The sequence below is a fragment of the Cervus canadensis genome, chromosome 28 (assembly GCF_019320065.1).
Source record: "Cervus canadensis isolate Bull #8, Minnesota chromosome 28, ASM1932006v1, whole genome shotgun sequence".
NCBI classification, from domain to species: domain Eukaryota; kingdom Metazoa; phylum Chordata; class Mammalia; order Artiodactyla; family Cervidae; genus Cervus; species Cervus canadensis.
Genome location: NC_057413.1, coordinates 46,410,155 through 46,470,052, shown reverse-complemented (window position 1 = coordinate 46,470,052; position 59,898 = coordinate 46,410,155). Strand labels below are relative to the sequence as shown.

The window sequence follows — 59,898 nt, the reverse complement described above, 5'->3', positions numbered from 1 at the left end:
TCCAACAATCCCACTCCTAGGCATATATGTGGACACAGCTATAATTCAAAAAGATACACGCACCCCTATGTTCATGAGCATCCTTATTCACAATAGCCAAGACATGGAAACAACCTAAATGTCAATTAAAAGATAAACGGATAAGGAAGATGAGGTACATATATAAATAGAATACTACGCAATTTACAAAGAATGAAATAATGCCATTTGCAGGAACATGAAAGGAACTAGATATTATTATGCTAAGTGAAGTAAATCAGAAGGAGAAAGATGAATACCATGCGATATCATTCGTATGTGGAATCTACAATATGACAGAAATTAACTTATCAACAAAATAGAAACAGACCCACAGACATAGAGAATAGACTTGTGATTGCCAAGGGAGAGGGGCTGGGAGAGGGAAGTGATTTGGAGTTTGGGATTAGCTGATGCAAACTGTTGGCTTCCCAGGTGGCGCAGTGATAAAGAATCCACCTGCCAATGCAGGAGACGCAGAGGACACGGATTTGCTCTCTGAGTTGGGAAGATCCCTTAGAGTAGGAAATGGCAACCCACTCCAGTATTCTTGCCTGGAAAATTCCATGGACAGAGGAGCCTAGTGGGCTACTGTCCATGGGGTCGCAGAGAGTTGGACACAATGGAGCATGATGCAAACTAATATGTACTGAGTGGATGAACAACAAGGCCTTAGTGTATAGCGCAGGAAACTATATTCCGTATCCTGTGATAAACCATAATGGAAAAGAATATAAAAAAGAATGTATATATGTATAATCGAATCACTTCACTGTATAGCAGAAATTAACACAACATTGTTAAGTCAATATACGTCAATAAAAAAACATGCTAGATACTGAACCATTCCATTTTTATAACATTCCAGAAAGGGCAGAACTATAGAGGGAAAAACACCAGATCAGTTTGTTAGGAACTGAGGGTGGGGTGAGAGGAAGACTACAAAAAGACACTAGGAACCTTTTGCGGGTAACGAAACACTTCTATATCTTGATTATGGTGGTGGTTACAAGTCCCCATGGGTTTATCAGACTCCCAGAACTTTCTACTGAAAAGGGTGAATTTTTATCTATATAAATTAGACCTTAATTTTTTAATCCAAAATAGAAAGACACAAAAATATCCTGTTGTGTTAAATTATTTTGTATATAAAAGTCTAAGTAATGTGTACAAATTTTTAGATATTTTAATAAATCTTTCCAAATTTTCCTCAGAAACATTGAATCCAATTTACGCTTCCTCTGTTGAGTGGAATGAGAGCATGTGGGTTTTTATTTTCTTGTCAACGCAGCTATCACAGTGAATGCATTTTTCACACGGCCTCACTCAGTGCTAGGGACACAGTAGGGGGTTAATAGAAGCATAGAGTCTAAGCACATGTGGTCCCCACAAGAGATAAATGAGATGCCCTGAGTCCTGAAGCCATTTACTGTTTGGATGGAGGAAAGAAAGGAAGATACCCTTTGTGTTGGGAGGAGAGACAGTCTCTGACTGGAGAGACTGTCCCCAGACAGTCTCTGGGGAGCAGTGCTAAACTGGGGGAGAAAATAAAAAAGGGTGATTGAGAAAAACATATTGAGAGGTCTAAAGTGACAACCATATCTCTTCCTACCCCAAGTGCCTAGTGCCACATGTAGCACATAAGACTGAAAGAAGCAATAAATGAATGAATGGATGTTGAGACTAAAATTTGGGATCAGCAAAAATACAACTTCCTTGCTTTGGGATTTGGGGCTTCAAGCTCATTTTAAGGCTGTGGCCATGCAGACTTGAGGATGTTTTACTCTGAGTCCCATCTAAGGAGAAAGTTGGCATAGGTGAGGAGGGGGAGGACGCATAGTCAGGGGGGTCCACCTGGGTCCCCACACGCCCAGGAGCCTATGATGCAGGTCCTGGGTGTCAGAAGTCCCTTCTCATTCTCAGCCCTGAGGACTAAGTGAAGGGTGGAGTCTTGGGCCAGATGCTGGGTCATTTTAGCTGGAGCCAGACAGCTGTATAGCAGAGATAATGTGGGCTGAGAGGAAGCTGAGGGAGCATGCCTGGGTGCTGGCCGGGGGCCAGAGCAGGGGACTGGGGGTGTGGTTTCTGGAGTGGAGGTGGGGGTGGCGGAAGGGAAACACGGGCTGCTTTAGGAAGGCTGCAGCGGGGAGCAGGAGCCCGGATGGAGCTGGTGGGTGATTAGAGATGATGGTAGGAGAGGCAGAGAGAGGGATAAAGATAAGGAGACATGTGAGTATGGAAAAGCAGAGGCAGCTTCTGTGCGTGTGTCTATGTGAGTGTGTATGTGAGTGTGAGAGTGTTAATGTGTGTGCACGTAGTGTAAGAGTGAGTGTATATGTGAGTATGACAGTGTGTGTGTATGTATGAGAGTGTGCTAGTGTATGTGTGTGTGTGAGTGTATGTGAATGTGTGTATAAGTGTATGTGAATGTATGAGTGTTTGAGTGTGTGTATAGGTATGTATGAGAGTATGTTAGCATATGTGAGCTTTCCCCTTCCCCAAAGGGATACTGCAGTTATATCACATACCCAATAGGCACCATGATGTGTGTAAGTGTGAGTGACTGTGTATGTATGAGAGTATGTTAGTGTGAGTCTGTGAGTGTGTTTGAGTGTGTGTATGAGAATGTGTTAGTGTATGTGAATGTGTGTGTATGAGTGTGTTATATATGTGTGTGTATGTATGAGAGTGTGCTTGTGTATGTGAGTCTGTGAGTGTATATGAGTGTGTGTATATATGAGAGTGTGTTAGTGTATGTGAGTCTGTGAGTGTGTATATATGAGAGTGTGTTAGTGTATGTGAGTCTGTGAGTGTGTATATATGAGAGTGTGTTAGTGTATGTGAGTCTGTGAGTGTGTGTATATGAGAGTGTGTTAGTGTATGTGAGTCTGTGAGTATGTATATATGAGAGTGTGCTTGTGTATGTGAGTCTGTGAGTGTGTTTGAGTGTGTGTATGTATGAGAATGTGTTAGTGTATGTGAATGTGTATGTATGAGAGTGTGTTCGTATATGTGTGTATGTATGAGAGTGTGCTTGTGTATGTGAGTCTGTGAATGTGTTTGAGTGTGTGTGTATGAGAATGTGTTAGTGTGTGTATGAGAGTGTGTGTGTGTGTTGAGTGTGTGAGTGTGTGTATGAGTATGTGAGTGTGTGTGTATGAGTGTGCTCGTGTATGTGAGTCTGTGAGTGTGTTTGAGTGTGTGTGTATATGAGAATGGGTTAGTGTGAGTGTGTGTGTATGAGTGTGTGTGTGTATGAGTGTGTGTATGAGAGTGTAAGTGTGAATGTGTGTGTATGAGAGTGTGAGTGTGTGTATGAGTGTGTGTGTGTGTATGAGAGTGAGTGTGAATGTGTGTATGAGTGTGTGAATGTGTGTGTATGAGAGTGTGTGGGTGTGAGTGTATGAGTGTGTGAGTGTGTGTATGAGTGTGTGAGTGTGTGTGTATGAGTGTGTGAATGTGTGTGTGTATGAGTGTGTGAGTGTGTGTATGAGAGTGTGTGAGTGCGTGTGTATGAGTGTGTGTGTGTATGAGAGTGTGTGAGTGCGTGTGTATGTGTGAGTGTGTGAGTGTGTATGAGTGTGTGTATGTGTGCCCACATGTGAGAGCACAGGTGCTCCTCCCTGAACCCAAACTTTATTCTCCAAGTCTTACAATTTGCTGCTTCTTTTTTCACACACTCTGTGCTGTGTGCTTAGTCACTCAGTCATGTCCGACTCTTTGCAACCCCACGGACTGTAGCCCGCCAGGCCTCTCTGTCCATGGAGAGTCTCCAAGCAAGAATACTGGAGTGGGTTGCCACACTCTAATAGTGACAAAAAATAAGGTTGTATCTGGGCATGTAAAGGGTTATCTGCAAGTGTGAACGTGAGTGACTGCTCAGACTAGCCAGGAGCCTGGGAGAGAGAAAGGCAGTGCCAGAATGAACGCATGCATTTAGGAATGAATGAATGAAAAAATGAATGGGAGTTTACAGGAAGCTCCGTGTGAATGTGGGTGTGTGAAAAACAGGTCTGAGATGCCCTGCTGCAGCCCCGGAGCCTATATTCATGGTCTCTGAGTCAGAGGATTCCAGAGAAGTCTGTACCTGAGGTTCTAGAAACCTCACACTACCCCTCTAGGTGAATAACGGGCTTCAGAGGACAGCACTCTTATTGCACCAGATTCTGGGAGGGAACCTGAAGAGGGTCAGGACTCTTCTGACCCTGAGAGCCCTTCCTGGGCGGGGAGGCCCCAGACTGGGTGGAGCAGCCACACCTGCCTGAAGTTTCGAGGAAGAGGGGCGGAAACTGCCCCGGCGCCGCCCTCTTGTAGGCTCTGTGGGCTCCCGCGGTCTGCTGATCACAGTGGGTCCCACAGCTTCCTCACTTCCCTAAATGGGCAACTTCACATTTAGAACCCCAGGTCTTCCCTGGCAGACCCAAATGGCCCGGTCAGGATAGGCCTGGGCCGCTAACCTTGGATCCCTGCCCCCCACTGGCTGTGCCCATCCCCACTGCATGGAGCCATGCCTCCCGCCTTCCTGCTGCTGCTGCTGCTGTGGGTCCAGGGCCCTGTCTCAGGTGAGAGGGTGGGTGGGCGGCTAGGGGGGAGGAAACGGTCTGTCCCTGGACCCCCTTCCTGCTTTTCTTGCCCAGTGATCTTGTGGGGTTGGAGGAGGAGGAGGAGGAGGTCTGGCAGACCTAGTCACCCCTTACCAGAGACCAGTGAGAAGTTTCCAGCCGAATATCTGGCCCTGAGGAAAGCTAACCCAGGCCTCACCAACTAAGATAAAGCTCTGGACCCTCTCTGCATGGGCCCCTTTATCTGCCCGGCTTCCTCAGGACTTCTGACCAGGGCCACTCCCTTTCCTCACACAACAAGCCCTCCTCCCTTGGGCCTCTGTTAGGAAGGCCCTGTTGGTTCTTTATGAGAAGCATTACCTTACGGGTGTGGCTGCTGAACTTGCTTTTTCTTGGAACACTGGGGTCACAACCCCCGTCCCTATCCGCTGTCCTTGGTGGGGAGGGAAGCAATCCCTGAAGCCCTCTCTCTCACCCAACAGCTACTAAATGCTCCTTGAGGGGACCTCACCCAATTCTGCCTCCCTTGCTGCCATGGCAACCAAGTTACCACTTCCCGTTCAGTTCTGGGCACCGCCTGTGAAAGGGCTGAAAGGTGGGCACATATGAACACAGTGCCCTGGAGACCCTTTTCAAGGTCGTCCCATCCGGACACCTCTCCTAGAAAGGCCCCCATCTGCCAGGGCAGAAGAGTGTCTCCTGGGGTCCCCCAAACCTGTCACCTGCCAAATAATTGAGTGGGATTATTCTGTTTAATTTGCATGGGACAAAGTGATACGAGAGAGGGTGTTACCTTACTCCAAGCCTCAACTCTAGTGGCAGCTGGGTTGGAAACTAAGGTGGATGTCTTGGATGCTGGGCTCTTTCTTGGCCATCACAGCTCTGGGTTCCGTTGGGAAAGCCTGGAGCAACCTGCACTGGGGAAAAGGAGGCATGCACTGTGCACGTACGTTTAGGGCGCTGTCCAGGGTCAGTTCTCACGGCCAAGCAGAGACGGATAAGAAGCAGAGGCCTTACACAGTCTGCTCACACAGTCAGTGATAGAATTGAGTTTTAACCTATGTTTATCTAGGTATGTTCTGTATACATTCTCCAAAATGTATGTTCTGTACTCTGTGTATGTGTTTGCAGAAGACTCTGAGGGAGATAGAGGAGTAACTGCTGAGCGGAAGGTGGGTAGAGGGGTGGAGGGCCCCCACTGCAGCCTTCTCCTTCTTCCTGTCCCCTGGCTTACCACCCTCAGCCCTAGTTCTACCCTCTCCTCATCAGACTATGGATTACGAAGCTCCCGGACCACATCTGCTTCCTAGGGATAGAGGGCAACTTATGAACAGTGAAGAACTGTAGAGATCTTTGGTTTAAACACAACCAGGAGTTGATACACATATTTGGACATGCTGAATCTATGGGTTTTAGGTAACTAGAATATTTTACAATTAAACATCAATTAGAGTGAATTCAGACAACTTGTTACTTAAAAGATGACTAGAATGAAACTGTTTGTGAAACAAATAACTACTGTTAATATTTTCCAAGCCTGAATTTTCTCACCTACCTAAGTTCACTGGGCTCTGGAATTTCAGAATGATGACTTGCATTTGCATCTGTATCTCACTGAGGGCAGGACAAGACCCTGAAGACGGGGCTTATCACTCTCCCATCGGACTAGAAGATGCCACAAAGAAAAGGGCTGTGTCTGCTGAAGTTCCCTAAATGTAAAGGCTAAGCTTCCTTTGTTAAACTAGGGGCTCCCTGTGGGCTATGCCTGTGTCTCCACCATTATACTGGGAGTTCCTCTGTATGTATCTAGCTAGCCCTGTATCTTCCTCATCATTTTAGGATTTCTCCAAGGGCACAGGACAACTGTCTTCCCCATCAGTCTGGGAACTCCTAGAGGGCAGGGCTAGTGTTTCCAACAGACCGAGAGCTCCCTGGGGGAGGGGGCATATGTACCCCTCCATCAGAGTTGGGCTGTATTTCTCCTTTGAGTTCCATGAGAGCAGAGCAATAGCCACCTGCCTCTTCAGCACAAGTTTCGAGTTTCAAGATGCTTCCTTCCTCCTTGCTCAACCAGTCGTGTCTCCCCAGGTGCCCCCATGGAGCGCGTGTACTCAAAATTGCAGCACTTTGAAGGGGAGACTCTGTCTGTGCAGTGCTCCTACAAGAGCCGCAAAAACCACGTGGAGGGTAAGGTTTGGTGCAAAATCAGGAGGAGGCAGTGCGAGCCTGGGTTCACCCGTGTGGGGGTGCAGGGGCCACGCTACTTGCTGCAGGACGATACCCAGGCCAAGGTGGTCAACGTCACCATGGTGGCCCTCAGGCGCCAGGACTCGGGCCGGTACTGGTGCATGCGCAACAGCTCCGGCATCCTCTACCCTCTGATGGGCTTCCTGCTGGAAGTGTCTCCAGGTGAGCAGGCCTGCTGGGGCGCTGGGATGCTGGGGGGTGTCCTCCCGCCCTGTAGCCCACTGACATCAAATATGATAAGGATGATAATAATCCATCAGTGGGCATGATGGACAGTGGGGTTTTCACAGTTCTCTCACAGGCACCTTCATGGGCATTTTACAGATGAAGAAAATGAGATGTAAAAAGTCCTTTGCAGCTCTGACCTTGTTCAGAATCACAGAGCTAGCAAGTGGACGAGATGAGATTCGAACTCAGGACTCTGTACTTTGTTTTATTCAATCATTTGTTCAGTATTTATTTGCTGTGCCCTGATTCTCTGCCAGGCACGATTCTAGGCTCTGAGGACACAGTGGTGAGCAAAACCAGACACATTCCTATCCTATGGGAGGAGATAGGCAATAACACATTGTCAGACAAACAGTTGCAGATAACAGTGAATGTTCTTAAGCAAATGAAACAATGGGATGAACTAGAAAGTTCTGTGGTGGGGGGAGCGACTGAGTTAGTGGGGAGTCAAAGAAGACTTCCCTGAGCAGATGACATCATGCAGAACAGGTGTGGGATGAGAGTTTTCTAGTCCTGTTGAAAGTGAGTGGTTCAAAGGATTTCCAGGTGGGGAGAACTGTACATGCAAAGGCCCTGAGGTGAGAAGAAGCTGGTGCATATTGAGTATTGGGCAGAGAAACAGAAGATGAGGTTCGAGAAGCAAACAGCCATCCTGATTCCCATGAAATGGGGGTCAGAGTTTTATTCTAGGTACAAGAAGAAGCTACTGGAGAGTTTTAGAGGGGTGATATTGTGCCTTGACTTTAAGATAATCAAAGATCTCTCTTTAGTATAGAAAAAGAGAGAAGGGCCAAGAAAGAAGCCCTATGCTGTTTCTACATTTACAAGATAGGAAAGGGTAAGGAGCCAGACAGAGAGCCTGCAAAAAGCTGCCAGTGACTGTGAAAATTACTCTCCACCCTTCCTGGTTCCTCTAACCTAACTGCATCCCCATCTTCCGTTGGGTCTGAACTTGGGCAACTGCCATCTCTAAGACATGGAGCAAATCTCATTCCTCCCTTCTCCAGTTCTGCTTTAGCCCCAGGGAAGTAGTCGAAACCAGTTTACTGAAGTCTTCATTTGTAGGGACACAAACATGAAATTGAGGGCGGGAGGAGAAGGGGACAACAGAGGATGAGATGGCTGGATGGCATCACCGACTCAATGGACATGAGTTTGAGTAAACTCTGGGAGTTGGTGATGGACAGGGAAGCCTGGCGTGCTACAGTTCACGGGGTTGCAAAGAGTCAGACATGACTAAGCGACTAAACTGAAACTAAACATGAAATGATTTTCCCCTTAGTGTATCTTCCCGTTGTACTATGCTGGATCTCACTTTCCATTTCTTAACTGCAATTTGGGGAGATTCCAACTTTGCAGACCTTACTAGCAAATGAAAAATCTGCAAAACTTCTAATGACATATGCCCTTCCACCGCCTCTTGAAAACTGAGCTTTCTGGCCCCAGGCACCTGAAGTGGGAAAGGGGGACAGCTGCTGTCCAACCCCCCTTCTTCATCACAGGAGATAGGGGAGGAGGGTTCCTCTCCATCATCTTCTCCTGGTCCTGCACCTCCCGACCCCCTGGTGTACTGAGGTAGGGATGAAGGAGAGGGAAATGGTTATGTGACCTCACTGACCCTGCAGGAGGTCTCTCGCTCTATGGACATCACTTCTTTTCTGCCCTACTCTTAGATCCTCTGTGGCCAAGTGCTGGCTCTCCCAGGGCAACTGTGTGTGTTCTTTGAAGGGTCCTTTGGGGGTCTTCACACTGCTCACTAGGACAATTTGGGAGATCTGGCTCCAGGTTGGCCCTTTCTCCTATCCCCACCTCACCAATTCTGCTTGTTCTGGTTCCCTCACCCAGAAACATGGGCACTGCCCTCGGTGAGGCCCTCAGGAGAGCGTCCGTGCATGCTCTCAGTGGGATGCAGCCGCAGCCCTCTCGCCACCACAGCATCCCTCTCTCTCCGTTCTCCAGTTTCCTGATGAGATCGGCTCAACACTGCTCCCTAGACTGAGCCCTCACAGCTCCTGCCTGCTCCCCTTCCGCCAACCAAACTCCAGCCTTCTTCTAGAAAAGGGGATGCTGAAGGCCTGCCCTGATGCATGACGGTGGCAGAACCAGTTCGGGTGTCTCTTACTAAGCCCCCAAGGAAGGCATTTGACCTCCCTGCTCATGGTGTTCCTAGGAATCGGAGTCTTTGATGCTTCCTTGTCCTCATCTCCGGATCCCAGTCGCCAATCGTGGAGCAACTGGGAAAGGTCACATTCAACGTCAGAGCAGAGAAATCTCTGACTTACAGGAATGAGGAAGGTCCAGAAAGTGACAAGAGAGATGGGGGTAGGGAGGGAAGTATCCTCTCGTCCCCGTGGCCGGACAGGGGACACTGAAAAACTTGTGAAAGACTCTTCCTCCTTTGCTGTGCCTACTTCCTCCTCCCTGACCTCACCCCCTGAACACACACACACCTGATCCCTCAGCAAAGCTGGATTCTAGGTCCAAGGGGTGAAATGAGGACAGCTCCCCCCATTACCCCAGTCCCTAGACAAGCATGTGGGCTGCCATCAGCTGCTTCCAGAACCAAGACCCCGACTCAGCCTCACCTTCCTCCCTCTCTGGTCCCTCAGCCTCCATAACCAAGGGAAACACTCCTCTCACAAAGCTGCCCAACATCCTCCAGAGTGCAACGGTCGTCGCCACAGGCCCAGCGCCCACCTCAGGCCCCGGTGGCCCTTTCATCAGCCAGGCGACAGTGTTCACAGCTGGACTCCTCACCTTGGCCAGACCATTGCCTTCCCCCACCTCAGGGAACACCAGACGGACCCCTGTGATGGGCTCCAGTTTCTCCAGCACCGGCCTGTCCACCATGGGGCCCGGCAAGGCCACCGGGTCCCAGACAGCGACTGCGTCTCCCAGCAACACCCGAGCCTCCGCTGCGGGCCCAGCCTCCGCCTCCACGAAGGCCGCGCACCTCTGCACCGCGGGAGCCCCCACCATGGGAATGTACCCCACCAGAAGAACGCTCCTCAACCACTTAATCCCCAGCAGGTACCTGGCCGGGAGCGGCGGGGTGGGTGGGGCTTACATGAATACTGTTTTCCCAGACAAGGGAACAGTCCTCGGTGCCTGAGCAGAACGCACGGTGCAAACGTCACAGCAGAGCAGCCCCTGTCTCACCCCCCACCCTACCCGGAATCCAGTCTGGCGTGTTGCTGAATGGGCGATGGGAAGCTGGGGTGGACAAGAGACAGAAAGGATGGCGGGAGGAAATGAGGGTGCGACTGGGTCAGCACAGAGTCTGAGGATGAAGAGCAGAGGGTCAGGGCCGCACAAGGGGAGCATCTCGGAGAGTAGGAAGTGGGGACGCTTTAATTTGGGTTCCCCCAGGAGTGGACTCGGAGATCAGGATTCATGTTGTACTGGGAACACGGGACAGAGCGAGGGGAAGTGAGGCAGGGAGGGAAGGCCGCAGATGGAGCACTTGCACAGGCTGGTCATCACTGTGGGCAGCAAGGGCTCAGCCCCACCGGGGAGAGTCCGGGGTCCAGTGCCAGGCAGCCGTGTGGAGGGCGAGGAGGCCGGGGCCTTTATATCCCGCTGTTGGCTGTCGATGGGGGGCTGCCTGCCATGCATGGCATGGAGGGCGCCAGTGACAAGAGAAAGCTGCCAGGTTTTTTTAACGGAGGTGCTGATGACCCATGTGGATGGAAGTGACATAGCAAAGGGGGTACAGGCAGGGTGTCCACAGCGTGTGTTCTGGAGGACCAAGGTGGGAAGTGCCATCCTCGGTCATGCTGGGGAGAGTGAGAACCTTGGCCTCTTCTGTCACAAATGGGTGCCTCTTAGAGCCCCTGTCCTCAGCAGAGAGTATTCCCCCAAATACTGGAGGACTCATGCCTTTGCTGGGGGCTGGGGGCTTCATCCCCCTGACCTGTGAGCACCTCACTTCCTTCTCCCGCAGCTTGGCCCCCAAGGAAGAGAGGCCGTCGCTCCCCATGGGGACTAGCGGGTCCCACTCCTCTCGCATGGGGTGTGGCGAGACGTGGGCTGGGAGGGGGTGCCCAGTGCTCACCTCCTCCTGGCCCTGTCCCGTCTCCCCAGATACCTGGACTTTTACCCTGTGGTGCTCGTGGGGGTGCTGGCGCTGCTCCCCGTGCTCGTGATCGTGGTCTATGGCTTCTGGAAGAAGAGACACGTGGGAAGTGAGTAGAACCCAACCCTTGCAGCCCCCCAAGGACAGAGCGCTGGGGAGTCTGACACCCTTTCCAAAGTGCCCGACTGCCCCCGGTCTCCAGGCGGTCGGTCCTCGCCCATGTGCAGTCAGGAGGACCATTCGGCACCCAGGAGAGGGGGGACGGTGGGCAGGCAGTGACCGCTTGGTGGAACCTTCTGGGACCTGGCCACTTGGAAGCGGAGGGCAGAGGCAGAGGGGCTGGCCCGGGAGCTTCGGGTGCTGAGCAGGACTGCCCTCTGCATCTCTCCCCGTCCTTGCAGGCTACAGCATGTGCCGTGACCCTGCCAGATCCTGCAAGGACTTGCCAGCAAGACCGGAACCTCCGTGGAGGCCCGCTTGGTCTGAAGCCACTTCACCATGGAGTGGGGAGGAGTTTCTTCCAGAGGGGCCCCGGGAGACCCCCAGGAGAGTCCTCAGAGGAGAAGCGAAGACGGGGCCCTGTCTGGGTTGGAGCCGGGCTGGGGGTGAGGACTGTGCCACCTGGACTCAGGCCTTCCTGGAGCTGGAGGCTGTGCCGCACCTACTCGGCTCCCCTGGGCTGCTGGGATCCTGGCGGGGGTGGGAGTCTCAGCACGTGGTGCCAGGCAGGAGGTCTCTGCGGGTATGGGGCACCACCGAGACGGTTCTCCTGAGAGCCACAGACCCCCGGGGCCCCAGCTGGATGGCAGACAAGCCCCGAGGGTGCTGTTTGCAGACAGAGAACCTCTGATCTCATCAGCCTCGGAACCTCTTACTACAGAGCAGAGTGGGGAGGGGTGGACAGCTGGGGCCACCCTCTCCCGACCCGGGACCCTCTCAGTGTCCCTCTGCTTCCCGCAAGCGTCCCTGTGCTCTTGGGGGAAGAAAGAGTCCCAGAAGCAGCTCATGTCACAAGGGTCCCACCCTGGAGGAGAAACAGTGACTAAGAGGTGGGGGTCAGTAGAAGCCTTGGGGACCGCAGAGCTATCTAAGCTTCCCACCCCCTGGGCCGCGCATCCTCTACAGGGCCTCCGCATGTGCCCTGAGCTGACCACAGCTGCTTGTCCCTCGGGTCCCGGGCACCAGCGGAGCCCACACCCCCACTGCGGCCTGCTGGCCGGGCCCTCCTGGGACGGCTGTGACCAGGCAGCTGACAGCCCTTGCCTGCAGGGCCAGCCTGTCCCTAGACCTGTATGCAGAGGCTGCCCAAGGCTCTTCCCCCCAGTTCCCACACCCCAGCTCTGGGTCTGTACTCCTGGAGGGGATGGGGGGGAGTCCTGGGGTCCACTGGAAGGGAAGTCATAGCTCAGAGAAAGGGGGGATCACTTCCCTCCAGGGGACTCGTTGTCCCCTGGGAAAAGAGGATGCAATGGTAACACAGCAAAGACAACTCAGAGCTGCCCACAGCCTGGAGGAACTCCCCGGGGCGGGGACGGGGGATGGAGCCAAGGAGCCTGGGTCAGGGCGCAGTGGCCAGAGGAGTCTCTCCTGCCCCACCCCTGCCACTGCTCTCCAGCTCACGGCTCAGATTTGGCCTCTTTGGCAGCAAAGGCTGAAGAATAGGGGCTGGAATCCTCCTCTGGGGAGGGGTGTCCACCAGTCTGGGGCCACTGCAATGAGAGTCTGGGGATAGATGTGGCCTCTCTGCTCTCGGCCCTGGGTCACTGCCCTCATCGGTAGGACAGCAAACATCAAAGTCAGGGGAGTGACGCAGAGGGGCCTCGGTGGGCAGCCAGCCCAGGATCGCCACTCCAGGGTGGAGACAGGGAGAGAGGAAGGGGCAGGGCACAATCCTGGGGGGACAGCAGGGAGGCAGCCTCTCTCCCCTGTGTCCAGGAGAAGACACTAGAGGGGAGACTCAGACTGAGGAACTGACAGGCCAGGTGCCAGGACACACACGCACGCACTGATAACCAGCCTCCTTACCAGGAGGGTGTGGCCAACACCCGGTGTATAACCAAGAGGGGGTTAATTTTCCGCCTGAAAAGCACACACCTCTTGCCCTGCCCCGGCTGGAGAGCAGGATGTCCAGGAGAGTACTGCAGGGGCTCGGGACATGGACCCAGGGGTGCCACCTGTCACGTGGGGCCCTGTGCGAGTCACTAACCCTATGGGGCCTCGCGTTTCCTCTCTTGTGAAAGGGGACACTAATTCCTAGCTCTCAAGACTGTATTCAGGATAAAACAGAATAACACACGAACCTCACCCAACTGACTAAAAGACTGCTTGGTCCTCCAGTTGTTTTCCAGGTCTGATTCTCTCCACATTCTACCTTTAAGACCGTCGGACCCTATGTCTCTGTTTTGTCCTTGACTGTAAGGGGGTAGGGAGGGAAGACGGCCACATGGTCTGGCCCCAGGAGGTGGGGCTGGGAGCAGGCAGAGGCCTCTGTGCCCTGATGTTGTACAGGGGAGTTGTTAGGGGGACCGACCATCCCTGTTTGCCCAGGATGAGGGGCGCCTGGAACCAGGTGGACCTGCCCACCCCTGGAGCCAGCTCCCACGTGGACTCGAGCTAAGGACAGACACACAGCGGTGGGGAGGTGCAGACCATGTCCCCAGCTCCCCAGCCCTTCGGGGCCTGGGTGGCGTTTTTGGACCTCTAGGCCTCCAGGACATTTTGCCCCAAACCCTGGCCTTCCACTTCCTGCTACCTGTTTGCCCTTCTCCCTGGAGCTCCAGGAAGACCCGGATCGTCAGCAGATCCAGGGCGGGCCGGTGCAGGGCAGGGGAGGTATCAGACAGGCCAGGCCACTGCTGCCTTTGGTGGGCAAGATGAGGGACTTTCTGAGCAGTGGGTGAGACGACAGGACGCACCTGCGAAGGGTTTCCTGTCATGGCTAAGGGAAGGAGCAAATAAAAGAAGCCCAGCACCCACGGGATGTTCGCTCTGTGAGCCCTGATCTGAGCCCAGGGGACACACGTGTTCTTGCTGTGGGGCCAGCAGGTGAGCCTGAGGTTCACGGTCCCTTGTGGCTGCAAATGGGCTTCTCACTGCATCAGCCTGGACGGGTAGATGCTGCGCTGTGTGGCCGGGCTTCTTCTTCAGGCTACGGGGCTTCCTGCCCCGGCTGGGAGTAGTGAGGGCAGAAGGTGGCCTTGAGTCTGTCTGGAGCAGACCCCTCTCAGGGCAACCCATTCCTCTCCATCCACTGACACAGGCAGTCTGAAGCCCTGCACCCCCTGCCTTCTTGGCGATCCTGAAGGGTGGCCTGTCTCCAGAACTGCTCCTCAAGTGGCCTAGGGCGGCCTGACGTCTGCCCATTCTGTTTCCCACCTTTTTCTTCCCTAGCCTAGTCCCTAAGCTTATAAACCTCCCTGCCAATTGCTGTTCCCCATAAGCCTGATCTGCCCTGCGGCTTGTTTACAGACTTGTCTCTTTTCTTGGTTGTTTATTAACCATGAACAGCCTGTGGCAATGATTTTTCTGTAGCTCATCTACTGACCATTATTTTTTTAATGTGTTTGATTAGTGTGGCCTTTCAACAACCACTATGGAGTGACAATGGCCAGCTGGGGGCTGGGGTTATAGGGAGGACCTGCAGGGTGGAGATCCTTTCCTCTTCTCTCTCCCTCCCCCTTCTTCTGCACCCATCTCCCTCTCCCCACCCGTCTCCTCTGATGTTCACACCCCAACTTTGCTCTCTCCCACCCTTGCCAGGGACCCTCCCTGCACCTCCATTCTTGGAAATGACTCTCCATCTCCCCACCTCCACTCCCTCAGTCCCCATGGAACGTCCCAACCCCCAAGCAAGCCTGGATGGGAAGTCTCTGACCTCTGGGGACCTCAGAAGTGTCACAGAACTCTCTCACTCACCTTCGGCCCCCTGCTTTTCTTCAATGGACAGGAGAAAACTGAGGCTTGGGAGGAAGAGGTTGGAGAGAAGGGAGAAAGAAGGAGGGAAAATAGGTTCTTAATTTGTTAACGAGTCCAAGTTCGTACTGCTTGCCCCATGACAGGCAAATAAATGGACAGGCAGTTGTTGGGACATGGAAGAGCAACTTCATTTGGAAAGCCAGCAGATGGAGAAGGGGCTCAAAGAAACGTCTTACCCGAGTCTGAATTCAGGCTTGTTTTGTACTAAAAGGGGAGATGATATTGCAGACTTCTTGGTGTCAGCTAGACCCTGGAGGGGAGGTGAAAATGCTTTTGTTTTTGTAGTTCAGGTAGGTCAAGCCACGACTGTTCCTGTAGACTGCCAATAAGACAAATGTTATTCTCTGTTCTGCAACTTTTTATCTCTGCATGAATGGAAAAGCATTGTACCTTTAAAGCTCAGAGCCCAAAACAGGCTATTATGTATATTTCAGGCTATAAATAACATTCTCAACCAGAAGCAACCAGTGGTCCAGTGGTTAAGAATCTACACTTTGATCATAGAGGGAAGGAACTCAGATCCTGCATGATCTGAGTGGTGCAGCCAAAAAACAAAAAGAAGAAGGTTAAAATAAAAGAAACCTGTCCCATATGGAAAGGCAGGGAGACAGGGTGATGGGGAAGAGGCTGGGCAGAGAGAGTCAAAGTTCCCCGGAGCCTCAATCCAGGCTCAGATGTAGCACCTGCAGCTGAGGGTCCAGCCTATAGGCTGAGGCCTCCCCTTCCTCTCCAGGCCGCCACTTCCCAGGCCGGCTTTGGTGGCTGAGCGGAATCCCGCTGACCTCTGGCTCTCTCTTCCCAGGGGCTTGCCGCTGTCTCGCTTCCTTCCCCTTACCCGAAGTCGGGAAGAGGGCCCATGGCCTGGGAAGCCACATACTGGCTGCCGCCTGTCCTGCTGGTGCTCTGGGCTCAGGTGAGGGGCAAGGAGGGAGGGCAGAGGGAACAGGTCAGGGGGAGAGGGAGATGGACGTGGAGGAGGCTCTGAGGAGGAGCGGGCAGGGGACAGAGGTGTGGTGGGGGCCAGCTCTGGGGCTTGTTCTGTGTAAGCCCGAAGAGGGTGGCTCCTGCTGGTGGAGGCCCTCATCTCACAGCCCTGCATTGGTCCTGGAGGCTTCCTGACCTGAGCGTTTATTCTCAGGCTGCTGGGAACAGAGACCAGAGTTGCCGCGTAAACCGCAGGATGAGAGTCTCTGTGAGACGCTGGTACCCACCCCAGCAAGGCTTAAAGCTGAAACTTGTGCAGGGAAGCACCTGCATATTGTTGTGGTTGTTGTTCAGTTGCTCAGTCGTGTCCGACTCTGTGATCCTTTGGACTTCAGCACGCCAGGCTTCCCTGTCCTTCACCATCTCCCAGAGTTTGCTCAGACTCATGTCCATGGAGCCGATGATGCCATCCAACCATCTCGTCCTCTATCACTCCCTTCTGCTTTTGCCTTCAATCTTTCGTAGCATCAGGGTCTTTTCTAATGAGTTGGCTGTTCGCATCAGGTGGCCAAAGTATTGGAGCTTCAGCTTCAACATTAGTCCTCCCAATGAATATTCAGGGTTGATTTCCTTTAGGATTGACTGGTTTGATCTCCTTGTAGTCCAAGGGACTCTCAAGAGTCTTCTCCAGCATCACATTTCGAAAGCATCAGTTCTTCAGTGCTCAGCTTTTTTTATGTTCCAACTCTCACATCCATACATGACTACTGGAAAAACCAAAGCTTTGACTAGATGGACCTTTGTAGGCAAAGTGATGTCTCTGCTTTTTAATACGCTCTCTAGGTTGGTCATAGCTTTTCTTCTAAGAAGCAAGCGTCTTTTAATTTCACGGCTATAGTCACTGTTCGCAGTGATTTTGGAGCCCAAGAAAATAAAGTCTCTCACATTTTCATTGTTTTTCCACTTATTTGCCATGAAGTGATGGGATCAGATGCCATGATGGTCATTTTTTGAGTGTTAAGTTTTAAGCCAGCTTTTTCACTCCTCTTTCACCTTCATCAAGAGACTTTTTAGTTCCTCTTTGCTTTCTGCCATGAGGGTGCTGTCATCAGCATATCTGAGGTTATTGATATTTCTCCTGGCAATCTTGATTCCAGCTTATACTTCACCCAGTCTGGCACTTCACATGATGTACTCTGCACAGAAGTTAAATAAACCAGGGTGACAATACACAGCCTTGACGTACTCCTTTTGAACAAGTCCGTTGTTCCATGTCTGGTTATAACTGTTGCTTCTTGACCTACAGATAGATTTCTTAGGAGGCAGATAAGGTGGTCTGGTATTTCCAGTTCTTTAAGAATTTTCCACAGTTTGCTGTGATCCACAGAGTCAAAGGTTTGAGGGTGGTCAGTGAAGCAGAAGTAGATATTTTTCTGGAATTCCCTTGCTTTTTCCACGATGCAACGGATGAGGGCAATTTGATTTCTGCACACAGTTGTACTGTGTTAGTCACTGGCCCAGGCTCTAGATAATTCCTGGGAGCCTCGATCTTCCAGTCAGGATGACCTCAGTTTGGGCTCCTTCATCAAGACTTTGCTGATCTCAGAGCAGAGGACTCAGGATTCCGTTGGTGTGGAATCTACGAGTCTTCCAAGAGCTCTGGTCGCAGAACCCTCTGTCTGGTGTGTCCCAGGGTGTGTTCCTCTCCTCCTTTTGTGTGCCTCTCAGACTTCCTGAATCACAAGATGTTAGAGCTGGAAAGGAGTCTAAAAATCACGTCCTGCAACCGTTTCACAGCTGAAAACTGGGGCCCCTTCCTCAAGGTCTCTGGCTCGTCAGGGCTAGAGCCAGCCCCAGACCGCAGACCTGCTCGCTTTTGGTGGGCTCTGCTTTCCCATCACATACATTTCTCTGAATATTTCTGTTGCTACCCACAGGACTCCTCCATTGATGTGTGATAGTCACATAGCTTCCTCAGGCTTGAACAAGACTGGCTTATTGGTCCATTACCAGGCATCCCTGATCCCCAACTTCTCCTAAAGGGCTGTCCTCAAGATGGGTCACAGGTAACTGGGTGGGGGTCAAGGAATTTGGACTGATAGGAGACAGCCAGGTAGCCAGGCAGGCATGAGGCCCTGGGGGTGGGGATGAGCAGCCAAGTGCTCAGAGAGCCTAAAATTGCCCCTAATAGTAAGAAACCTTATGTGTCAGAGTGGGAAGTCTGGGGTCATCCTTAGCCCGAGGCCCTCAAATATTCCTCCTAAAAATTTCAGAGTTGCAAAGCATCCACTGTGTTCTCTGGGTTGGTCAGGGCTTGAAAGGCACCTTCCAAGACTCCCACTCTGTGTGAGCCTGTCCATTCATTTGGAAGCCTGAGGACCCAGATCAGCTGCTGGCTCATTCGCTGTCTAAGCTTTGACTCACTTTTATCCATGAAGGGCATGGGGCTAAGCTCTGGGAGGGGAATCAAAATCTTTGAGACCCCATCCTTAGCTGGAGGAGCCCACAGCCCAACCAGGAAGTCAAACATGTAAATAAAGGATTATTTACATGTCTGTATGATGTTATATGTCATACATGTAGACATCATAGAATCATGTTGGGTGGAGGTTCAGTGAAGGGAGGACCAGGTTGTTGGAGAAAGCCAGGGGTATGGACTCTCCTGGAGGACTCCCCAGAGGAGGTTTTGCCACCTGGGTCTGTTGGAAGAGCAGGAATTTATCCAGGGGTGACAACACAGGTTGGGGGGAAGGAGGGATCCATGTGTTTGCAGGGCCACGTGTGTGTACTCCTCTTGCCCAGGACTGGGGGCTAGAAGTGGGGAGTCCTAGAGTGTGGGACAGCTAGATAGGGATGTTCCCCTCTCAGTCACCCTTCTAGTTTCAGCACCATCCACCATCAGGAGCACCAGGAGGACACTGGTGCCTCCCACCTTGTCACTGACAGCCACTGTTGCCTCACCCTGGTTCTCATGGCCCTTCATTTCCTCCCACCCATTGTTGATGCCAATTACCACGTTCCCCTGGATACCTGGCTCTCAGGGGATGGAATGGAGTCAGATGGTTTGCTTCTGGTCACTTCACCTCTTTGAGCCTGTTTTTTCTTCAGCAAAATAGGACCAATAACATTCCCACCTAATATCCAGGTTTCTTACCCTTTGCACCATTGACATTTGGATATTATTCTGAACATTTCCTCGTTTTGAGGGGCTGGACCATAGGATGTAGGATATTTAGCAGCATCCTTGGCCTCTACCTGTTAGATAACAATAGCACAAATACCCTCCAGACTGCACAGTCTTGATAACCAAAAATGTCTCCGGGAATCACCAAATTTGCCTTGGTGGACACAACCACCCCAGTTGGGAACCACCACTTTACAGGGTTGTTGTGGGGATAAAATGAGATCAGGGACTTAAAGGGCTCAGTGCCAGGGACATGACCAGAGCTCCTTCTTTCTCCTTCTCCCCACTCCAGCTCTTCTCTATCTTTCAGTACAGGCAGGGAGCCCTTCCAAGCTGCAAGGGTCTAGGGGAGTAACACTCTGTGGTTACTTCCACCTGTGGCCTGATTTCTCCTCTACCCCGCCTGATGGTTCTCAGGGGGCTGATGACGGCGGAGGAGGCACAAGTGACAGGCAGTCACCCCACCTTCCTCCTGGAAGAAGACCTTACCCTCACATACCTGCTCCCCAGACCTCAGACCACCCTCCCTTCTCCTCTCCAACCCTCCACTGCATTTCTAGCCATGTCACAGCCTAACTCTCAGGTCCTGTGGGCAAGGCGGACATCTCCTTGTGCCTGAGGGCAAGCAAGGTCATAACAGAAACGTTCCCAAACAAACTACTGAGCAGGAGGAAGTGAAATGACAGAAGAGGCTGTGTGATTCATGGGATTTTGCCCAGGGGCCTCTACTCTGGTTGGCAGTGGGATTCGATGACCTTGAGAAGTGATGAATCTGCAGTTCTGAGTAATCTTCCCCAAAATGTGGCAGGATATCCCCCTTCTGCCCATACGGCCTGGACTTTTCAGAGTTATGAGTCATCTTGGGGTGGGGGGAGGGAAATTCTGCCTCTGTGAATGATCATAGAAAAAAGATGAGGTGAACATACACCAAAATAGTACTACAATTATTCCTGGAGAATGGGGTTAGAGGAGGGGAGGAAAATTCCACTCAATATAATGAAGAGGATTGACTCTGAACACAGATTGTGTTGTGTTAGTCACTCAGTTGTGTCCAACTCTTTGTGGCGCTATGGACTGAAGCACACCAGGCTCCTCTGTCCATGGTAAGAATACTGGAGGGGGTAATCATTCGCTTCTCCAGGGGATCTTTCCAACCCAGGGATTGAACCCAGGTCTCCTGCATTGCAGGCAGATTCTTTACCATTTGAGCTACTGGGGAGCCAGATTATGTTGATCTAAATCTAACTTCTCCAAATCTGAAAGAGACACGTGCACCCCAATGTTCATCGCAGCACTGTTTATAATAGCCAGGACATGGAAGCAACCTAGATGCCCATCCGCAGACGAATGGATAAGGAAGCTGTGGTACATATACACCATGGAATATTACTCAGCCATTAAAAAGAATTCATTTGAATCAGTTCTAATGAGATGGATGAAACTGGAGCCCATTATACAGAGTGAAGTAAGCCAGAAAGATAAAGACCATTACCGTATACTAACACATATATATGGAATTTAGAAAGATGGTGATGATAACCCTATATGCAAAACAGAAAAAGAGACACAGATGTACAGAACAGACTTTTGGACTCTGTGGGAGAAGGCAAGGGTGGGATGTTTCGAGAGATCAGCATCGAAACATGTATATTATCTAGGGTGAAACAGATCACCAGCCCAGGTTGGATGCATGAGACAAGTGCTCGGGCCTGGTACACTGGGAAAACCCAGAAGGATCAGGTAGAGAGGGAGGTGGGAGGGGGGATCGGGAATACATGTAAATCCATGGCTGATTCATGTCAATGTATGACAGGGGCAACTACAATATTGTGAAGTGATTGGCCTCCAACTAATGAAAATTAATGAAAAAAAAATCTAACTTCTATCTTATATGAGCTGTGTGAACCTATGCAAGTTGTTTAATTTCTCTGGATCTTAGTTATCTGGAACAATAATATTATCAACTCGATGGATAATGATGTAACATATAAATTGTTCAGAACAATGCCTAACACCTAGTAAGCACTCAGTAAATGTTAGTGCGATTTAAGTGGTGGGATTAGGGACCACTTTTACCTTTTTAGAGAAGACTTTAATATATTTTTCCCCATAAAAATTATTTGAATGTAGCTTTTAAAAGATTTTACAAATGCTAAATACATTTTATACAGCTATTCATGTTAATAAGCATAACTTCCCTTTAAAGCTGGGCCCCACCTAAATGTGGCAGCTGATGCTGGGGAAAATTGCATGTGGTTTGAAGTTATGATGTTTCAACTACACAAGACGTATTCCAAATAAATGTTGATATCATTTGCTGTATGTCATCTACTTAGTAAGCATGGTTAAATCTTGATTCTTATAATTTCAATACTAGGTCTTTACAAATTATCTATTTTTTCTAAATTGAGATTTTTAAAATTCTAAAAGAAATTTTTTTTGGAAACAAGCAAATTTTATAGCACCTAATCTGTCTTTAGGACTAGTTTTGCTTTCTATGCTAATCTAGCCCCTTTCTAATCTAATCTAATCTAATCTCATCTACCTCTACTGTTTCTACTTTAACTCCAGGGTTCTGGCAGATGTCTCAAAATAGAGAGTAGATTTAAAAGCATCTCATGGCTGGATAATGTTAGAAAGGGCTGATCTACATGCACACTGGTGTCAAGATTTATTTCCTTGTTGATCCCTGATTGCCCAACAGGGAAGGCCCTGTGACCTAGCTCAGGCCAAAACGTTACAGGCAAACAGTGCCACCATGTGGGGTCCAGTTGGTGCTAGAGGTGGGAATCAGCCCCTCTGTGGGGGAACTTTCCTTTCTTTTCGGGAAGGCTGCAGTTCTCTAATAATTCTCTTTTATTTTTAAGGCATTATGCATCTGACTAAGGCAAGGCCACTCTTCAGCTGGCAGAGATCTGTGGTCAAAGCCTGGTCTTATTTCTACCTTGACAGGCATCCTGACTTCTCAACTCGATCTTAGACCAGAAGTCTAAAGTTGCGTTTCTGAATGAGATGGCCAGATACGCCTCAGGCTTTCTCAGATGACTCATTTGAAGGCCTCCTTTCACTCCCCAAACCCAGGTGTTCACAGTCTAGAATTTGACATCTACAGATTTACAGCATCAACATCACCTCCACACCGAGCAACAAAGAGGCACTGCCTCTTGTTTACTGCACCCTCCTAGCACCTGTCGTGGTGCTTGTCACATGGGGGTAGTGATTAGTCACTAAATTGTGTCTGATTCTTGCAACCCCATGAACTGTAGCTCGCCAGGCACCTCTGTCCACAGGATTCTCCAGGCAAGAATACTGGAGTGGGTTACCATTTCCTTCTTCAGGGGATCTTCCCGACCCAGGGGTCAAACCCAGGTCTTCTGCACTGCAGACAGATTCTTTACTGACTGAACTACCAGGGAAGCCCTGGCACATAGTAGGTGCTTGAAAAATATTTGTGGAATAAATGAATGTGCCCCCGAGAAGAATGCTCCAGGCTCTTCTGTTCCCTTCTATAGGAAGGAAAGGAACGTCAAGAAGGAGAGGGCATTTGTAGGTCAAGTTCCCTGCCATGAAAAATGGCTTTTACACAAAATGGTTGAATTATCAATCATTCTGGGGCTTCCCCAGTGGCTCAGCAGTAAAGAATCCACCTACAATGCAGGAGACATGGGTTCGATTCCTGGATTAGGAAGATCCCCTGGAGGAGGAAATGGCAACTCACTCCAGTATCCTTGCCTGGAAAATCCCATTTACAGAGGAGCCTGGTGGGCCACAGTCCAAGGGGTCACAGATGAGTCAGATACAACTTAGTGACTAAACCACAAAAACAACATCAACCATTTTAACAAGGTTCTTTACAAAGAGGTGGTCAAGGATAAGGGAAGGGGTCGTGATGCATTGAAAGACAGGGAGCTGTTAACACCCCCAGACTTGAAAGAACAGGGAGAGGAAATTGTGTTATTGGAACTGAGTGAGCACCAGAGCCACAGAAGGGGGACCACCAGTGGGAGCTGTTGCTACAGAGGAAAACAGACCCTGTTCAAACCACAGAACACATGGAGGGAGTAGGGGAAAGTAAAGACCCTAACTTATTTCTTCTCTTGACCTCCAAACTCCGGCCAATATCTTCCTTTGACTTAACCCAGGAGTGGGCTGGTGGGCTGGGATCCTGGGTGACACAGTCCAGAGGGGTCAGTCTCCTAGGAACAGCGCAGGTCTCAACAGAAAGAACATGGGTTGGTGGAGAAGGCAGGGGGGAAGAATGACAGGCTCAGTGGTCAAGGATGTCAAAGGCAGCAGAAAAGCCAAGAAGGGGAGGACTGGGACGAGGCCACTGTGACTTGTAGGGGTCAGAGTCAAAGAAGCAGTTGAAAAGCATGAACAGCAAAGCCGTCTCTAAATTTTTTAAAAAATAAAATATATATACAAGATAATAAAAGGGCAGCAACTGAAGAGGAAGCAGAGACAAATGAGGGCCTTTTGGGACAGTTGAGACTGTGTCCATGTGACCATGGAGGAAAAAGCCCTAGGGGTGGGAGGCCGGTAGAGTTTGAAGATACTGGAAGAGACAGGACATAGATGAGAAAGCAGGTTCCTGGGGATTGGCAAGGGCAGAGAGAGAGAGAGAGAGAGAAAGAAAGAGAGAGAGGTAATCTTGGAAAAGGAAAATGGAAATGGAAATCTGGGAGGGACATAGACAGGAAGAAGAAAGCAAGAATTTAGAGAAAAATATATTGAAGAGGGAGGAAAATAATGGCAGCTACTTTTTGAGCACTTCACAATCGATCATATACATTTACATACCCAGATATTGAAGCTGCTGGAGAGTTAGAAAACCTGCCCAATAGCTAGTAAATAATAGAGCAGGACCTACTCACTGTAAGAAGCAGACCCTGTATGCTTAACCTCTAGTCTGTAGTTTCAGTTTCTGTCCCACCCAGGCTTCTAGTTCCCACACTCTGCCCCACGTTCAGGCTAGGCATCTTCCTCCACCCCTGCCAGATCTGGTCCAGTTCTGATCCAATCAGGCAGCTAGTAAGATTCTCAGCACCTAAGATGCCTTTCACCAGGCTCAGTGCAAATGGGTCTTTGCCTCTAAGCTCCTGTGTTCTCAACCAGATCTTCCCTTTGACCTGATGTCCTGCATCACTATGGCCCCTGGACAGAGGTTGAGATCCTTAGCTCAGCAATATGAGATCTTAATAATGGGAGAATTGCCTCAGTCAGAAGTGGCAGGGAGTGACAATGTAAATATTAATACAAAGAGATGGGTGGGAGCAGGCCAAGTCTGAGGGATCAGATGTGAGAGTTTGAGGCTGGAAGGAAGCAGTATGGACCCAAGAAGGCGAGATCAAATAAAAGCAGAACAAGACCAAAAAGGGAAGTGTTAAGTGGCTGCTTATCAGTCAGTGATGTTTATAGGCTCTAATGTCAGTGGCTGGTGGTCCCAGTCAAGAGTGGAGTGGGTACCACCAATCGCTTTCTCAAGCTCACTTCTCAGGCAGGGCTGGGAGGGGATTTCCCAGGCTGGGTTACTGGTATGCCTGGATAGAATTTGAGTTTTCCAGGTTTGAGAGGCCTGTTTCCCAGCCAGTTGTTGGCAACCACACCCTTCCCCAGCCTAGGACGGGTGCTGGCCATGGTCCTGACTGGACTCTGGTGCTTCTCTGGCTGCCCAGGTTGGTAAGAGTGGTGACAGGAGAGTAACAGAGAATCTGAAAAAGGGTGAGGATGTTCACACATGATGGTCCTGATTTATTCCTAGGGAAAGAGAGGGAGTAGAAGCAGTGTTTGAAGACACTGATGATTTAGGAGACCTGCTATAAGCAGTTTACTAGAAAACCTCCATGTATTTTGTTTTGTTTTTAAATTTTTAAAAATTTATTTATTTTAATTGGAGGCTAATTACTTTACAATATTGTAGTGGTTTTGCCATACATTGACATGAATCAGCCATGGGTGTACATGTGTTCCCCATCCTGAACCTCCCTCCCACCTCCCTCCCCATCCCATCCCTCTGGGTCATCCCAGTTCACCAGCCCTGAGCACCCTGTCTCATGCATTGAACCTGGACTGGTGATCTGTTTCACATATGATAATAAACATGTTTCAGTGCTATTCTCTCAAATCATCCCACCTTTGCCTTCTCCCACAGAGTCCAAAAGACTTTTCTATACATCTGTGTCTCTTTTGCTGTCTCACATGTAGGGTTATCATTACCATCTTTCTAAATTCCATATATATGCATTAGTATACTGTATTGGTGTCTGTCTTTCTGGCTTATTTAACTCTGTATAATAGGCTCCAGTTTCATCCACCTCATTAGAACTGATTCAAATATATTCTTTTTAATGGCTGAGTAATATTCCATTGTGTATATGTACCACAGCTTTCTTATCCATTCGTCTGCTGATGGGCATCTAGGTTGCATCCATGTCCTGGCTATTGTAAACAGTGCAGTGATGAACATTGGGGTACACGTGTCTCTTTCAATTCTGGTTTCTTCAGTGTGTATGCCAAGCAGTGGGATTGCTGGGTCATATGGCAGTTCTATTGCCAGTTTTTTAAGGAATCTCTACACTGTTCTCCATAGTGGCTGTACTACTTTGCATTCCCACCAACAGTGTAAGAGGGTTCCTTTTTCTCCACACCCTCTCCAGCATTTATTGTTTGTAGACTTTTGGATAGCAGCCATTCTGACCAGTGTGAGATGGTACCTCATTGTGGTTTTGATTTGCATTTCTCTGATAATGAGTGATGTTGAGCATCTTTTCATGTGTTTGTTAGCCATCTGTATGTCTTCTTTGAAGAAATATCTGTTTAGTTCTTTGGCCTATTTTTTGATTGGGTCATTTATTTTTCTGGAATTCAGCTGCAGGAGTTGCTTGTACATTTTGGAGATTAATTCTTTGTCAGTTGCTTCATTTGCTATTATTTTCTCCCATTCTGAAGGCTGTCTTTTCACCTTGCTTATATTTTCCTTCGTTGTGCAAAAGCTTTTAAGTTTAATTAGGTCCCATTTGTTTATTTTTGCTTTTATTTCCATTACTCTGGGAGGTGGGTCATAGAGGATCCTGCTGTGATTTATGTCAGAGAGTGTTTTGCCTATGTTTTCCTCTAGGAGTTTTATAGTTTCTGGTCTTATGTTTAGATCTTTAAGCCATTTTGAGTTTATTTTTGTGCATGGTGTTAGAAAGTGTTCTAGTTTCATTCGTTTACAAGTGGTTGACCAGTTTTCCTGGCACCACTTGTTAAAGAGATTGTCTTTTTTCCATTGTATATTCTTCCCTCCTTTGTCAAAGATAAGGTGTCCATAGGTGTGTAGATTTATCTCTGGGCTTTCTATTTTGTTCCATTGATCTATATTTCTGTCTTTGTGCCAGTACCATACTTTCTTGATGACTGTGGCTTTGTAGTATAGCCTGAAGTCAGGCAGGTTGATTCCTCCAGTTCCATTCTTCTTTCTCAAGATTGCTTTGGCTATTTGAGATTTTTTGTCTTTCCATACAAATTGTGAAATGATTTGTTCTAGTTCTGTGAAAAATACCATTGGTAGCTTGATAGGGATTGCATTGAATCTATAGATTGTTTTGGATAGTATACTCATTTTCACTATATTGATTCTCCCAATCCAAGAACATGGTATATTTCTCCATCTATTTGTGTCCTCTTTGATTTCTTTCATGAGTGTTTTATAGTTTTCTATATATAAGTCTTTTGTTTCTTTAGGTAGATATATTCCCAAGTAATTTATTCTTTTCGTTGCAATGGTGAATGGAATTGTTTCCTTAATTTCACTTTTTGTTTTCTCATTGTTAGTGTATAGGAATGCAAGGGATTTCTGTGTGTTAATTTTATATCCTGTAACTTTAATATATTCACTGATTAGCTCTAGTAATTTTCTGGTGAAATCTTTAGGGTTTTCTATGTAGAGGATCATGTCATCTGCAAACAGTGAGAGTTCTACTTTTTCTTTTCCAATCTGGATTCCTTTTATTTCTTTTTCTGCTCTGATTGCTGTGGCCAACACTTCCAAAACTATGTTGAATAGTAGTGGTGAGAGTGGGCACCCTTGTCTTGTTCCTGACTTTAGGGGAAATGCTTTCAATTTTTCACCATTGCAGATAATATTTGCTGTGGGTTTGTCATATATAGCTTTTATTGTGTTGAGGTATGTTTCTCCTATTCCTGCTTTCTGGAGGGTTTTTATCATAAATGGATGTTGAATTTTGTCAAAGGCTTTTTCTGCATCTATTTAGAAAATCATATTGTTTTTATCTTTCAATTTGTTAATGTGGTGTATTACATTGATTGATTTGCAGATATTGAAGAATCCTTGCATCCCTAGGATAAAGCCCATTTGGTCATGATGTATGATCTTTTTAATATGTTGTTGGATTATGTTTGCTAGAATTTTGTTAAGGATTTTTGCATCTATGTTCATCAGTGATATTGGCCTGTAGTTTTCTTTTTTTGTGGCATCTTTGTCTGGTTTTGGTATTAGGGTGATGGTGGCCTCATAGAATGAGTTTGGAAGTTTACCTTTTTCTGCAATTTTCTGGAAGATTTTGAGTAGGATAGGTGTTAGCTCTTCTCTAAATTTTTGGTAGAATTCAGCTGTGAAGCCATCTGGTCTTGGGCTTTTGTTTGCTGGAAGATTTCTGATTACAGTTTTGATTTCCATGCTTATGATGGGTCTGTTAAGATTTTCTATTTCTTCCTGGTTCAGTTTTGGAGAGTTATATTTTTCTAAGAATTTGCCCATATCTTCCAAGTTGTCCAGTTTATTGGCATATAGTTGCTGATAGTAGTCTCTTATGATCCTTTGCATTTCTGTGTTGTCTGTTGTGATTTCTCCATTTTCATTTCTAATTTTGTTGATTTGATTCTTCTCCCTTTGTTTCTTGATGAGTCTGGTTAATGGTTTGTCAATTTTATTTATCTTCTCAAAGAACCAATTTTAGCTTTGTTGAGTTTTGCTATGGTCTCTTTTGTTCCTTTTGCATTTATTTCTGCCCTACTTTTAAAGATTTCTTTCCTTCTGCTAACCCTGGGCTTCTTCATTTCTTCCTTTTTTAGTTGCTTTAGGTGCAGAGTTAGGTTATTTATTTGACTTTTTTCTTATTTCTTGAGGTGAGCCTGTATTGCTATGAACCTTCCCCTTAGCACTGATTTTACAGTGTTCCATAAGTTTTGGGTTGTTGTGTTTTCATTTTCACTCATTTCTATGCATATTTTGATTTCTTTTTTGATTTCTTCTGTAATTTGTTGGTTATTCAGAAGCGTGTTTTTCAGCCTCCATATGTTTAATAGTTTTTCTCCTGTAACTGACATCTAATCTCACTGCATTGTGGTCAGAAAAGATGCTTGGGATGATTTCAATTTTTTCAAATTTACCAAGGCTAGATTTATGGCCCAGGATGTGACCTATCCTGGAGAATCTTTCATTTGCACTTGAGAAAAAGGTGAAATTCATTGTTTTGGGGTGAAATGTCCTATAGATATAAATCAGGTCTAACTGGTCCATTGTATCATTTAAAGTTTGTGTTTCCTTGTTAATTTTCTGTTTAGTTGATCCATCCATAGGTGTGAGTGGGGTATTAAAAAGTCTCCCGCTATTATTGTGTTATTGTTAATTTCCCCTTTCATACTTGTTAGCATTTGCCTTATATATTGTGGTGCTCCTATGTTGGGTGCATATATATTTATAATTGTTATATCTTCTTCTTGGATTGATCCTTTGATCATTACGTAGTGTTCGTCTTTGTCTCTTTTCACAGCCTTTATTTTAAAGTCTATTTTATCTGATATGAGTATTGCTACTCCCGCTTTCTTTTGGTCTTCATTTGCATGGAATATCTTTTTCCAGCCCTTCACTTTCAGTCTGTATGTGTCCCTTGTTTTGAGGTGGGTCTCTTTTAGACAACATATATAGGGGTCTTGTTTTTGTATCCATTCAGCCAGTCTTTGTCTTTTGGTTGGGGCATTCAACCCATTTACATTTAAGTTAATTATTGATAAGTATGAGATGGCTGGATGGCATCACCAACTCGATGGACATGAGTTTGAGTAAACTCCAGGAGTTGTTGATGGACAGGCAGGCCTGGCATGCTGCAATTCATGGGGTCACAAAGAGTCGGACATGACTGAGTGACTGAACTGAACTGAACTGAACTGAACTGAACTGATGATCCTGTTGCCATCTACTTTGTTGTTTGGGGTTTGAGTTTATACACTCTTTCTGTGTTTCCTGTTTAGAGAAGATCCTTTAGCATTTGTTGAAGAGCTGGTTTGGTGGTACTGAATTCTCTGAGCTTTTGCTTGTCTGTAAAGCTTTTGATTTCTCCTTCATATTTGAATGAGATCCTTGCTGGGTACAGTAATCTGGGTTGTAGGTTTTTCTCTTTCATCACTTTAAGTATGTCCTGTCATTCCCTTCTGGCCTGAAGAGTTTCTATTGAAAGATCAGTTGTTATCCTTATGGGAATCCCCTTATGTGTTATTTGTTATTTTTCCCTTGCTACTTTTAATATTTGTTCTTTGTGTTTGACCTTTGTTAATTTGATTAATATGTGTCTTGGGGTGTTTCGCTCTGGATTTATCCTGTTTGGGACTCTCTGGGTTTCTTGGATTTGGGTGACTATTTCCTTCCCCATTTTAGGGAAGTTTTCAACTATTATCTCAAGTATTTTCTCATGGCCTTTCTTTTTGTCTTCTTCTTCTGGGACTCCTGTGATTCGAATGTTGGGGCATTTAACATTGTTCCAGAGGTCTCTGAGGTTGTCCTCATTTCTTTTAATTCTTTATTCTTTTTTTCTCTCTGCTTCATTTATTTCTACCATTCTATCTTCTACCTCACTTATCCTATCTTCTGTCTCCATTATTCTACTGTTGGTTCCCTCCAGAGTGTTTTTGATCTCATTTATTGCATTATTCATTATTGATTGATTTTTTTTTTTACTTACTCTACAGATCTTTTATTCAATCCACCCACATGTTGCAAACCAAGACCTGAGCCTATTCATAACCCTGTCTCTACATCCCATACAACTGTGTACAGCACTCCTGTTATCTTCCCAATTCTAGGAAAACCTCCCTTCTTCAATTTTAATTAATGAAGACAACTCACTCCTACTCAACTCCATCAAAGCTCTATTAGCTGGAAGCATTTTCAACCCATTTCTTATCTCTGACAATATTCCAGCAACAGCAGTCCCACAAATAACTGGGCCTCATTACTTGAAGGTAACTGCTCCTTGCCGCCGCCCGCCCCCCCAGCCCCGCCCGCTCCCCATAATCATATCAGGCTTGAGTCTAGCACTGGCAGTCAACCTAATACGCAAAATCTGAAATTATCCCTCAAATGTCTTTGGAATTCTCCAGTCTCTTAGGATATTTTCCTACTATTATATATCACTTTTCACCACGCTTGTCAGCAATCCAAAAGTTAGCATTATCCCCACTGGGTTTCATATCACTGGAAAACATGCAACCAAAACCCACTTCTTTAATTCAAAGAAAATTGCAAACACTAGTATCAGACCAAAGGGGCTCCCCAGGTGGCTCAGTGGTAAAAAATCCGCCTGCCAATGAAGGAGATGCAAGAAAAGGGGGATCCATCCCCGAGTTGGAACATCCCCACGATTAGGAAATGGCAACCCACTCCAGTATTCTTGCCTGGGAAATCCCATGGATTGAGGAGCCTGGCCGGCTACACTCCATGGGATCCCAAAGAGTCAGACAAGACTGACCACAGAGAAGATTTCTATTTCTCTTTGAGTCTAGTGCTCATACCAGTAAGTAGCAGCACTGAAAATAATTTACTAAAATGAAGGGCCGTTGTAGTCGATTTAGTACCCTGGTCATATAAACCAGAAAGGGACAGTAATATGGCTCCCTAACACTGAGAAAAAATTCCAGCTCCACCAGCAGTCCCAAAGCTGAAATTATAAACTAGTTCCTGCTCTCCCTCCTCCAGCTTGTGTCTGATAGCAGGCGCAAGCACAGCGGCAGCTGCTGGACGCCATGTCTGCCGGTCGGTTGGTGGTTCTCTGAAAGTCGGTGCCGTGGAACTTCCCACCATGGCTGAGTTAGATCCGTTCGGCGTCCCCGCTGGCGGTCCCGCCCTGGGGAACGGAGTGGCCGGCGAAGAGGACCCTGCTGCGGCCTTCTTAGCGCAACAGGAGAGGGAGATTGCGGGCATCGAGAACGACGAGGCCTTCGCCATCCTGGATGGCGGCGCCCCCGGACCCCATCCTTACGGCGAGCCGCAGGGGGTTCCAGATGCTGTTGATGGCGTGATGAATGGAGAATACTCATGATTCCCACGGCGACCGCACCTACCAAGAGTCGGCTTCGGAATTTGCTGTAAACTCGCCTGCGTCGTGTAGAGACCTGATTGATTTTTTTTAAATTTCTTCTAGGTCCTTGTTAAATATTTCTTGCATCTTCTCAGTCCTTGTCTCCAGGCTATTTATCTGTAACTCCATTTTGTTTTCAAGATTTTGGATCATTTTTACTATCATTACTCTGAATTCTTTTTCAGTTAGACTCCCTATCTCCTCTTTTGTTTGGTTTGGTAGGCATTTATTATGTTCCTTTACCTGCTGAGTATTTCTCTGCCTTTTCATCTTGTTTATATTGTTTGGGGTGGCCTTTCTGTATTCTGGCAGTTTGTGGTTCCTCTTTATAGTGGAGGTTCCTCGCTGTGGGTGGGATTGTATGGGTGGCTTGTCAAGGCTTCCTGGTTAGGGAAGCTTGCATCGGTGTTCTGGTGGGTGGAGCTGGATTTCTTCTCTCTGGAGTGCAATGGAAGTGTCCAGTAGTGAGTTTTGAGATGTCTATGGGTTTGGTGTGACTTTGGGCAGCCTGTATATTGAAGCTCAGGGCTATGTTCCTGCATTGCTGGAGAATTTGCGTGGTATGTCTTGCTCTGGAATTTGTTGGCTCTTGGGTGGTGCTTGGTTTCACTGTAGGTATGGAGGCTTTTGGATGAGCTCTTATCGATTAATGTTCCCTGGAGTCAGGAGTTCTCTGGTGTTCTCAGGTTTTGGACTTAACCCTCCTGCTTCTGGTTTTCAGTCTTATTCTTACAGTAGCCTCAAGACTTCTCCATCTATACAGCATCAATGATAAAACATCTAGGTTAATGATGAAAAGCTTCTCCACAGTGAGGGACACCTGGAGAGGTTCATAGAGTTACATGGAGAAGAGAAGAGGGGGGAGGGAGATAGAGGTGACCAGGAGGAGAAGAGGGGGAACCAAAAGGGGAGAGAGCAAGCTAGCCAGTAATCAATTCCCTATGTGCTCTCCACAGTCTGGACCCCTCAGAGAGGTTCACGGAGTTACACAGAGAAGAGAAGAGGGAGGAAGGAGACAGAAGTGACCAGGAGGAGAAAAGGGGGAATCAAAAGGAGAGAGACAGATCCAGCCAGTAATCAGTTCCTTAAGTGTTCTCCACAAAGAGATTCACAGAGTTGGGTAGAGAAGAGAAGGGGTAGGGAGGAGATAGAGGCGACCTAGTGGAGAAAAATGAGCGTCAAAAGGGGGAGAGAGCAATCAAGCCAGTAATCACACTCCCAAGTAAAAATGGGTGCTGAAGATTGGTTTCCTAAAGGTACAAAATTGACAACAAATACCAAAAAGCAAAGATTAAAAATCTAGAGTAGAGGTTAGACTCTCAAAAATACAATATTAAAAAAAAAAACAAAGTCACAAAAATTACAAAATATATATATGAAGTTTGCTTTAAAAATAGGGTCTTTTTTTTTGCAAGGTAATAGTACGTTATAAAAATGAAAATTAAAGGAGTAATAGAGGACTTAAAAATTTAAAAAAAATTTAAAATTGTAATTGTAAAAATGTATCTAGGAGTTTTTTTTTCTGGAGCTGTTGCGGGCAGTGTGGGGTCAGTTCAGTTTCACATAGTTCCTTGATCCAGCTTATACTTCTCAAGATCTATGGGCCCCTTCTAATGTAGTCGGTGCTAACTACAGGGTTTTAATCTGTTGCACCTGTCAGTTCCACAGCATTTCCCTCTGTTTATTTCAGCTTCTTCTGTTTGCTGGTCTCTTCAGTGTCTAATTTCTGCCCTGACACAAGGGGGCGAAGGTGGTCACTTATTCAGGCTCATTGTTCAGTTGGGCTGTGGGGAGGGAGGAGCACTGGCGTGTGTGGGGAGTGCTCCCAGTGTCTCGGCCACACTAGGTTTGCCCCCACTCACGGCGTGTGTGCTTTCACGGTCTACACTTCTCAGGCTCTAGGTTGCTCTGCCGGGGAACTGTCTGAGGCCAGCCCTGGGTTGCGTGCACTTCCCAGGTCTAAGCCGCTCAGGTTCAGTTTCTCGGGTACTCCACAAAGGCGCAGTCTCGGCTGGGCCTGCGTTTTGTGCCCATTCCAGGTCCAAGCAGCTCTGGTGACCTGGTGCTTGGTAAGCGCAGTCTCCCCAGGTGGGGGGTGAGTCTTATCACCCCCCCGCCTGGTCCCAGCCGCTCAGTTTCCTGGGTGGCAGCGGGCGCGCCCGTCTCAGGTGTGCCGTGTGTCTCTTCTGGGGAGCTGATCTCTGGCTGCAACACTCCCAGCGGATGTCAACCGTCCAGAATCCCAAGAAGTCCTGGTTAGCGACTGGGAGCCTGCTTGCAGTTTGGTAGAGGATGCCTCTCTGGAGCTGAGTTTGCCGCTTTCCAGCTCTGGCTGCACCCTGCCTGCTTCCAAGTCTCCGGCAGGGGATGGGCCGGTCCGCAGCCGGCTAGCTCTCCTCTGGTATTCGCTCAGTCCTTTGTTCTGTGAGCGGGCCTGGCAGCGCCTTAGGTAAGGGCTCTTCGCAGGATAGTTCTCTCTCTCTCTCTCTTTTCTCTCTTTCTCCGGCTATCCCACAGTTTGGGTTGCTGTCTCACGTTAGTTCCCTCAGATTGCCCTCAGGGCATTCAGTCCTGGTCCTTACCCTAAGCATTGCAGCCGGCGCCTCTCTGTTCAGCTCCCCTTGCTGGTAGTGGATGTGAGCGCTGGGAGTTGCTGTTAGGCACGTAATCTGTCAGTTTTATTTATTTATTTTTCCTCCCAGTTATGTTGCCCTCTGAGATTCCAAAACTCCCCACAGACCCGCAAGTGAGACTGTTTCCTGGTGTTTGGAAACTTCTCCTCTTTTAAAACTCCCTTCCCGGGATGGATCTCTGCCCCTACCTCTTTTGTCTCTCTTTTTATCTTTTATCTTTTGTCCTACCTCCTTTTGAAGACAATGGGCTGCCTTTCTGGGTGTCTGATGTCCTCTGCCAGCATTCAGAAGTTGTTTTGTGGAATTTGCTCAGCGTTCAAATGTTCTTTCGACGAATTTGTGGGGGAGAAAGTGGTCTCCCCATCCTATTCCTCCACCATCTTAGGACCGCCCCCCATCTCCATGCATTTTGAAAACGATGGCCCAGCAGCTGTGAAGTCTCAGTCAAAGTTAGACATCAGTTCCCCCAAGTCATGCTTCTGGTTCTAGGGCTTCTCTCAGCAATGTCACCATTGTATCCAGGAACCCTGAGTCTTCAAAAGACCTGAGTTCTCCAGCACAAACATGTCAAGTGAATAAATGCATGCATGCAATCACTGTTGCAAAAGTTCTAGGACCCACAACAGATTTCCCAACCTGGGGATCCAACAAAAGGACTGAGGACCCCCAGTGAAATGGACTCTTGGAGGGCACAAGCAAAACCTTGTGTGTACCAGGACCCAGGAGAAAGGAGCAATGACCCCACAACAGGCTGAGCCAGACTTGCCTGTGAGGGCCCGGGAGTCTCCAGCAGAGGCATGGGTCAAACAGTGGCCTGCCACGGGATCAGGGTCACTGACTACAACAGTGCTGGGAGCTGAAGCATGTTCGCATGATTCCTTTTGAAGGAGGTCACCATTACCTCCATTAAGGCCAAACTACAGGGAGGGAACACAGTTCCACCCATCAGCAGAAAATTGGATTAAAGATGTATTGAGTATGGCCTTGACCACCGGAGCAAGACCCAGTTTTACCCACAGCCAGTCCCTCCTACCAGGAAGCTTCCACAAACCTCTTATTCTCATCCTTCAGAGGGCAGACAGAATGAAAACCACAATCACAGAAAACTAAGCAAACTGATAACATGGACGACAACCTTGTCTAACTCAGTGAAACTATGAGCTGTGCTGTGTAGGGCCACCCAGGACGGATGGGTCATGGTGGAGAGTTCAGACAAAACGTGGTCCACTGGAGAAGGGAATGCCAAACCACTTCATCATTCTTGCCTTGAGAGCCCCATGAACAGTATGAAAAGGCAAAAAGATAGGACACTGAAAGACTAACTCCCCAGGTCAATAGGTGCCCAATACGGCTACTGGAGAAGAGTGGTGAAATAGCCCCAGAAAGAATGAAGAGGCTGAGCCAAAGCAGAAACGACACCCAGCTGTGGATGTGTCCGCTGGTGAAAGTAAAGTCTGAGGCTGTAAAGAACAATATTGCCTAGGAACCTGGAATGTTAGGTCCATGAATCAAGGTAAATTGGAAGTGGTCAAACAGGAGATGGCAAGAGTAAACATTGACATTTTAGGAATCAGTGAACTAAAATGGACCAGAAGGGGTGAATTTAATTCAGATGACCATTATATCTACTACCGTGGGCAAGAGTCTCTTAGAAGAAATGGAGTAGCCCTCATAGTCAACACAAGAGTCTGAAATGCAGTACTTGGGTGCAATCTAAAAAATGACAGAATGATCTCTGTTCATTTCCCAGGCAAACCATTCAATGTCACAGTAATTCAAGTCTATCCCCCCAACCACTAATGCCAAAGAAGCTGAAGTTGACTGGTTCTGTGAAGACCTACAAGACCTTCTAGAACTAACACCCAAAAAAGATGTCCTTTTGATCATAGGCGACTGGAATGCAAAAGTAGGAAGTCAAGAGATACCTGAAGTAACAGGCAAGTTTGGCATTGGAGTACAAAATGAAGCAGGGGAAAGGCTAACAGAGTTTTGCCAAGAGAATGAACTGGTCATAGCAAATACACTTTTCCGACAACCCAAGAGATGACTCAACACATGGAAATCACCAGAAGGTCAATACTGAAATCACGTTGATTATATTCTTTGCAGCAGAAGATGGAGAAGCTCTATACAGTCAGCAAAAACAAGACCAGGAGCTGACTATGGCTCAGATCGTGAACTTCTTATCGCAAAATTCAGACTTAAATTGAAGAAAGTAGGGAAAACCACTAGTCAATTCAGGTATGATCTAAATCAAATCCCTTATGATTACATAGTGGAAGTAACAAATAAAGTCAAGGTATTAGATCTGATAGAGTGCCTGAAGAACTATGGACAGAGGTTCATGACATTGTACAGGAGGTGGTGATCAAAACCATCCCCAAGAAAAAGAAATGCAAAAAGGCAAAATGGCTGTCTGAGGAGGCCTTACAAATAACTGACAAAAGAAGAGAAGCCAGAGGCAAGGGAGAAAAGGAAAGATACACCCATCTGAATGCAGGGTTCCAAGAATAGGAGAGTTAAGAAAGCCTTCCTAAGTAAACAATGCAAAGAAATAGAGGAAAACAATAGAATGGGAAAGACTCTTCAAGTCTTCAAAGTCTCTTCAAGAAAATTAGATACCAAGGGAACATTTCACGCAAAGATGGGAACAATAAAGGACAGAAATCGTATGGACCTAACAGAAGCAGAAGATATTAAGAAGAGGTGGCAAAAATAGACAGAAGAACTATACAAAAAAGATCCTCATGACCCAGATAACCACAATGGTGTGATCACTCACCTAGAGCCAGACATCTTGGAGTGGGAAGTCAAAAGGGCCTTAGGAAGCATCACTACAAACAAAGCTAGTGGAACTGATGGAATTCCAGCTGAGTTATGTCAAATCCTAAAAGATGATACTGTTAAAGTGCTGCACACAATATGTTAACAAATACGGAAAATTCAGCAGTGGCCACAGGACTGGAAAAGGTCAGTTTTCATTCCAATCCCAAAGAAGGGCAATGCCAAAGAATGTTCAAACTACTGCACAATTGCACTCATTTCACACGCTAGTAAAGTAATGCTCAAAATTCCCGATGCCAGGCTTCAACAGTATGTGAACTGAGAACTTGCAGATGTACAAGCTGGATTTAGAAAAGGCAGAAGAATCAGAGATCAAATTGCCAACATCAATTGGATCATAGAAAAAGCAAGGGAATTCCAGAAAAACATCTACTTCTGCTTCATTGACTATGCTAAAGCCTTTGACTGTGTGGATCACAACAAACTGTGGAAAATTCTTAAAGAGTTGGGAATAACAGCCACATTACCTGCCTCCAGAGAAACCTGTATGCAGGTCAAGAAGCAACAGTTAGAACTGGACATGGAACAATGAACTGGTTCCAAATTGGGAAGGGAGTATGTCAAGGCTGTCTATGTCATCCTGCTTATTTAACTTCTATGCAGAGTACATCATGTGAAATGTCGGGCTGGATGAAGTACAAGCTGGAATTAAGATTGCCAGGAGAAATATTAATAACCTCAGATATGCAGATGATAACACCCTTATGGCAGAAAACGAAGAGGAACTGAAGAGCCTCTTGATGAAAATTAAAGAGGAGAGTAAAAAAGCTGGCTTAAAATTCAACATTCAGAAAACTAAGGTCATAGCATCTGGTCCTATCACTTCATGGCAAATAGATGGGGGAACAATGGAAGCAGTGAGAGACTTTATTTTCTTAGGCTCCAAAATCACTGCAGATGGTGACTGCAGCCATGAAATTAAAAGATGTTTGCTCCTTGGAAGAAAAGCTATGACAAATCTAGACAGTGTATTAAAAAGCAGAGACATCACTTTGCCAACAAAAGTTCATCTAGTCAAAACTATGATTTTTCCAGTAGTTGTATGGATGTGAGAGTTGAACCATAAAGAAAGCTGAGCATCAAAGTATTGATGCTTTTGAACTGTGGTGGTGGAGAAGACTCTTGAGAGTCCCTTGGACTGCAAGGAGATCAAACCAGTCAATTCTAAAGGAAATCAATCCTGAATACTCATTGGAAGGACTGATGCTGAAGCTGAAACTCCAATATTTTGGCCACCTGATGTGAAGAGCTGAATCATTAGAAAAGATTCTGATGCTGGGAAAGACTGAAGGCAGGAGGAGAAGGGGATGACAGGATAACATGGTGGATGGCATCAGTGACTCAATGAACATGAGTTTGAGCAAGGTTCAGGAGATGGTGAAGGACAGAGAAGCCTGGTGTGCTGTAGTCCGTGGGGTCACAAAGAGTCAGACATGACTGAGCAACTGAATAACAACAATAATCAGAGAATGATGGCATTCAGATAGAATGATGTATTAGAGGGGGAGAGATCTGTGCCCAAGTGTGAGGTTGCAGCTATCTTGGAATGCAGATTTAGCAAATGGAAGGAAGGATTCTGTGCTTGCAAGTGGGGTCGTGTAGAATGTTCCTGTGCTCAGATATGAGAATCGGGGGATTGAACTACAAATCAGCACAAGCTTGGAGAAGAGAGTTTGCACATGCTGTGAATTCATACACATGACTTGGCAAAGATTTCTTGGTGCCTGTCCTTTGATATGAGGCTTAGAGGAATAAAAATAATACCCTTCTCTCAGGTAGGAAGGATGTGGGAAGCAGAGGTCAGAACAGAGCATAAACAGGACTGGAAGTGAGGTAAAGATTCATGGGATTTCAGAGTTCTGTTTCGGCCTAAGATATAGGAAGCTAGAAACACTTAAAATAGCACCAAAATCATGGGCCAGAGAGAAATCTAACAAAATATGTGAAAGATTTGTATGCTGAAAACCATAAAACATTGGTGACAGAAGCTATAGAAGAAGTAAATAAATGGTGAGCTAAAGTGTGTCCATGGATTGAAAGACTCAGTAGTGTTAAGATGTCTGTTGTTTAGTCGCTAAGTCATGTCTGACTCTTTTGCAACCCCATGCATTGTAGCCTGTCAGGCTCCTCTGTCCATGTGATTTTGGGGGCAATAATACTGGAGTGCGTAGCCATTTCCTTCTCCAGGGTATCTTCCCGACCCAGGGATTGAACCTGCATCTCCTGCATTGCAGTTGGATGGATTCTTTACCACTGAGCCCCCAGGGAAGTCCATTAAGGCGTATAGTTCCCCCCAAATTAAGCTATAGAGTCAATGAAACCTCATCAAAAGCCTGATAGGCTTTGGGGAGAGTGTAGGGGGTAGAAATTGACAGGCAGATTCTAAAATATACATTCCAAAGCAAAGTTACTAAAGCAGCTAAAACCATTTTGAGAAGGAGCAGTGTAGTCGGATTACATCACCTGAATTTAAGACTTGTTATAAAGTTAACAATGAATATGATGCAGCAATCCCACTAGGGCATATACCCTGAGAAAATCATAATTCAAGACACATAATTTAAAAAGCACCCCAGTGTTCACAGCAGCACTCCTTACAGTAGCCAGGACATGGAAGCAACCTAAATGTCCATTGACAGATGAATGGATAAAGAAGATGTGGCATATATACATAATGGAATATTACTCAGCCATAAGAAGGAATGAAATCGAGTCATTTGTAGTGATGTGGATGGACCTAGAATCTGTCATACGGAGTGAAGTGTCAGAAAGAGAGAAACAAATATTGCATATTAACGCATATGTATGGAATCTAGAAAAATGGTACTGATGAAGCTATTTGCAGGGCAGGGATAGAGACAAACGTAGAGAACAGACATGTGGACTACGAGAGAGAAGGAGAGGGTGGAACGAATGGGGAAAGTAGCACTGACATACATCCACTGCCCTGTGTAACAGATCGCTAGTGGGAAGCTGTGTGTAGCACGGGGAGCTCAGCTCAGTGCTCTGTGACGACCCAGAGGGTGGGAGGGAGGCTCAGGAGGGAGGGGATGTATGTATACATACAGCGGATTCACTTTGTTAGCACAGCAGAAACACAACATCGTAAAGCAATTGTACTCCAATAAAAAAAAAAGCAAAGCCCCAGTGAGTAGTCAAGATGGGGTGTAATGGGTAAAAGGATCAACACATAGATCAATGGAACAGAATGGACAGTCAAGAAGTAGACCTACATGTCAAGTGACTTTCCATAAAGATACTAAGGCAACTGAGTGGAGAAAGGATAATCTTCTCAACCAGTGAGGAGGCGGGCACGGGCTGGACAGTGGGCTGCCCTCTCAGAGGTCTGGGATCCACAGCACCCCACTGCTGGGCTGCAGCGGTAGCTCCTCCTCTCCTGTCTTCACCTCCCCCGCCCTGCTCCCCCTCCCTGAATCATGAAGCCAGATCCCAGTCCCGACGATTGCTCAACCTCCAGGAGCCAGTTCCTGTGGGCAGCGTCTGGGGAGCCTGACCCTCTCGAAAGGACGAGATCTTGCACAAGGCACCCTCCGTCTGTCCTCCCCAAGGGAAGGGTGACATGGAGCCTGTCGGGCTGCTCATCCTGCTCGCTGTCACAGGTAGGAGTCCCTCCTTTGCTGCCGACTCTCCCTCCCCTTCCTTGAGTATGTGGCAAGTGGGTGGGTGGGGAGCACTGAGCCACACTCTGAAGAAGGCTGAAATCCTCCGCATGTCCTACACCCCCGCTTCCCACTGTGCCCCGTATTCTCCACGCTTTCCCTCCCTCCCCCAGTATCAGCTCTTCATGCAGGTGGAGGCATCAGAGGCTGGTGGATTCAGACACCTAGAAAGGGAAGGAGTTCTGATGGCATCTCAGACACTAGCTAGTAGTTGGGGGAAGTTTGGGGAGCATTGGTAAGAGCCTCTAAAATTTTGAACCACTTAAGCATAAATCTAGCTCCAGAGGAGCGGCAGGGTGGGAGGGAGAAAAGAACCCAGCACTGGGGATCTGCATCTTTGGGGTACCCCTCCTGGGCTCTGAAGGTCCTCCTGTCCTCAGCCCTGGGGCTGAAGATTCTGTGATTGAGCTGCAGGGATGAGCACCCCAGAATTTTGCACATGAAAGCCTTTTCTCATTGGGGGATGCCTCTTGCTCCCCGCAGAGAAAAAGTCACACGTGGGTGAGAGGAGACAATATTCTAGTGAAGCTGGAGTTTCTTAGCTGGAGGTGGAGCAGGGAAAGTGGCGGGTATGTTGATCTGTCTGGAGGCAGATGGACGGGGTCATATGGGGGGTATTGTTTATCAGGACTCTGGTTCCAAAAGAGAGGCCACCAGCTCCCTAATCTTATTGGCAAGTTTCTGTCACCATGTGGCTGAGGCAGAGGGTGCTAGGTGATTCCCTTTCAGCCCCTGCCCTGGCACCAGACTGGTGCTCCCCCACCCCAAGGAGGGCCCCTAAAATAGCAGCCTCATGTCTCCCCCAAAATAGCTCTGAGATGCATCCCTCCTGAAAGGGGAACAAAGCCACAGAAATAGGGAAGCTGGAAGCTAAAGGTCACGAAGAGAAGAATGTGGGGCTGGTACTGGCGTGGGCAGCTGCAGAGTTAGCAAGCAAGGCGGGCATGAGCAGGGAATGTTCAGCCCGCTGTGGGACCAGCCCCAGGCCTGAGAGGCCACTGGCCTTGCTCTCTTGAGAATGGAGGGGGAGAGACAAGGGCATGATTCCATGTAACAGGAAGAACACGTGTGGACTAGGAGTGGCGGGAACTTCAAGACCAAATGTCTCTGGAAATAGGCTCAGAGAGGGTCAATTACTTCTCTAAGAGGTCCAACAAGTCCAGTGGTGATAAAGCCAGACCCAGGACCCAGGTTTCCTGGTTTCTTCATTTTCTATAAACACATACGTGGGCTGTGCCACCTTCTCCCAACTTGTGTAAAGACCTGAGTTCCTTAAGGGCACGATTTCTGTCTCTTCTGCTCAGTGAACATAGTAGGTGTTCAATAAACACTTGGTACAGTGAATGAACGTCTTGTCCCCAGAGCTGTCCGGAGCACACAACACCACGGTGTTCCAGGGCACGATGGGCCGGTCCCTGAGGGTCTCCTGCCCCTACAACTTCTTGAAGCACTGGGGGAGACGCAAGGCCTGGTGCCGCCAGCTGGGTGAAGAAGGCCTGTGCCAGCACGTGGTCAGCACCCACCCCTCCTGGCTGCTGTCCTTCCTGAAGAGGCGCAACGGGAGCACCGCCATCATGGATGACGCCCTGGGGGGCACGCTCACCATCACGCTGCGGAATCTTCAAGCCCACGACGCTGGCCTCTACCAGTGCCAGAGCCTCCATGGCAGCGAGGCTGACACCCTCAGGAAGGTCCTGGTGGAGGTGCTGGCTGGTGAGTGGGCGGCTGGCTGCACCCCGCCCTGAGGTTGGGGCTCTGAGCATAGGACTGACCACCCTCGGGGCTTTTGGGGGCCCTGGGAGATCCCACAGTGTGGATTTTGTCCCCCTGCCCAACTGAGGGCCACTGTGGCTGGTTGTGCCAATTGCTGACTGCAGAGGGGGTCACCACCCAGCTCTGTGCCCTGCTCCAGGCTGCGCCCCCGGTGGAGGACTGCATCGCTTGCAGGAAGGGTACAGTCCTCTAATTTACACAGACAGGAGCTAGCTGTGGTCCTGCTCCCCCCACCCCGCAAATGGCTTTATCCATCTGGCATCCTGTTGGGATGTGAGCACTGAGGTGGTCCTTAATGAGCAGGAGGACATTCACTCATTCCCTCACCTAACCACACAATGCACCTACTGATGTAGATTAAGCACCAACTTGGTACAGAAAAACAGCCCCAGAAAGGAACACTGCTGTGACCCAGGGCAACTGCTTCTCCTCTCTGGGCCTCCATTTCCCCATCTTTAAATGGTGGTGATGGAGTCTGTATGGCTCTCGTGAGAAACAAACGATAGAGTTTTACAGTGCTTGGGTCAGTGACAGTCCTTGCCCCAGTCTCCTGCTGCTAACTGCTTGGGTTCGTCATTCCCGGTTTAACTAGGTGAGATAAGGAGTGGTGAGGCCCTTCTCACCCCTGAGCTTGCACAGGGGGTGCCCGCCAGGAAAGCCTTCTGTGTCTCCTGTGTCCCAAAGGAGAACAAATCTGAGGTTACAGATCCCTTTTCTGACACTCTTTTTGTCCAACTCCTCCCCCTAACATGGCCCCTTATCATGGAAATGAAGATCGAAAATTTGTCTAAGATGGGGAGGGTAGGTGAGACCATCTGCCTTAGACCCCAAACCTCACCTCCATGGGAGTAGGTGGCAAGGAAACACTGCGATCCTATCAGAGTCTAAGGCTCAGCTGACTCCCATAGATAGAGCAGGAAAAGAATAACAAGAATAACAACAACAACAATAATCTGTAGCTGGTACAGCCAGCTTGACAGTCCACACCAGACTTTCAGAAACACCCATCATCTCATTTGCTCCTCCCAAAGACCCTGTGTGATGGGAGGGTGGGGGCTGCAGTCACTGAGCTCCTATGAGGTGATGGGCAAGACACAGGATGTTCTCGCTGAATCCGGCAACACTATTATTAAGAAGGGGTTCCTAACTGCTCCATTCTACAGGTGAGGAAACTGAGGCTCAGAGACGTTAACAACTTGATCCACACAGGGTGAGGTCCCAGAGGGCTTCACCCCACCCAGAGGGGTTCTCTCCACTGTGGCTTCAAGAAGGGGACTAGCAGCTCACAGGCTCTGTCTCCCACAGACCCCCGTGATTACCAGGACCCTGGAGATCTCTGGATCCCTGAGGGGTCTGAGAGCTTCGAGAATGCCCAGGTGGAGCACAGTATCTCCAGGTATAGTGACAAGTCTTTGCTAAGATCCCTGGGTAGACCTCCACCCTGCAGAGCCCAGGCATGGGGTGGCAGCTGGGGGGCAGCGGGTGCCAGAAGTACAGATTCCAAGGCAACTGGAACAGGAAGGGATCTGTATATGATCTTGTCTAAACACCCCTCCAACCAGCCAGTGTGTTGGTGTGACTGTACCAGTTGTTAAAATATTGCAAAACTTCCCTGACAGTTTATAAATAGCTGCTGCTCCAAGACTCTTGAATGACTGGCCTTACCCCTCTTCCCCTGGCAGCCCTCAGACAGAATCCCCACAGTTCAGCAACAATGAAAGTTTTACGATTAATATTTTAGCACAAAATTGGTACCCCTAGATCCCTGCTTCCCTGATGGGACCAGAATCAGTTCTGACAGGTTCTTGACTATGTACTGGTGTTTAAACACTGTTAGTATAACCATGAAGTGCACATGTGTGCACGCACGCACACACACACAGACACACCACAACACATCACACCATCATGTAGGCAGAAAACCGCTCAATGAGGGAGGTGGTTGTTTAAAAGCACTCAGCAGGCAGATCTGTGCCTGGAACTCAGGTCTCCTGACTACAGGCTCCCCTAACCCCATAAAGCCTCATCCAGGGATGGTGGTGGGTGGGGGTGTCCCCAGCCCCCCGAGCTCCTGGGGTCTCCCCCTTCCTTCTCTGAGGACAGAGTCCAGCGTGTGTGTCCCCTCATGGCCTCCCACATGCCCTCTTTGTTTCTCCAAGGAGCCTTTCAGAAGAGGAGAGCCCCTTTCCACCCACTTCTATCCTCTTCCTTCTGGCCTGCATCTTTCTCAGCAAGCTTCTAGCCGCCACTGCCCTCTGGGCTGCAGCCTGGCATGGGCAGAAACAACGGCCACCCCAGACCAGTGGACCGGACTGTGGCCACAACCCAGGTCACCAGCTCCAGACTGTGACAGGTGAGCTTGGGGAGCACAGTGGTGGCCGGGGGCCGGGGGCCGGAGAGGTGGGGCAGAGAGCTGCTGAGTGAGAACCCTGTCTGTTGCAGAGCTGAGAGACATATGAGAGAGAAGGACCCTCGGTGGAAAGTTTCAGGAGAGGTCTGCATGGATTACCCCAGCTTGCTGCACACTCTCCCGTTGGCCACCAAGTCTTCTGGCTCTGCTTTGGCAAAAGGCCACTCTGCCTCTACCCTTCTTCCTCTGGCCCATGGAAGCGCGTGCGTGCATGTGTGTGTGTGTATGTGTGTGTGCACGCATGCATGCATGCATGCATGGGAGGTGGGAAGAATACTTCCAACTTCTGGACATTGGTCATTAAACACTCTCACATGTAAACCCAAGACTTCATGTTTATCTGATGGTTTAGCGTGTCATGAAGGTCTTCTCTTTTGCTACAAGGCTAGTAGAGTGAATACTGATGAGGAGAAGACAGAAGGTCTGGCTCCTTAGGGTCCAGGGTCTTAGAATACCACACCCCTCCATTTCTACAGGCTCCAAACTGGCCAGACTTTTTAAGTCTTCTCTCTCCCTCCCAGAGATCTGATTACCAAGCCCTGCCTCCCTCTGTGGAATTTCTCTAGCATCTTCTCTCATCCTCCTGCCTCCTGTTCACTGGTTCCCTATGATTATTGCTGGGCCCCCACCCAGGCCCCTTCCTTCCTCTGCCTGTCTCAAGCCCCCCATGCCCATCCAGTTCCCAGCTGACTCATCCATTTATCTCCCTAGAGGTTTGTTTTTATCATGTTATGCTCCCTCCAGAGAAATGGCAAGGGCTTGGGTTGTTGGCACAGTGTACCAGATCTGGGGACTACTGCTCCAAGCCCCAAGCCTCTCATTGTACAGAAGGGAAACTGAGGCTCAAAAGGGAAAAGATGTACCCAGAGTCCCCTGTGCAGCCTGGAACTCCTACTTTCACTTGACATTCAAGGTGCCCTTCCATCTAGCTCAACCCTACTTATTTATTAAAAATAATCCCCCCTCTTTTTTTTTAAGCCATGCTGCATAGCTTGCAGCATCTTAGTTCCCTGACCAGGGATCGAACCTGGGCCCCAGCAATAGAAGTGTGGAGTCCTAACCACAGGACTACCAGGGAAGTCCCAATCCTACCTATTTATTCATGTACTTATTCAATAAAAACTGATATTTTCTGTGCCAGGTACCAGTCTAGGCATTGGAGACATACCAGTGAACAAGCCAAGCCAAGATTTCTGCCCACACAGAGCCTCGTTCTCACGGGAAGAAAGCAGACAGACAAATACAATGTTGGTCAGTCAGCTGGTTGGGAGTATGGGAGCGCAGGAGGCCCGGGGAATGATGCAATTCTAAAGGGTAGTCAGGAGGCACCACTTGAGAAACACCTCAAGGAAGCAAGGCAGGAAGAGCATTCGAGACACAGGGGACAACCAAGGCATCTCAGGGAACCTCATCTATCTCTTCTACACATACACACGCCTCCTGGACCAAGAATGAGGCAGAAACTAGATGGAAGCTGCCCTGAAGGCCGGCTGTCCTCAAGAGGAGGAAGTGAGTTGGCCATATCTGCAGGTTCTCTGTCCTGGTCTCAGAGAGGTGGCAGTCCAGGAGCCCCTGTCCATGGCCACATGTGGCTGCATTGCTCCCTAACCTGGGTGTGGGTCCCTGGGGTTTTGAATCCCTGGTAAAGAGCCCCCGGTGCAGCCCTGCGTTTCAGCCTCATGTTAACAGGTCACCCCCCTTGTCACAGCCCTGCCCCACCTACTCCCCCCGAGGCTGCTCTGCGGACCTCTGCCCCCAGCTCCAGGACCCTGGTCCAGTCTGTTGTTTTCCTGGCCTCCCTGACTCAGCTGCACTTCAGTGAAACTTCCCCATCGGGTCCTGGGGCAGTCATCTCCTTCCTGCAGACACAGGCATGGTCTAGGAGCCGAGACCGAACAGATTCCAAACTGAGCCCACGCCAGCGCCCTCCCTCCCACCCCGCCTGGGCACCGGGGGTGACGGGATGAAAGGGGAGGCTCCGGGGGTGTGCCTGCTGGTGGAGTGCTGCTGGAATGTTCCTCCTCTTGGGAGCTCAGGCTTTGCTCCTTCATGCTCGGCCATGTTAGAGACATCCACCCTGGGATCCCTCGCCTTTCACTCTCTGCAGTGCACACTGATCTGAAAGCGTTTTCCAATTTCAAGTTTGCCTCCACAAGAAACCTTAAGCAATTTCCTTAACTGCTCTGAGCCTCAGGCTCCTTGCACATAAAGACAAACAAAAATCCCAACACCAAATCAAACTCCAACCACTCTACTTTGGTGGGGTTTTATGAGATTGAAAGAAATAACATTAAAGTCCCTGGCCAGCTGTCTGGCACATAGTAGGTCCTGCATAAACATTGGCTTTCTTCCTCTTCTCAAACGCCTGGTGAGAGGACACCTCTCTGGATCCTGGATCCTGGCCACTTCTGTCCCAGGCACTCAGCGGGGGTCTGTATCTGTTTTAGACACTCAGTAAATATTGAAGACAGGTCTCCTCCTCACATAAATCTCCCAGGTTGGCTTGTTAGAGCAAAAATAATTTTCTGGTAAGAAAATCAAAGAAAGCCTGATATGCCTTGGCAGGACAGACATACATACTTCCATATCACTCACGGGGAAGACCCAGCTGTCCAGTCAGCTGGTGACTCTGCCAGTGTTAGCACCAAGAGTCCTGTGTCCCCAGAAAACCCTCACTCCAGGTGAGCAGGGACAGCTGGTCTCCCTATCACCGTGTCCACGCGACTCGGCTAAACACGGCTTCCTCAGGCTCCTGCTCCCAGTTTCCCATTCTCAGCTCCCTTGCTCCTGGAGGGAGGAGGAGGCAGGGAGAGGGGAGGAGGAGGCCAGGGAGGACAGAAGAAGGGGGGGTGGTTCTTCCAGGCCCCTTTCCAGGCGTGACCATCTAGGTCAGAGCGGTGTGTCCTCCCAGTCATTCCCACCTGGCCTGCTCTGGTCTGAGCACTGGTGCGTCCCTGGTGTCAGCAGGTTTACCCCCCACATTCTGTATGGGATCCCCAACTCTGGTTCTGCACAGGGTGATGCAAATCAGGACCAGATGGTCCCTGTGCAGGGAGTGGGTTTGTGTCATGGGAGAGGAACCCCAAATTATGAGACTTGGAGCTTATATAGAGCATCTGGCACATTGGCCCATCTTCCTCTCTGGCGGGAGAGAGAGAGAGACATCTTTACTTTGGAATAGAAACTGATCATTGCCAGGGAGGAAGGGGAAGGATGGAAGCAAATCTCTCTGGAGCTGACACACAGTCTCTACCTCCCCGGGCATGTTTGCTCTTCAATCTCCCTGGAACAAAGCTTGGTCAGTGACCTTTTCTGGGAGGGCCCCAAGCATGCAGAAACATGAAAATATTCACAGAGAACTGTCTTCTGACAGAGAGGACAGTGCATTCATGAAACAAAAATAATATACAATAAATGAGAAATGCTTGGAGAATCAAAAATATTGTAAATTAAAAGCACTAAGGGATAAAAACTTGAAGGACAAGGATAGAAGGGATGGAAGAAAAAATATGAGGATATCTTCCAGGAGTCAGAACAAAATGGACCAAAAAAAAGGAAAGAAACCTAGACAGAAAAGCTATGAAAATGAGATGAATACAGGAGGTTCAATATCCAATTAATTATTAAAGCAATAGTGCAATTCCTGGAAGTGGAGAATGTGGTCCACACCGGAAGTGTCTAGGGAGCACTCAGCACAGGGAATGCAGACAGGCCAGGCCAGGGTGCAGTATCCAGGGGGGGCTTCCTGGATGATCTCCGGAGAGCTCAGGTGGAGCACTCACACAGAATTTAAAATTAAAACGAACTCAGGCCCTGGGGAGGACATTTTACTTCCCTCCTTCACAGCTCTGCATCATCAGATTCTATATTTGGAACACCCTGAAGATCATCCTCCCCCTTTCTCTAATGCTCCCTCCTCCCTCACTTCACCCCTTAGGGGCGCCCAGGATCCCAGGCTTCTGTATTTCCTTGGGCCTTCTAACTCTACCTCGCCCACTCCTATCTGGAGCACTGAGCCAACTAGAGCTTGGAACAGCTCCTTCTCCCCACCCACAGCGGGGCCCACCAGTGCCTGCTTCCCAGCCCCATGGTCACTGAGAGCCCCACGTGAGTGTCTGAGGCCAAATTTCCTGCCCCCGGGGGAATGCTGTGTCAGTGCCCAGACGAGCCTCAGAGCTGACATCTCCCTGCCCAGCCATGGGTCCCAAACTGCTCCTGCTGCTGCTCCTGGGACTAGTAGGTAAGGTTCAGAAAGAGCTGCACTCTGGGCCCATGTACCCCACTCTGTGCCCAGGGATAATTGGCATTGCCCTGGAAACTGTTACATATGTAGGCCCAGAAGTGGACCTCTAGACCGCTGAGCCCTTGGGCAGTGAGGGGACCGGGAGGTGCCCTGCCTGACATTCCCTCAACTTTCCTCCCCTAGGCCAGGGCTCGGCCGGCAGCCTCCCGGAGATGCTGCAGGCGCCCGTAGGGAGTTCCATCCTGGTGCAGTGCCACTACCGACTCCAGGATGTCAAGGCTCAAAAGGTGTGGTGCCGGGTCCTGCCAGAGGGATGCCAGCCCTTGGTGACATCAGCTGTGAATCGCGGGGCCCCAGCTGGCAGCCGCATATTTCTCACCGACCTGGGGGGCGGCCTGCTCCAGGTGGAGATGGTTGCCCTGCAGGAGGAGGATGCTGGAGAGTATGGCTGTGTGGTGGAGGGCCTCTCGGGGCCCCAGACGGTGCACAGGGTGACTCTGGATGTGCTCCCTGCAGGTGAGTTATCCCAGCCTGGCCAGCAGCCCTGGCCTGCCCCCTTGCCCCAACCTGCTGCTCTTGGGTCCTTGGTGGGTGGGAGCCCTTGTGGGTGAGGAATGTTGGCCAAATGCCCAATATTCTTTTGACAGCTCTGCAGGGAACGGAAGCCAAACCGGGTGAGAAGTCTGAGATAAATCAGCCAAAGAGCAGTCCCCTTTCCCCTCCTACATGAGCAGGTCTCCCCACAGGAAGTCACATCCTTCTTCCCCCACTCGGGGCCTTGGCCTCCTCATCCAGCATTTTCAACATACTAGGTGCTGTTTTTTTCCCTTAGAAATGTTTTAAACAAAGTTTTGATTCAGACATATCAACCAGAATTAATTTTTTTGGTATATGTTCCAGGTTTTATTCCTGTAACAAGATTAATGGCTTAAAAACTACTGAATTTATTCCATATTTTATGTCTTCACTGAGCGTCTAGTATGTGTCTCATGTAACAGGCAGGGTACATTTAGTGGCTGAATTCCTTTGACTTATCAGTTTTAAAAACAGAAAAAGTCTCATCAATATATAGTCAATATTTTTGACACTATGTCAGTTTAGAAAGTACTCTTCACAGGATTCATTTTTACAGTCTATAACTTTCTCATGTCTAAATATTTACTAAAAGAACATTTAAAAGTATTAAATATTCCCCAGAAAAGTACAATATTGTAAAAAATAATTGTTCTGTTGGGAACATGGTCAGCTACCTGAGGAAGCAGACTGTTCTACCTTCTTCTTATGGGTGTTGACATCTTTTCCATTTTCAAGTATTCCTTTCTTAAGGAATTTTGCCAAAGGCCCAAAATAATGAAATCAAGACATTTTTCCTTCTGTTTTTCTCCATCTGTTATGAGGAGGGACTAAGCTGTCATTAGAATCTCTCTTGTGTCCACAATTATTACTCATATTATAAATATACTCCTGTTAACTCTGGTTATCCTTTGTTCTCCTGCTTCCTTGACACTCTAGGGTCTAGTAACTCAAGGTTAGAACTTCCTAAATGGCAAATGGTCACCAGACAATGCACTGGGAAGGGATGGCAGGGAGACGGGCATCCTCAGTGGAACATCTGAGGTGTGGGGATCCCAAGAGCTGTAGAGGATGGCTATTCAGGCAAATGGGTAGAGCACAGTATCCAGGGAGGATAGAGTGTTTTCAAAAACCAGATCTGGACATATGCAGCAAGACTGGGGTCATGGTGTCTCAGTTCCTGGTTTGGCATGGGGTGGGGAGTGGGAATGGTGAATTGCTAGACACTCCTCTCAGAGGATCTTGGAGGACTGCCCGGGTTCCCAAGGCAGATCCTCAGGCCCACAGAAACCAACCCTGAGTCCCACAGATAGAAGCTGAGCACACAGTTGGAACGACAAAAACTTGTCACAAAACTGAGTCTCAGGGTCTAAGCCAAAGCTCTCAGCAAGTGTCACTTGGCATTGGGTCATTTCAGGACTGACCCTAAGTTCCTCAGTTCCAGAGCTTGGGATGGGGCTCAGCCAACCTGCAGGGTTGGTCACGAGGCTGCAGGCATGCAGAGAGGTCTAGTAGGCTGGGCCAAAGTCCCTTCAGAGACCAAGTGATGAGAGCTGGGAGCAAGGTCTCCAAGGAGGTCAGAGCAGACAGACCTATTCTGGGGTGGGGTAGGGAAGTGGGCACAGGTCACACAGTGGGGTTTCTGCGTAGTCTGAGTAGCCTGATTGAGACAAGGTACGGGGGAGCAGGTAAAGAGAAGAAATGCAGAGGGGGGAGGTTGGCAGCTGGCAGAAGAGGGGAAGTGAGCATATTCACAGTCAGATAAAGGCTTAGACAAGCCATCCCCTGACCTCCAGAATAAGAGGCCCTTAAAGAATATCCCAAGCATCCCTTTGTGTTTCTTATTCCGGACCTTCCTCAGCTCTACTCCCCCAGTCCCTCAGATCTCAGCAAGCCCTTGAGCCCTTCTCGGTGGGTATGTGCTCAATAAGTACTTCCTCCTGACTCAGCTCCTGGCCTGAAAGAGGAGGAGATCCATCAGGATGGGACTCTGGGTGAGAGCTCCTCTTTGGACTCTGAAAACAGCGGCAGCCCTTTGGATCCCAGCCAGGATAAGAAGAGGTATTGACAAGAACTGTATGTGGGTGTCTGGGAAAGGGTGATGGTGAAGATACAGCTAGTTTAGAGCCCCAGACTAAATTGAAAGGGAACCTTACAGTTCTCTCCACTCCTGGGGAACTGCTCAACAGGTAGGCAGGTGCGCAGACAGACAGGCATACCTCTCTATCCCAGTTCAGCACTGAGCCCTTTATTCCAGTAGATCTCCAGTCAGGATACCCTGATAACGTGTCTCTCTTCTTCCCTGCTTGAGTTTCCCTGCTTCATTCCATTAAAAAAAAAAGCTGTTTCTCCCGACCATGGCACACCAAGAACGGTGCCTCTGCACCACTTCTCCAGGGTTCCTGCCAAGCAGCTCCCCACCAGCTTCAGGGCTAAGCTCACTTCCTTCTTCGTGTGTCTCAGCAGACCCTGGATTTGGGGTGCTATGTTCCTGCTGGGCCTGCTGGTGATGGTGGCCGTGGTGCTGCTTGCTGTGATGGCCAAAAGGAAAGGTGGGTAGCTCTCCACCTGCGTACCCCAGCAGGGCTCTTCCGGCTCTGTATCAGCCACTCCTGCATTTGAGGCTGGGAATCTAGGTCTGCTCCCCCAACACATGGGCTTTGGCAAGCGCCCCCAGGCCCTACAATTCCCATGGCTGAAAGGTGGAGGAGAGCAAGGAAATTCAGTGGGAGGTGGCCTGGGGAGAGACAGGAATTGTAGAGGGTGGGACAGTGGCACTGGGGACAAGGTGGCTGGAAGAGGTGGGGGATTTCAGGAGATGGGTTGAGTGTTGAGGCAGGATAAAGGGAGCTGTGGAAGCAGTAAGTGGGGGGGGGAGGTTAGGGCTGCCTGGGGGTGGGGGCTGGGGAGATGGAAGGGGAAGACTTTGCTGGTAGGAGTGGGGATGTGAGTATGGGCCAGAACAGAGGTTTCCAAGGTTTCTGAAGAGAGTGCGTGTGTGGGAGGCACTGAGTCGGCACAAGGAGCAGACTGTGCTTCTGTTCCATCAGGAAACAGGGTTGCTGTCGGTGGACAATCTCAGCGCAGTGGAATCTCAAACATGGTAAGAAACCTCTGCAGGCCCCCAGCCAAATTCCTTAGACCCTCCCTCTGCCATACTCACTGACAAGTCCTGGGATGATCAGGTGGAGAAAAGACTGGAACCCACATGAGGTCCAAACCCACTTCTTAAACGCTGTGAACTTGCCCACAATAGTCTCCCACCTTCCCACTTTGCATCCACCTGCCCAGATTTAGGGAGATATGTGGGGCTTGACAATCTTCACAGTGAAGCTATCTTGCTCACAGACATACTCAGGATTCCGGAGACAGATCCAGTGTGATCCTGGACTTCTCACCTCAGGGAACCGGGGTAGAGGGAGGCATTTTCTCTTTGCCTGACAGGACTGCTTTTGTTATAGGCTCCCTCCTCAGTGGTCCACCACATCAGTGACTCTGGACTGGCTGTTGATTTGCCATCAGATGTACCATATGTCAAGCTTGACTCACCACCTTCCTTTGATGATACCACTTATACCAACCTTTCTCCTGATTCCCTGTCAGGGAAACTCCTACCCTTGGAATCATCCTGTGTGCCCCCTCTGCCTCCTAAGGTTGAGATCATCTCCAAGCCTGTGACATACGCTACAGTCATCTTCCCTGGAAAGGGCAAGGGTGGAGGAGCCCCCTGCGAAATAGCCCAGGAGCCACCTAATAGCCAGGCTCCACCCAGCTAGGCTGGTCACCATCCTGTACACCCACAGATTATCCCCAGGGTTTTGTGTAGCCATCCATGCAACCCATGCTCTAGATCCTTAGGAAATCTGACCTTTAGGATCCAATGTCTTAACTTTTCTGACCTGGTAAGTGATACTTGGAATGACTGAGGTGTCCTGGGAAGCCAAGCCGTGTCCTGGGAAACTAGCCATGTTAGTTCCTCTGCCAAAGAACTAAATAAACTCTAAATGATAATATATGAGCTCTTGATGCTTGGGAGGGAATGAAACGGCCCAGGTTTGACTGCTCATGAACTTAAAAGACTGGTCCAGAGTTTGTGCTGTAATGCTCTCCTGCCAGCGGGGAAGTGACTTCCCTCCCTGGTCAGACTCCTGCATTGCAGTCTGATTTAAGGGGTGTGAAGGGGGATTTCTTCAAAAGCATTTCCTGCCTTGATCATGACACTTGAAAGTATAGATTCATTTGCTTGAGAAAGAAATATCCCATTTTCTGCTTTATACCTTGTAAACGAGTGACATCTTATGATGTGACACATATGATGGGAGGAGGAGGATAATTCATCAGTCCAGGTGCTGCTAGTGGTGAAGAAGCCGCCCGCCAATGCAGGAGATGTAAGAGACATGGGTTCAATCCCTGGGTCAGGAAGATCCCCAGGAGTAGGAAACAGTAACCCGCTCTAGTATTCTTGCCCGGAGAATTCCACGGACAGGGGAGCCTGGTGGGGTTGCACAGAGTCGGACAAGACTGAGCGACTTAGCACAGCACAAAGGAGGTTCAGGACAGGCAGGGTAGGAGCCATGGGGTTAAAAGGAAACAGGAGTAAGGCCAGAAACTGAAATAGATACCAAGCCTATTCCTTGGTAGAACAAAGGATTCTCAAGCACCAGGAGATAAAAGATCTTCACAGACATCAGTTTTATCAGAGTTGGCTCTTTCTCAACTGTGTGGTCTTCTGGTAGCTCTGCTCCCTTGGCCGGAACTCTGAGCCTGGGAAGAGCCCAGTGAAGAAAAGGCATGCAGCTGGGGGAATGAGGAATAAATGGTAAATGTGTGGCCACAGTTAAGTGTAAATGAAGGCTAATCCAGGCTGCGTATAGGAAAGCCTTTAAGGTTTCTGCCATGACTTCTTCTCAAACTGTTTGAAAATATTTGTCCATATTGAGATGAGAGACTTAGATGGCGAAGAGGAGGTACTCAGGAATCCGGTCTTTTACAATCGTGAAGAATTGGGCAAAAAGAGGTTTTTAACCATCTGGACCATCTGGAAGGGCCCTCAGCTTAGTCTAGGTACCTGAGGAGAAGGGACAGGCAGGGGCTGTGCAAGCCTAGTAATGCTATTTTCAGGGAGCTCTGGCAGGATGTTCTGGGCTTCCTTTGATAGAGTCTCAGCCTGTGACAGAACCTAAATTTACTCTGTCCCTTGTGGAGGCAGCAGCTCCCCACCAATCAACTAAGCCCTCATTTACCCTGGCTAAGATGACTGGCGACTTTCCTGGTGGGAAGGCAAGATGGGGGAAGGGCAGAATAAAGTCTAAAAAGCAACCCTCTGGGAGAAATGACTATAATTGGTCTGAATGTAACTTTTCAGAACCTGACAGAAGTAGAAGTATATTTAACAATGCAAAGGAAAATACTAAGATAATCAGTTGACTGGTAGAGAAGACTGAAGGAGGAAAGGGAAATATATTAATTCCATCAATGCCTATGACAGAAAGTCTATGAATTATAGTCACAGAGTCACAGTTATAAAAGTAACTTTTAAAATGAAAGTACTGAAATAAATTTAATTTATTTTATAAAAACAAAGTAAATGCAAATGACATGGTGAGATGACTGCTTCACATTAGAACCTTTGGAACTCAGTTAAAGAAGCTCTCAGGGGAAAATACACACCCTTAACAAGAATTAAGCATCTTACTCAAACAGCTAGTTAATTTTAAATGAGAAAAATGACATAACTAATATATAAATAAGTTTGTTCTTTGAAGTAAACTGAAATAAAGTGTTAGCTAACTTACATTAAAGAAGATGGGTGAAATAAACAACAAGGGGGAAATAGTCACAGATAAAAAGACAACAACAAAAAAATAAGAATATTTTGTGCTAATGGTGGTGGAGGAGTGGGAATGACTAAAGGGGCCTGAAAGAACTTTTGGGTGTAATTAAATGTTCTCCATTATGACTGTGGTAGTTACACAGTATATACATTTGTCAAAATCTATCCAATAGGCGTACCTTACTGCATTTAAATTATATTTTGATAAATTTTATTTTACATATGAAACTATTGGGGAATAGTTAGAACAATCTTAGAGAAAAAAGCTCTTTAAAGTATCATACAAAACTCAGAAGCCATAGAAGAATTCATAGTTACATTATAACTGACACATTAAGATAAATTAAGACTGATACTTTTCCCTCTATGACAAAACACTATAAATTAAAGTCAAAAGACAAAATAAGGAAAAATTTTGCAACCCATATAAAGGCAGGGGGCTCATTTCCCTAAAAAGGCAGATGGCTCATTTCCCTAACTTCTACATATCAATTAGAAAACAAATACTTAATAGAATATGGTCACAGGATATACACCTATAGCTCACACAAAAAGAAATGTAGACATAATAAAGATGTTAAACTTCATCTAAGGAAAATACAAGTTAAAAGTACATTGAGAGTAGTTTTAGAAGAAAATGGTTAAAGAACTCTGAAAATTCTCACCTTCATAAAAGAAACAAGAAAACCGGCAAAAATATAGTCAACTTTTTTGGAACTCTGGAAATTAACCAGTGGCTTGCATCAATCCAAGGAGTGTTTACTCAAAAAAAATGGCTTCCCCCACCCCTATTCAAGAGACAACTTTATAAAGCAATAATTATATACCTGTGCTGATGGGCACACCATTTATTAAGATGTAACTTTTATGACAGTAACAATATGAAGAGGGAGAAAGAAGGAATGGGGCTATATAGAATCAAAGTTTTTGTATTAATATATTATTAAAATTAAGTTATATTAATCTGAACTAGATTATTTTAAATTAAAATGCCAACTATAATCTCTACAGTAAGAAAATAGTGCAAAGTTATATGGTAAAAGAAATGACAAGGGAATTAAATTATCTAATATGACAAAAGACAATGGCAAAATACAGGAGAAAAAAGACATAAAACTAGTAGAAAACAAATAACAAGCTGGAAGACATAAATCTTACCTTATCGGTAATTATACTGAATGTAAATAGATTAAACATCCTAATTAAAAGGTGGATATTGGCAAAGTTGATTTAAAAAATATATGATTCCACTATATGCTGCTTCTAGAAGACAAATGTTAGATTGAAAAACACAAGTCTGCTGAAAGTAAAAGAATGGAAAAACATATATCATGCAAACTAGTTACAGAGCACTGGAGTAGCTATACTATCAGACAAAATAGGCTTTAGGACAAAAATTGTTACTAGTGACAAAGGACATTTTATAATGATAAAAGAATAAATCCACTAAGAAGATATAACAATTATAAATATATGTGTACCTAACAACAGAGTTTCAAAATACATGAGGCAAAATCTGACAGAACTGAAGGGATAAATAAATTGTAATGGTTGTAGACTTCAATATTCTACTTTCAAAAAAAACAATACAGCAAGGAGGTGGAAGATCAACAACAAAAGAGTAGACATGAATAACACTATAAACCAACAGACCTCTCAGATATCTACAGAACACACCATCCAACAAAGCTGAATACACATTCTTCTCAAATATACATGCAACAGTCTCTAGGATAGATCATATGCTTGACTATAATCAAGTCTAAATAAATTTAGAATGACTGAAATTATATAAAGTATTTTTTCTGACTATAACGGTATGAAACTAGAAGTCAATAACAGAAGCAAAATTTGGAAAGTCACAAATATGTGGAAATCAAACAACTCACTCCTAAATAACAAATAGGAAAAAGAAGAAGTCACAGCAGAAGTTAGAAATGAATGAATACTTTAAATGAATGAATATGATTATGCAACATACCAAAAGTTAGGTGATTCAGCAAAGTCAGTGCTTAGAGAGAAATTTATAGCTGTAAACACCTATGTTAGAAAAAAAAGAGAAGATTTCAAATTAATAAGCTAACTTTTCACCTGAAGAAACTAGAAATAAAAGAGCAAACTAAACTCAAAGCAAGCAGAAGAAAGAAAATAATAAAAATTAGAGCAGAAATAAATGAAATAGAGAACAGAAAAACAACAGAAAAAAAAAATCAACAAAACCAAGAGTTGGTTCTTTGACCAGATCACCAAAATTGACAAATCTTGGCTAGACTGGACAAGAAACAAAGCAAAGATGACTCAAATTACTAAATCAGAAATGAAAAGTGAAGGAGAACTACTGACCTTATGAAATAAAAAGCATTATAAGAAATATTATGAACAATTACATACCTTAGGTAACTTAGATGAAATGGACAAATTCCTAGAAAGACGTAAACTACTGAAAATGACTTAAGGAGAAATAGAAAATCTATACCATGTAAAGAGGTTTAATTAGTAATCCAAAAACTTCCCACAAAGAGATGCTTAGGACCAGATGGCTTTTCTGGTGAGTTCAATCAAATACTGAATGAATTTTAAAACCAATCCTTCACAAACTCTTCAAAAAAAAAAAAAAAAGAAGAAGAAGAAGAGGAAGGAATACTTACCAACTCATTTTCTATGAGAGCAGTTTTACTTAGATACAAAAACCAGACAGAGATCACAAGAAAACTATAGGCCAACATTCTTTATAAATGTAGATGCAAAAAATCTTCAATGAAACAGTGCAAATAGGACCTGGGAACAAATAGAAAGGATTATAGAGCATGACAAAGCAAGGCTTAGTCTAGGAATGCAAGGTTGGTTCTACATTTGAAAATCAGTATGATACACCATATTAATAGAAATTCCTCTCCCCCAAACCACATGATAATTTCAGTGGGTGACAGAAAGTGTTTGATAAAACCCAACACTCTATCATGATAAAAACACTCAACAAACTAGGAATACCACAGGATTTCATCAACCTGATAAAGAACATCTATAAATAATTCACAGCTAATATCATACTTAAAGGTGAAAAACTAAAAAGTTTTCCCCAATAGTTGAGAACAAGACAAAGATGTCCACTCTTGTCACTTTTATTGAACATTATACTATAGGCTCTAGCAAGTGCAATTAAACAAGAAAAATAAAAGGTATCGAGATTGGAAAGGAAGAAGTAAAATTACCTCTATTTGCAGATGACATGATCTGCAAGGTTAAGAAATCCACCCACACCAAAAAAATTAGAGTTAACAAATTAGTTCAGCAAAGTTTCAGGATACAAAACCAATATGTGAAAATCAGTTTTATCTCTATACTCTAGCAATGAACAACTCAAAATGAAATTAAGAAAACAACTCTATATACAATAATACCAAGAAAAATAAAATTATTTAGGCATAAATTTAACAAAATAGGAGTAAGACTGGTGCATTAAAACTACAAAACATCACTGAAAGAAATTATGGAAGACTCAAATATATGGAAAAGATATGTCACTTTCATGGATCAGAAAACTTGGTGCCCATTCTCACCACTACTCAACATAAGTTTTGGAAGTCCCAGTCACAGCAATCAGAAAAGAAATAAAGTATTAAAAGGAATTCAAACTGGAAAAGAAGAAGTAAAACTCTCACTGTTTGCAGATGTCATGATCCTCTACATAGAAAACCCTAAAGACACTACCAGAAAATTACTAGAGCTAATTAATGAATATAATAGTAAAGTTGCACGATATAAAATTAATACACAGAAATCCCTTGCATTCCTATACACTAACAATGAAAAAAACAGAAAGAGAAATTAAGGAAACAATACCATTCACTGTTGCAATGAAAAGAATAAAATGCTTAGGAATAAATTTACCTAAAGAAACAAAAGACCTATATATAAAGAAAACTATAAAACACTGATGAAAGAAATCAAAGATGACACAAATAGATGGAGAAACACACCATGTTTGTGGATTGGAAGAATCAATATAGTGAAAATGAGTATACTACCCAAAGCAATCTATAGACTCAATGCAATCCCTATCAAGCTACCAATGGTATTTTTCACAGAACTAGAACAAATCATTTCACAGTGTGTATCGAAACACAAAAAACCTTAAATAGCCAAAGCAATCTTGAGAAAGAAGAATGGAACTGGAGGAAACAAACTTCCTGACTTCAGACTATACTACAAAGCTATAGTCATCCAGACAGTAATGGTACTGGCACAAAGACAGATATATAGATCAATGGGACAAAATAGAAAGCCCAGAGATAAATCCATGCACCTATGGACACCTTATCTTTGACAAAGGAGGCAAA

At 47.2% G+C, this 59,898-nt stretch overlaps 3 protein-coding genes and 1 non-coding gene across 7 annotated transcripts; 3 read left to right on the top strand and 1 right to left on the bottom strand.

Moving 5' to 3' along the window:
* Positions 1-2,158: 2,158 nt before the first annotated feature.
* On the top strand, positions 2,159-13,466 carry TREML2 (triggering receptor expressed on myeloid cells like 2). Its single transcript, XM_043450629.1, has 6 exons — positions 2,159-2,247; positions 4,415-4,580; positions 6,669-6,989; positions 9,665-10,085; positions 11,139-11,239; positions 11,532-13,466. Exons 2-6 carry the CDS (start codon positions 4,526-4,528, stop codon positions 11,978-11,980), a joined length of 1,347 nt encoding a protein of 448 aa, XP_043306564.1. The 5' UTR covers positions 2,159-2,247; positions 4,415-4,525; the 3' UTR covers positions 11,981-13,466.
* A 27,053-nt stretch (positions 13,467-40,519) lies between these two features.
* TREM2 (triggering receptor expressed on myeloid cells 2) lies at positions 40,520-45,235 on the top strand. The gene is made up of 5 exons (XM_043450630.1): positions 40,520-40,666; positions 42,089-42,439; positions 43,805-43,895; positions 44,659-44,852; positions 44,942-45,235. Exons 1-5 carry the CDS (start codon positions 40,627-40,629, stop codon positions 44,956-44,958), a joined length of 693 nt encoding a protein of 230 aa, XP_043306565.1. The 5' UTR covers positions 40,520-40,626; the 3' UTR covers positions 44,959-45,235.
* Positions 45,236-45,915: 680 nt separating this feature from the next.
* On the bottom strand, positions 45,916-45,987 carry TRNAR-UCU. The gene has a single exon. It is a non-coding gene; the product is annotated as a tRNA-Arg (tRNA).
* Positions 45,988-46,316: 329 nt separating this feature from the next.
* Positions 46,317-53,731, top strand: TREML1 (triggering receptor expressed on myeloid cells like 1). 4 transcript variants are annotated; one of them, XM_043450139.1, is made up of 6 exons: positions 46,317-46,418; positions 49,336-49,668; positions 51,675-51,786; positions 52,192-52,277; positions 52,776-52,828; positions 53,187-53,731. In XM_043450139.1, the coding sequence occupies exons 1-6, from the start codon at positions 46,361-46,363 to the stop codon at positions 53,499-53,501; spliced, it is 957 nt and encodes a 318-aa protein (XP_043306074.1). In that variant the 5' UTR covers positions 46,317-46,360; the 3' UTR covers positions 53,502-53,731. The 4 variants fall into 4 exon arrangements, with proteins under 4 accessions (XP_043306074.1, XP_043306073.1, XP_043306076.1 ...); XM_043450138.1 differs by having other exon boundaries at positions 52,189-52,277; XM_043450141.1 differs by lacking the exon at positions 46,317-46,418 and adding an exon at positions 48,857-49,149.
* The last annotated feature ends 6,167 nt before the right edge of the window (positions 53,732-59,898 follow it).

Coding starts and splice junctions, on each gene's coding strand:
- TREML2 (XM_043450629.1), top strand. CDS start 4,526: ATGCCTCCCGCCTTCCTGCTGCTGCTGCTGCTGTGGGTCCAGGGCCCT. Junction 4,581..6,668: donor GGTCCAGGGCCCTGTCTCAG/GTGAGAGGGTGG, acceptor GTGTCTCCCCAG/GTGCCCCCATGGAGCGCGTG. Junction 10,086..11,138: donor AACCACTTAATCCCCAGCAG/GTACCTGGCCGG, acceptor CCGTCTCCCCAG/ATACCTGGACTTTTACCCTG.
- TREM2 (XM_043450630.1), top strand. CDS start 40,627: ATGGAGCCTGTCGGGCTGCTCATCCTGCTCGCTGTCACAG. Junction 42,440..43,804: donor CCTGGTGGAGGTGCTGGCTG/GTGAGTGGGCGG, acceptor TGTCTCCCACAG/ACCCCCGTGATTACCAGGAC. Junction 43,896..44,658: donor GTGGAGCACAGTATCTCCAG/GTATAGTGACAA, acceptor TGTTTCTCCAAG/GAGCCTTTCAGAAGAGGAGA.
- TREML1 (XM_043450138.1), top strand. CDS start 46,361: ATGAGGCAGAAACTAGATGGAAGCTGCCCTGAAGGCCGGCTGTCCTCA. Junction 52,278..52,775: donor TGTGATGGCCAAAAGGAAAG/GTGGGTAGCTCT, acceptor CTGTTCCATCAG/GAAACAGGGTTGCTGTCGGT. Junction 52,829..53,186: donor GCAGTGGAATCTCAAACATG/GTAAGAAACCTC, acceptor CTTTTGTTATAG/GCTCCCTCCTCAGTGGTCCA.